At 36.9% G+C, this 72,089-nt stretch overlaps 1 long non-coding RNA gene across 1 annotated transcript; it reads left to right on the top strand.

Moving 5' to 3' along the window:
• Nucleotides 1-42,130: 42,130 nt before the first annotated feature.
• LOC135413849 (uncharacterized) lies at nt 42,131-62,502 on the top strand. The gene is made up of 3 exons (XR_010430434.1): nt 42,131-42,240; nt 60,188-60,427; nt 62,277-62,502. It is a non-coding gene; the product is annotated as an uncharacterized LOC135413849 (long non-coding RNA).
• The last annotated feature ends 9,587 nt before the right edge of the window (nt 62,503-72,089 follow it).

Genomic DNA, 72,089 nt, shown 5'->3' with positions numbered 1-72,089 from the left:
AATTCGCCCTAACAAGGATGTCCAAAATGTCAGATGAATTACACCCTGCAAATGCCTAGTTCCCCTTATTGACTGAAAAAATAGCTTATGTTGATTATTTTGGATCTACATAATACTAATCTAAAATTGAGACTAATAGATTTAATCCATACAATTAATCCATTATAATTACTTTAACTAGCTGTTTAAAGCTAGCTACAACATCTCATGAGGCCTGCAAGACATACAAACAATGTTTGTCTTGCAGCATCATCTTTCCCACAGTGGGAAAACCAATAGACAGAAGAAGGCCACATCTCTAAAGTACACTGTCTGGATAAATGCAGACTTTGAACAAAAACTGGTAGCTTTGCAACTCACCTTCAACCAGTGAGACTGTGAAATATCTGCATATAAACCCAAGTTTTCTTAAATTTTCTACTCTTTCAGATTAGTAGACAAATTGTAGGAGGATTTTTGGTAGGAAACACACAGAACATAAGAATAAGCTTTCTAAGCATGAGAGAAACATACACTGCAGCAGTAACATTATCAAACACAGATGACTTACCGTATCTTAGAAAATCAGATAGTCATTTCCAGAAAAAAAAAAAAAAAAACAAACACCAAAAGGGACATTACATAGTCAGTCAAAATCAATACTTCTAACATGTCTTGGAAACTCATTTTCCATAGAAATCTGTTATTCAGATAGTTATTCAGACAGTTCACAGTATGCTTTGCAAATAAATTAAGAGCCTCTGATAGTAAATTAATGGACACATGTAAAAAGGTACATAGATATTTATTTAAAAAAAAAAACCCAAACAAACAAATCATTGCGGACTTATTTTTGTCATATTTTACTCAGATGCTACAGCCATTGTTTCTGCTTTGCAGAGGGCTCCTTATTTCTGAAGTATGAAAGTCTGTTTACCTAAACCCTTTGATTTTATTTAGTTGTGTCACATTTATGTGTATCTTTCTTATAATATACTTAAAGACAAATAATTGGGGAATCAATCACTGAAAACCTGCTACTGCTTGATATGCACCCTTACAGTCACATCCAGTTTCAGCCAAAATAAAAGAAACAAACAAACAACCTAGAAGTCTTAATTTAGATGAATCCAGTGCCCTGAAGTATCCAAGAAACACAGGTCTCGCCATCTCTCAGGAGTTATACGAAACCTGTGCCCTTCTGGGTCATCAATTAGAGCTTGGATCAGACACCCAACAACATCTAAAACACTTGATGGCATCTCCATCAAGCCACTGTTCTAAACAGAGAAATGCAGTTTATTTTAAGGAAGAACAGTTAACTGTCCACTGGATGAATTTCAAGATTAAAAGAATTAATCTGTCTGAAGTCTGTGGAAAATTTCAAGAGTGGTGGTCTATAAAGACTAACAGAGGTACCAGATGCAGGTACCCTCTGGGACTGTTCTGTGGTACAGGCTAGAAAGAGTAACACTCTAAAAGATGTGACTTGAAATATAATATACACTCAAAGAGGAAACCTTAACAAATTTTTTGCTAGAAGAAGAAAAAAAAATCTGAAGGAGGAAGAAATGAAAGGAAGAGAAATCTTTGTTTTCTCTTATTTAAAGCAATTTAAACTATGTCATTTATAAATATTCTTAACTGTTTGCCTATTTTGGATCTCCTAGACAAAACAAAAATTTTATCTAATCTGGGTTAATTTTAAGATAAGCTGATAACAGCAAGGCTGTATTGTGATGACTATATAAACCAAAACACTGAGGCCTCCAAGTTGGCAGCTAGCTGGAAATGCAGGAGACACAGAAAAAATTTTCCATATTGAAAGGTAATTTGAAGGACACTCCAGCACGCAGTAAGATATCAGCTGCAGAGTTATCTCCACACCAGCACCCCACCACTTTCCCCACCAGTTTTAAAATGTGAAGGGATAAGGCACTATTTGGATGTATCATCTGAGAATTTATACAGTACAATACAGTATTCTACAAAGACAAGAACAAAATCTCAATTGCAATCAAAACGGTTTTTAATAGATTGATATTTTGACATTTTTTCATTGCCTTTTTTTTCTTCAGGTCTTTTCAGTAACAGCATATTTGCAGGTACCATATTTCGTTTCTTCATTTCTGTGTCAGATCCATAACACTCCTTCAAGTTTCTTCCTAAACTCCAAGACTAAACTATTTTTTAATAATAAATTGTTCCATATCTATTCCGTATGTAGGCTAAAGTTCACACTTGCCTGAACTGCTAAATCAGTCATTTGCTTTCTTGCCACAATCAAAACACCCCTGTTTTAGGCTGAGAGAGTATAAGCACCATCTCGCTTAACAAGCTGCCAAAGTTAAGTGTAGCTTAAATCAACAGTTGTTCATTTACTATAATTTTTACCTATCAAAGATTTCTTGGGACACTGTTTTCCCAAAATTATCCCCTGAAGAGTTTAGGAGGAAGCTTTTCTGTTATAAGCCAAAAAGCAGAGTTGTGTTTGCCCTAAAACTGACTTTAAATTAGTTTCGGCAGGAAACTAAATGTAAGCGATTATGGTGATAGAAAACAAAAGAAAATTAAAATGAGAAAGATTCTTAGTTGGCTGATATCAAAGAATCTGCCAAGTTGGAAGGAACCCACAAGGATCATCGAGCCCAACTCCTCGCCCTGCACAGGACCATCCCCAAGAGTCACACCATGTACCTGAGAGTATAATGCAAATGCTTCCTGAACACTTCCCTGGGGAGCCTGTTCCAGAGCCTGTTCTTCACCTCTGAGTGAAGAATCTTTTTTCCAATATCTAACATAAACCTCCCCTGACACAACTTCAGGTCATTCCCTCAGGTTCTGTCTCTGGTCACCACAAAGAGATCAGTGTCCGCCCTTCCTCTTCTCCTCACGAGGAAGTTGTAAATATCATATTATATTCATTACAGATGGGTCAAAATTTCCTCTCTGTCTTGTGCTGAAGTTTTCTTTACACTGTAATTGAGGGTGGTTTTTAGGACTGAGTTTCTCTAAGGGTCCTTATGTGCTCACAGTATTAGTTTTAATACTTTATATCTTGTCAATAAGGATATGCTCTTGAAATTAATTTTATTTTGGTAAAGAAGGCCTGAATTTTATTTCATTTGTTTTGACATTAAGATATTTAATTATATAATTCGAAAATAATTATTTTATTGCCCTCTTACCCATTCTAAATTGAAGATTAAACTTGCATATGTAAGATATAATGACACTGTATCAGCATATATTGTGTAAGTCTGATCCTTGGACCTCCTTATGGTCCAAGTAGATCTGGTTCATAACATCTTTCTGAGCAGCAAATATTTACATTCACTTGATACCTTCCTGTAAGAAATATCTATTGCTGAAAAATATTTTTTTAGAGCCTCATAATAGGAGCAGAACAAGACGGAAGTATTTTTTTTTTCTTTTAGGAAGAGGATGAAAAATCATGGAAAACAAGAAACCAAGAACAAAGCAAAGTATGAAAAATGCCCCCAAATTAACATCAAAATTTTTCCCTCGTGCTTCTCAACAAGTACTAAATATATATCTATGTTTAAAAGCTTGATTTTAAATAACCTAACAAGATAAATTGGTAAGTGGAAAAATCCTCAAAGACTAGTATGAAAGTGACTTGAGATAGTAAACAGAACAATTCTTCAGAGAATCAAATATGGATTTAAATATCCAAAAATAATAATAATTTGGAAATCCAGGGTTATAAATTATGCAAACATAATAAGATTTCTCTAAATATATAAATTTCTAATTTGGTTGTAACTTCAGAAGTATTCATGTTCACTGCAATGGCACTGGCAGTGTTATTAGCAGAATTATGTAACAATTTGTTCCTTCATAAGATGATAGTAGCCAAATATGCTAAAAATTAGTCAAAGAAATTTCTTGCATGTTAAATGTTAATATATTGTGTGTAAGTTACTAATTACAGACACCGAAGATTTTATATTTTATAAAATATTTGTGATTTATGCAGAAGACTAGACATCATTAATAGAAAAAATAAAAGGCAACAGGGCTCAGTAATATGTTTACTCAATGCACTAGTAACATGAGGTTATGGTTAGCTGCAAATGCTTATAAGGGATTATCAACTTAAAAAGTTCTGTTATTTTCTGTACCAAGCTTATATCTGAGTGTCTGGTTCCTACAAGTGCTCTTATAGCTTATCTGGTAAGTTTTACACAGTGTTGCTCAACGACATATGAAAAGTGCTAAAGTAGATCTTAAGGGTCCTCTTTATTAGAATAATAGAATCATAGAATAATTAAGGTTGGAGAAGACCCTAAGATCATCAGGTCCAACCATTAACCCAGCACTGCAAGGTCTATCACTAAACCATGTCTCCAAGCACCACATCTACACCTTTTCTGAACACTTCCAGGGACAGTGACTCCACCACTTCCCTGGGCAGCCTGTTCCAATGCCTGGCAACACTTTAAGTGAAGGAATTTTTCCTAATATCCAATCTAGATATCTCCTGGCAAAACTTGAAGCCATTTCCTTTTATTCTGCCACTTTTTACCTGGGAGAAGAGGTCAACCCTCACCTTGATAAAATCTCCCTTCAGGTAGATTGTAGAGGATGAGAAGGTCTCCCCAAGCCTCCTTTTCTCTGGGTTAAACAGCCCCAGCTCCCTCAACCGTTCCTCATAAGACTTGTGCTTGAGACCCTTCATCAGCTTTGTTGCCCTTCTCTGGACAAGCTCCAGCACCTCATTGCCTTTCCTGTAGTGAGGGACCCGGAGCTTAACACAGGATTTAAGGTGTAGCCTCCCCAGTGCTGAGTATACAGTAAAGGGGAACCAGATACATGGAATATGAAGCTTGGGGCCGAAGGAAAAAGAACAAAAAGAAAGAAAAAGAAGCTATGCTGGCTTCCAGCTCCTCATGCAAGAATTCACAACAATCCAGAATCCCTTAAAACTGCCCATGAGTTTGTTGGTTTGGGGTTTTTTGGTTTTTGTTTTGTTCTGTTTTTCTCATATTCCTGTAGCATGAGACCTACAAAGAAAGCTGGGGAACAGGTCTCCAGGGAAATGTTCTCCTTGCAATTGTAGTTTGTTCACATCTTCCAAATACTTTACAGTACTGAAAAGGGATAACAGCAGAAAAATAATTTGCACCTTTCTTAAATGCCCTCAAGTGACAAAGAACTGTGTTTCAAACCCAGTGTGATACGAATGTGTTATAGCTATCACAATTACTGCTAATTGCTAGTTATGGATCTTTTCCCAGCTTTATAGTTTGAGTTTCTGCCTGCTGCTACACTAGTGTACAAATCTGAAACAAATCAACAGAAGAGCTATTTCCTCATATCTGTTGCATGAGAAAATAGACTGGCTATATCCGTAACACAGCAAAATACACCAAGAGGGCTCCCTAGCTAATAAACCAGTCCAGCCAATGTCTGGCATGAACCAGACATCATCTCCTGGCAAACTAACATAGAGTCTGTTGCAAATCTATCTATCACACTGTCAAAGGTGTCAAATCAGCACTGCTGTGGAGGGATCTCTGCCACCATGGCAGAGACATTTTGCTATGATCTAGTGCCACTCAACTATTAGATACTTAGATTAGCTTTAACTTTCTGTCCCACACACAGCCATCATTGCTTTTCTCCCTTGCAACTTTTCTCCTTCCTCATATTTCAGACCTAAATAATGCGAAACAGTTTGCATTTGTTAACTAATCACTCCAGTCAGACACCAATCTATTAATGGAAAATTAACTACCAATATGAAATAATCTTTGAAATCCACCATCTATGCACAGGATGTGGACATTCCTCTTATTGCTTTTTTGCAAGTGGCTGAAATAACTTTTCTAAGTAAAAAAATAAAAAATATAAATTTAGTCTGTTCTAATGCTGACATATTTCATATCTACTTGATATTACAAGAAGCTGAAAATAATTTTGTCTAGAAGAACTTTCTGAACAGAGACTTTATGACAGTTTCCTCTTTTTTAGTTTTGAGTTCTACAAAGACAATTCATGAAATACCTAAAGCAGATTTGAAACATACATCTAAGTAATTCTAAAGACCACTGCCATACCTATATTACAGCTAAAATTCCAGCTTTAGAAATACCAGTCCATTTGAACAAACTGAATTGCCATCATTGCATGGGAACTAACAATATTAATGGATAAAGGTCATATCTGATGCAGATAAACTTTAAAGAAATTTGACTGAGGCTGTTGTTACAATGGATGCTATATGATTCATACATCAATCTAACAGCATCTTACATGTGAGAGGGAGAAGAGCAGTCTGAAGATAGCGAAGCTGATGACGCTAAGGCTGATGGGCCTAAAGATAAGAAGACACCTACTGGAAATCCCTTTTCCTGTAGCCACAACTCAAGATTTGAGTCATTAATTCATCTTTTTATCCTGCTTGAGAACTTCTTTTCCCCTGCCTCTGTCCTTGATTGAAGAAAACTCTTAGTATAGACACAAGTCCCAGTTACTCCTTCAATTAATAAAGCCAGTTTTCCTTCATGTTTCCCATGCAAAATGTGACTTTAGTAATGCTTCATTTATTAGAAGTTGTTTATGGGCATTATGTGCAAACTCTGATTTTATTGCTCACAGTTTTAAAAAAAAACTTCCAAAGCCAAGAGTTTTTACAAGGCCCTCCCAGGACTTCAGATCTGCTTCTTTGTCTTTCTGAATGGTATCACCTTACTGGGAAAGTTTGCTCTTTTCCTCCCAAACTTGATCAGAAACTCCTCATCAAAAAAAAAAAAAAAGTTTTGCACTTGGTTAACAGGTATATGTCCTCAAATTCAATGAAATCGTCTAGACCACATACTGCACAGTCCTCATCTGAGTCTATGGCTTCCTCATGAAGGGAAGCAGAGGGACAGGCATTGATCTTTTCTCTCTGCTGACCAGTGACGGAACCTAAGGGAATGGCACAAAGCTGTGTCCAGGGATGTTTAGGTCAGATATTAGGAAAAGGTTTTTCAGCCAGAGGGTAGCTGGGCATTGGAACAGGCTCCCCAGGAAGTGGTCAGAGCACCAAGCCTGACAGAGTTCAAGAAGTGTTTGGACAACACTCACAGGCACATGGTGTGATTCTTGGGGCTGTCCCATGCAGGGCCAAGAGCTGGACTCGTGGGTCCCTTCCAACTCAGGATATTCTGTGATTCTATGATAAGATTAAGGTTTAAATGGTATTGATACTGATCTATTTAATCACATAGGTAGCATCTTTACTGTCATTCACTACTTTAAACACATTAGAATTTACAATTAGGTCTTTTACAATTAGAAATAATTTGGTTCCCCTGACAGTAAATGATCATTTAAGGTACAGCTAGCATTAAATGCTGTGTTAACAGTTTGGTAGTTTTGATACTTATAGTGTGGATATCATCCTTCTAAAAGAGAAAATGAGATTAGCATTTTTAGATTACTATGTACTGAATTGGCTACATTGCATTACAATTTCTGATAAAACCGACTATTTCAAGCTAAACGAATATTTGTTGTACAAATTTGTATTACCTCTGAGACAACACTTTGTGCTGTGTGGTGGGGATGGAGGGAAGCACCGATTGCATAGGAGAGGTCACAGGCCTTCTGCACTGCACTTCTGTGGGCAGCAGGGAGGGTCCTGCACAGAGATGCAGCTGGCACACTGTCTCACACAGCCCTGAAATCCAGCAGTCAGAAGGGATGTTGTCTCTTAGATGTAGCGTGTTTGAAAACTCAGGCTCCCAGTGGGATAAAAAATGCAGCCCTTCTCCTCATGTTCTGCAGTTTATACAACTATATAAAAGTGGCCTAATCTCAAGGGGGAAAAAAAATCTTAAAGATCAGTTTGGGGAAAATCTATCAGAATTCATTGACTTAAAACTCCCTGAAAATCCTGGGTAGTATAGGTAAATGTCCTCCCCTGTCTCTCTGCCTCACGCGCATACTCTCCCACTCACTAGCAAATCAAATAAACCAGCAGAATGCATTAATATAAAATATGAATCAGAAAATTTTCTTTCCTGCTCCCAGGTTATATCTCGTCCTCCCCAGACTCTCTTCACTCTAAGAATCTCATTGTTGCTGCCTAGTGCTGCAAGTTCAACAGTGAAATTAAAGCATTTCATATCAGCTTAGTGATTACAACATTCTCAGGAGAAGAAGCATCTTATTCGAGCAGAGGAGGCCTAAAAACTAATACTTTATTTTCCAGGGATGCACTCTTAACTCTTGTTTTAAAAAAATCCAATTATGTTTTTGGATATATTCTGAACTAAAATCTGATGCCTCCACTTTGGCTCTGGTCACTTGGTGAAGTACCCACTCTGAGAATTCCTGAAGGCCAAATATTTCTAAAGAATTTAGCAGTTCAGGTGTAATGGAGTATAGCTGTCATCTAACTCTATAGCTGATCAAACTCCAAGCTATGTGGAGATACTTAATCACAGACACATAGAGAAATATGCAATCTAAAATAGAAACAGTAATAGAAATTTCCCAGGTAAATGATAAAGGAAAGTAGGTGGCCCAAATAGCTCTCTTGATCTAATGTTCCACCTAAATTTGTGTCAAAAATTAAAGTTAGGCCACCTGCATATTTCTCAGTTTAATTTAGATTAAACCCTCTTCTGTAAGTAAGCAAGACAAAATTTTACCTTGTAACAAGTAGAAGAAAATGTCTTTGGACTTTCCAGAGATGTTCACACACATGTAAATATACCTTCAGCCTTGATGATAGGCTTCCCACAATTTATCATACATTTGTGCTTTTTTATATTTACATTATGTTATCCAAACACTGTTCTAAATCCTTTCTTCATAAAGCCTTTTCCATAGGTCTTATTATTTCTTTATTTTTATATACTAATAATTTAATAAATGCTTTTGCTGAGATTAAATTGTATTTCTCTACATGCTAATGGAATAAGAAGCATATTTCTAAAGACAAACAGCATTTACACTGCCTGCAATGAGACAGCAACATGTCACTGTGTCTTTCTGAACAAATAGCCCAGTTTACACTTTTTTTCTTTAAAGATTTTGGTAATCCTGTTAAGCCATATGGAAACAGACCTTGTTAATAAGAAACTTAATGCTTCTCCATTTCAGAGGGTATGTTTATATGGTTTATTGTGAGGGTGGTGAGGTACTGGAACAGGTTGTCCAGAGAAGTTGTGGATGTCACAGCCCTGGAAGTGTTGAACACCATGTTGGATGAGGCTCTAAGCAACCTGATCTAGTGGATGGCATCCCTGACCATGGCAGGAGGGTTGGTACCTTAAGGACCTTTCCAACCCAAACTATTCTGTCATTCTATGATTCATTGCAGGTGTTGCTCTCTCAAATGTGCTCATTTTTTTAATTTAGTTTTATTTTTTCCACTAGGAGAAAGTAAGCAGTTAACCATGCATAGCACAGCCAATTTCCAAGTAGCAATTTATAATACGTCCTATATTATAACCCTTGACTGACAGTCTTCACCTTCCTAAGCTTAATTCCAGCATTTACTGGTAGTAAATGCCTCACCTAGAATTTCCTAGAGGTACCAAGTGGTTGTATTTTATGTTGCATTCATTGCAATAGATATGTTTACTCCCCTTTCAAGCCCTAAATATGACATAAGTCTCACAAGAGCCTCACTTGTGTATCCTGGCAGGTGATTTAACTAGTCACCTTCTGCAAAACTACATGACCAGCTTCGCAGCAGTCATATAATGCAATCAGTCAGCGTTGTATACCCAGCAACAAACAGCTGCAACTTCTTTTACAGCACATCGAAGATCAAAAATCTACACTTCTGAGCTTAGATATCTTATTTATTTTTCTTCTCCTTTAGAAGTACTCAGAACGATCCTACTGAGGTAGATACTCATCTACTTTGGGTAGCGGATAACCAAAATAATCCTTAAAAACTTAAGTTTGATTTAGATATAAAGAACTTTCCTTGCATAGGATGATTCACAACATAATTACTACTTGAGAACCTTGAGCATCCTTCCTGCAGGTTTGCTACAAGGCACCATTAGGCCTCTCAGATTTTGCCGTGTACGTGCCATGGTGCATCTTCGCTGAGCTGAGACATACATGAAGCACATAATCACATTCCTATGTCTGAACAAATTACCAAGCATCTTTTAATCCACTAAACAAATGCATGCATTTACTCCAAGCTTACGGTAAATATGAAGAAACTTGGTTATGTTTTTAGACAAGAATTAGACATTATTAGACAAGAATTTACATCTGTTGTCAATATCACTTCCTCCATTTAAAAGATGCACTGAAGAGGTCCTACCTAACATTACTGGAACTGCCCAGGAGAGATGCAAGAGAGAAATCCATAACCAAGAAAATTAAGGTTGCAGGTGCAGGCCATCAGCAAAAGGGCACCCAGAATTAAAGCAGGTGAGACAAACAGGCCCAGTGCTGTTTGAGTTTCACACATATCCTAAAAATGTTACCTATTTGAAGGATGACATTATCTTCCCACGTGCTAACTAATCTCAGGTCAGAGGGTCATTCAGAAAAGTTAACTTTTTTCCTAGAGATAGGAGGTAAAAGAGGCCTAATAGAGCTTTTCATAAACATGTTCATGGCAAAAACTGATTGCTTTGCAAATCCAAACAAGAGTGATTTTCATCATCTGGATTCCAGTGCAATAGATCTCCTATCTCTAATGAGGAAGGAGATATTAGTGGTATGTCTAAGACCACTAACAGCCAAAGCACTCCAGTCAGGTGTTCTCACAACAAATATTTAGACATGTTCAGAGGCCTAACTAAGGGGAAATCATTTGAATACTCCAGGATAAATGTTGTAGTTATAAAGGCTGAATCCACAAGTGAATTGCTATGAAGCCTTTTAGAAATGCTGTATTATACCCTAGCAGTGTTTCAGCACCTGCCCAGCTGCGAGTTGTTCTGATGTCTCTCAGTGCAGGGTGCCATTTTAATGCCACTTCTTCAGCAGGAAGTCTGTGACGCATGTTTTGTGACAAAGGAAATGCTACAGTAATCACCACATGAGTAGATGGGGGAATCAATAGATGAAGCATGGAGTATTTCACTGTCGGTGTTTTCAGATAAACTCTGTTGTCTACTAAACTTCCTACACATTTTCCTTACTGTTTTCACAGAATAGCTTGTCAAGAACTTAAGCTGCAAAGGTAACCAAGAACCATTTTATTTCTTTCCTGAATTACCTGCATAACTTCCCTATTTCTGCCTATTTTTTTGCTTTATAGTTTCAGAATTGCATATTTATTCTAATATTTGTAAGCTGAATATTATACAATCTCACAGACAAAAATATAGACCTGTCTTGAGCTGCCTCCTCAATCACCATCTGGAAATGTAATAAGTAACTTAGATGAGAAGATACATCACAGAATCATGGTATGCAACACTGTAATAGGTCTGCAACAGTACTAGGTGCCTTAGGATGCTTTTAGTGCTTATATCCAACATGGATGAATGGACGTCATTCAAATAACTTTCTTAAATCATTTAAGCCTGGGGCTTAAAATTCATTAAAATCAGATTATTAAATTATGAAATGACCAGACTGAAAAAAAGTGACAAAGCTGGGCAATTTGGTGCATCAGAAGGAAAGCATACCCACATCATACGGTATACTACACATGTTTCATAAGTAATGCACTGAGCTCACCTCTTACAAAGGCAGGAAACTAATAGCAAAGTAACTTCCGGAAGGGGACAGCTTGATACCTGCATCTTCTCTTCTTCCTAACAATTATGCAAAACAAAATAAGAACTGTACTGAGTCATACCAAAAGATTCGTCAAGCCCTATATGCTACCCAACAGCACCTACAGAAAGTTATATGAAAAGGACAAACCCAGCACAGACTGTTCAAGTTCCCCATCATAGTGCCTGTGGGTACCATAGGGTCACTAAGAGTCATAGCAGGCTTTGCTTGCATGGAATGTTCGGGGAACCTTTGTACCAGACTAGTTGTCCACTGCAGAATGTTGAGGAGGATGCATGAGCCAATGAATATTGCAGCTCATGAGAAGAGGAAGGTAACAAGATCCTACACAACATTGCTGATGATGTCTTCTCACCTAAATTAACTACTCTTTCTCTGAACGTGACTGAGCAATATTTTCAGCAAAATATATGACATTATAGGCTTGCTGTGGCCAGCTCAACCTTTTTAACAATGAACACATTTCCATACTTTATTTTTTTACCTCCTCTAGATCACCTTACCTTAGATCTAAGCTTTCTTCAGAACATGTTTGTCATGCTTTTGGTTGTTGCCTATAGGTACCATTGGGATGTAGCTTCATTCAGAGCTAACTCGGAAAACAAAAGTAGACTTTTGCCTCTCCATGCACTCTTAAATTCAGCATCACAGCGGACAAATGACCTCATAGATGACAGGTTAGACCCTAAGATCTCTGAGGGTTTCAGGCTGAAAGGTGAATGAAGACACTAATAGCCTAACTAATGACCCTTTTGATACTTTGTTAGCAACTTTCAAACTCTTATGCGATGAGAATTCTTTTCGCCTCAGGTCGGCAAAGAAACCTGTGGGCATCCCTAATGTGATCTGATCCACTTCCTCATAGTGGAGCCAAAATAGCAAACTGAACAGAAACATCCACTGTTATATAACAGTAATCCCACCTTATCTCTCTGAATTTTTAATAACTTTTAATAACTTTTTCTCAAATACTTCATTTTGACCATACAGAGTTCACTAAATGTCTACACTAAAAAATAGGGGCAGAGACAACGCAGCACCTCATACCATCTGAAATGAAAGCCAGGAGGTTTCCTGGCATAAATATTTGCCTTTGCACTCTGAGCTGGTTTTGGACCCTAACCAAGTGTAACCTTGAAGTGTGATCTTGCAGGCAATCACGGCTCTGGCTTCAAGGTGAGCTCTGACTATAGTTTTGGGTTTTGCTGAACATCACTGTTAGATTGTGAAATGAACAAAATTGTCATTTTGGTATATACAGACATAAACCAGCTCCATAGAAAGACTAGGATCTTGGAGCATTGAGGACAAAAGACATAGGGGCAAGGCAGATAGGAAAAGAAAAAAAGCTAAAAAAAACTATCTCAAGGCAAGTCTCATTAGAGAGACAGTTCAACAGTTTGTAAGACCCCAGTCCTGAAGCCATAAGTTTAACTGGGAGTATTACTTTTAAAAATATACAAGATTCCAAAAAATTTGCCCATTGAATATTTTGGGAGTCCTCTGTTCTTAACAGCTAGAAATAACTTAAAGAGAGAACACTGGCAAGTTTTCCAAGGACACACTTTTAATATGGGAGAAAATAAGCATTTTGGCAAAAGTTTAAAAGGGGTAACATACAACCAAGCAGAGCATTCCACAAGGCACTGAGCCAGCACATGCCAATTCATACACCTTAGCAGAATCCAACTCACTGGTTTTAAGTTACCCAGAATAGATTAAGAAAAAGAGTAAGGACAGAAAAGAGATTAAGAAAAGGAAAAGGGGGAAAGATAAAGAAGAAGAAAGAGTAGGAAGAGAGGAAATTATTAAATAGCTACCACCAAAGAGTCCTATGGAAGTCTGACTTCACATGACAGTGGCAGGTCCCATAAGAAAACACAAAATACAGCCCATGTACTCCAGTACTTAAGTGCTTTGGCCACCCCTTTGAGGTGGGACATCTGGCATTGACCACTTAGTGCCTCCTGGGTGGGAATGAAAGATGCCTCTGAAAATATGCAAGAGAAATATAGTACTCCTAAGAAAAGTGAAACTTTTGAAGGATATCATTGTCATCACATGCACCTCTCAAAGAACAGAATTGCTTTCATTACTCTAAATTTGAGGAATCTTTGAGTGACAGTCACTTAACAAGTCAGCCATGTTATTATGGCATACTGACTGATTCTATTAGAACAGATCAAAAAGTGATTGGAATCAAAGATATAAAGCTACTGGAATGACAGCTACAAGATAGAAACCTAGATCAGGAGAAGCAATAAGGACATGTCAAAAAGATGTTAGAAGAAAATTGAGATGCAGTTACACTGGATAAACAGATTATCACAAGGGGAAATTGGAAAATGGAAAGACAATATAAAGTTAGAAATCTCTTAGAACTGCAAGAAGCTGTGATGGACAGAAAGTGCATTAGCTGTAGAAACATGCATAGATTCAACCATCCAATACACATATTTAGAGGCTATGAACTTAACCATTTTATAATATTTTTCAAGTTGACAATATTAAATATCAGCATACTAGTGCTCTGTATTAAGAGAAAAATGGCAACAAAAAAAGAAATCTGGAAAGGACTTCTAGAGAGAACCTTAATCTTCAAAAGCTGAAAGCAGGGAAGACAGAGGGCTGACATCTTGCCCCACACACGAGGGAACACTTCTGAATTATAGGCTGGATATTGATACCAAATTGAATATTGGACAGGAAATTGTAGCTGGGAGCTTTTGTGTGAGAAAATAAGGTCATTAGAATCCCCACCAAAATAACTACAAGAGGAAAAATAGTTGTTCCTAAAGAATAACATGATCTTGAACCTAAAAATGAAAACCAATTTGTTTTAATTGCTAAGTCCATAAATATGCTAAGCATTTACAAGCAGGTTAAATTCAAAAGACAAAGAGAGATCCTGAAGTCTGTTATAGAGTTAGAAAATTAGCCCATATTTACAGATACTGGATAAAACATTTTGATGCTGTATATTATTCAGATTTCTTTGAGTTTACCTCAAGCACTGCATTCAGTTTTGGGCCTCTCACTTCGAAAGGGACATTGAGGTGCAGGAGCATATGCTGAGAAGGGCAACAAGGCTCGTGAAGGGTCTAGACATGTCTTATGAGAAATGGCTGAGGGAGCTGTGTTGGTTTAGTCTCACAAGTACCTGAAAGGAGGTTATAGTGAAGTTGGAGCCAGTGTCTTCTGCCATACCTGTAGTGAGAGGACAAGAGGAAATGGCCTTAAGCTGAGCCAGGGGAGATTTGGATTAGATATTAGAAAAAACATTTTTCATAATTGGGGTAGTCAGGCATTGGAATAGGTTGCCCAGGGAGGTAGTGCAGTCACAAGCCCTGAAGGTGTTTAAGCATCTGGATCTGGTGCTGGGCAATATGGTTTAGTGAATTAGGGGTTACAGTGGTATTGCTGGGTTGATGGCTGGACTAGATGATCTTAAAGATCTCTTCCAACCTTAATTATTCTGTGGCTTCTTGGAGAATCAACATGAAAATCCTAGTGTAAGTTTGTAATATAGTTAATAGAAATAGTGTAATATGTCATAAATGTAGATTAATTCTGTATTTGCAGAACATTAAACTCCGGAAGAGTTTTCTCTGGTTTTGGTTCATGGTTTAATGAACAAAAGAACCATCGTCTACTGTAAACTGTTCAAGCTTCTTTTTCAGGAGAGTCTGTATTTCAGCATTTAACATCACAGATACCTGTGATTGAACAGATCTTGATGAACAAAGAATAGAGACAGTTAAAAGATAATTCAAAAGATTACAGAGGTTGGAAGGGTTTAGTTCTGCTAAACCTAAGGGCATTGCCTTTACAGCACAGTACATCACTATTGAAATTGTGTTTAGCAGGGGAAAGCAAATTCCTAATTTAGCAGAACTGCAGCAGACAGTAGAACAAATTGTAACATGCAGCAAGGAAAACTGATAAAGACATAAAAAAATGCATGGTATAACAGAGATTCAAAAGTATGAAATCCATTATAAGGTGAAGCTCCAGTTCATTTCTACACAGATAAATCACGAACTTGAAAGGACTACAGCTATCAGAAAGGTTATTCCTCATTTCTCTGAGGTACAGAATCCTGAAGATGGGGTTTTGAGGAAAGCAAGAGGTAGGTGACAACCAAGTCTTAGCAATAAGCAGATACAGGTAGAATTTGCAGACAGTCCACACCTCGATCCTACAGTGACCCCAAAAGAAACACTAGCAGAGACAGTAAAGTAGTTGAAACAGGAATGTTTCAGAGGAATTCAGCTGGAATTCAGAAAAGATTCATTGAGATTTCTAAAACATTTAATGGAGCTGTAGTAGATGAAAGGAACATGCACTGTCATTTTTAGTAACTGAACCACATAATCAAGGATTCAGACACATAAGTAACATAAATATGTGGTCCGTCTGCGTCGTGTTTTAAGGAATGCAGGTTGCACATTTTACAAAGAGACAGGCAATAGCCTCTGTTCCTTTGCAGTTTTGTGGAATCTTCATGGCATGTATATCACAGCGTTGTTCTCCATTAGTCAGTTTACTGCATAGTCTCATAGGCTTATCCAACTACCTTGGATAACTCTTTTCTTTAGATCAATAAGGTCTTGAGTTTTTGAGTCAAATGTTCCTCTTTCTGCTTCTCAAGATGTGAATTGCTGCTTCATCTGCCCTTTGGCTGCTGTCAACTACCGTAACACTACATGACTGCTGCTGACTCCAGGCAGGTAGCTGTGTTGCTGAATAAGATTTTCTTGCCCTGCCTGTTGTTCGACTATGCTGCTTGGTGTGGCTGCCTCAGCTCACCTTATAATCTCTGTTGACTCTTACTGATCTCTGCTAAAGTGCCCCCAAATTTTGATTTCAGCTGTAAAAAAGTGCAAGTTTTCCAAAGAAGTGTTAATTTGCATTAATTTTGACGATGAATTATGCAAATTATGTAAATTACAAGGAGCTTTAAAGCCCTTGGAAATATACTCTAATGTTCTATACCATCACAATATTTGCTTGACCTAGGCCTCAATATGTGTGAAGAGTCTCTATGAAATGTAAATTTATCCATAATTCATTTTGCAACATGGACAAATTGAAACAGCATGAGAATATCTTGATTGTGACAACAAGTATGCAACATATTCTAGCATTCACCTTCCAAACCCTTCATCTTGTATAATTTATTGCACATTTTACAGGTTCAGAAATTTATAAGCTTAAATGTATAAGCACAAATTTACAGATCACATAGTAAATGTTAATATTCATCTGGTAATGCATACTTAGACAATAAAGGAATTTACCAACCCTGAAGAACAGGTCTACTTTTATACAAACTGTAATATTTTTCAATGTGACTGTCCTCAGTATGGAAAGGACTACAGCTGAACTGAGAACAGTAGGGAAAAGTTCATGTATACCTTCATCTCTGTTCATTATAGTTGCATTAGAAGCCATGATATGGTTAGAAATTACTGTAGATCTCTCCTATCTAAAACGTGGGCATAAAGGGTGATACTTCAGAATACTGAGATGCTGTTAATTATGAAAATTTATATTTTAATTGTGATCACTCTATTGCTGCATTAGCTGTGACAGGGAAATTCAAAATCACACTTTGAGTACAGATCCCACAGGTATCCAAGTTGAAGACTGATGTAAATGCAAGTAAATGAGTCTGTTCTTTTCCTCACTTTCCCTGGCTTGACATTACTTATTTCAATACCAAGCCTAGATCTTTAATCTTAGGGTTTTATCCTTGAACCAAAAATACATATGGCTGGTGTTTTGAAGAAAAAAATAAAGCTTATCTTTTTTTTTTTATGACACATTTTGAAGTATTTTATTTCCTTTATTTAGTTTACTCTAAAACAGATATTCTAAACACAGTCTCAATAATTTTGCAACTCCAAAAATTGAGCAAGAGCTATTATAAGCAGATTGAAACCCAGTAATATATATTTACTGAGCATACTGTTTGTATGGACATCCACTGTGGGTAAGGATTCATATCCTGCAGTGACTGTAAGGGAATGTCATGCATCAATGATACTTTTTCAAACATTCTGCTACAGGCATGTGTCTGTTGTGTTTTAAATTCTGGACTGTTGAGGGGATCACAGAATCATAGAATCTTTGAGGTTTCACAGGTTTCACAGAATATTTTGAGTTGGAAGGGACCTATAAGGTGTGAAGGGATCTCAGGAGATCAGGCTCAACCGCTCTCTACTCATGCAGGGCCACCTGGAACCAGCTGCCCAGGATTATGTCCAAGTGGCTTTCAAACATCCTCCCTGGACACCCTGTGCCAGTGCTCAGTCACCCTCATAGAAAAAAAAGGTGTTTCCTGATGATCAGACAGAATCTTCTCTGTTTCATTTTCTGTTCATTTTGTCTCTTGGACTAGGCACCATTGAAAAGAATCTGGCACCTACCTTTCAGATATCTATAAACATTGATAAATTCCCTTCTGAACCTTATCTTCTGTAGGCCAAACAGTCCCAATTCTCTCGAACTCTCCTTGTTCAACAGATGCTCCAGTTGTGTAATCACCTTTATGGCCCTTTGCTGGGTGCATTCTAGTAGTTCTGCATCTCTCTAATACTGAGGAGTCCAGCAATGGACACAACACCTCAGGCATGACCTCACTATGTCTGAGTAGAAGGAAAAGATCGACTCTCTCAGCCTCATTCTAATGTAGCCCAGAACACTATTAGCCTGTCTGCCAAAAGTGCAAAGGGCAGGGAAGTGTACTTTTCTATCTCTTTTCAGCTGGGTGTCCAAGCTGCTTTCCAGCTAGTTGGTCCCCAGCATATATTGCTGCATGGGAATGTTCCTCCCTAGGAGCAGGATTTTACACTTCCATTTGTAGAACTTCTTGAGGTTCCTGTCAGTCCATTTCTCCAGTCTAAGGTCTCTCTGGATGGCAGTGCAACCCTCTGGCGTATCAACCACACCCCCCAGTTCAGTATCACCAGCAAACCTGCTGAGAGTACACTCTGCCCCATCATCCAGATCTTTAATGATATTGAATGGGATTGGACCAACTATTGATTCCTGCTATTTACTGGCCTCCAACCAGACTGTACCACTGATCACCACCCCCTAGCACAGGCTATTCAGCCAGTATTCAGTACACTGTCTGTTCATCCAGCCTGTACTTCAACAACTTCTCTGTAAGCATTGAAATCCTTACTGAAATCTAGAAAACACCACCTACTACTCTCCCATGATCTACCAACCCAGCCATTTTATTGTAGAACATAATCAAGTTGGTCAAACATGACTTCCCCTAGGTGGATCCACACTCACTATTCCTGTTCATTTTCTTGTCCTTCATGTGCTAGAAATGGTTTCCAGGATTGGGTTTTCTACCACCGTCCCAGGGACTGAGGTGAGGCTGATGAGCCTAATGTTTCAGCCTAGTGGTTTTCCTCCCAGGAGCACAGAACTTTTCTTTTAGTGATTATTCTTTGCTATTACTGAACCTGATCCCTCAATTCCAGTTTTTCTGCTCACATTAGTTCACACCAACAGCTTATTTTTTTCTTATGTTTTAAAACACTCTTTGTCTCTCTCTGATTGCTAACCCATAACTCAAAAGGCACAAAGCCTTTTTATGTTGGGGAGCTAGTTAAGAAATTTCAGCATGAATACCTTTGCTTGCACAAAAAAAAAAGAAGAGATCATTCATGCTCCAGTAACCTTATTCACACACATAGAAGCTCTTCTCCAAATATTTGTGTGAACAAAAGGAGTTTGCATCAATTTTTATTGGAAAATTGAGCAAATAAAGGTGAGTTCCTTGCTGAGTCATAGAGAAATTAGCATTTGTAAAAAAATACATGATCAAAATTATTCTTATTATACCTTAGTCAAAGTATTAATCCTCTAAACTTAACCATTTTCTATAAGCTCTGGAATTGATTTCCATGTATTTATCACCTCAATATCAGTAGAAATTGTTCTCTTACCTGAAAGAATTTGATAATTCTAATTCTAATTCTCATCCTTGGCATTTCTAAAACCAGAGAGATTTGTCTATCAAAAATTACCTGTTAGGTATTAAATAATTTTATTCAGATCTCAGCTCTAGATCAGTAAATTTGTAAATATTTATTAATTTGAGAACATTCCATTGTTATGTCCATCCATTTTGCCATGCAAGTCCCAGACCATAGAATTTCTTAGTGTATATTTTGAACAGACATTCAAAGATTTATCTTACTTTGCACAGCTCAAGGGATACATGAATTTAAGGGGGAAAAAAAAAAACACACAAAAAAACCCCTAAAACACCATGCCTGCCAGAGCCAGTTAGGAAATCATTTTTATGATTTAAAATTACTTCCACTCTCTGTGAAATGAAACTTTTAAAAGAGAAGTGATGCAAGACAGGAAGAAGAATCAGAAGAAAGAGAGGGTCAATAAGAGTTGCTCCACCTAATTCAGGGAAGCTGAAAGTTCAAGTCAAGCAATTTCGGGGCTTTATCACATACTGAATTACTTACCAAAGGTGGAAAATCTCCAGCAAAGATGAATGAGCAGATTCTACTCTGTTGTGATCTGTAAACTAATAGGAAAAATATTTAGTTGAAACAGATGTAAGAGATTTAAGCTGCTATTATGAGCAAAGCATGACAATTCCAAGTGTGATTCTGACCTACAAAGTAAATACCATGAACATCACTGCATTAAGTCACAGGTTAGTCTGAGTCCTTACTCTTTTCCTCATTTCAGATCCAAGCAAACCTGCTACATACATAACATGGAAATTACTGACATTATTAAAATTATTTAGATATTTCACTAAAACAACGAAAGATTTTCCAAGAAAATTCTTCATTTTCTCTCCTGCATAGGAACCTTGTCTCTGTGTCCCCCTTTTTCTTAACAGACATTATCACCCTGGAGAGGGAGGAGATCTCTGCCACTCCTCTCCAGAAAATAGCTCTTTTTGATTTCGTAAATCATGAAGTTACTTACACCTCTTTAATTATCTCCCAGTAATAACTGATCCTTAAGTCTACACTTTCTGTGATCCTAAAAGCAATCTATTTTTCATTCATTGAAAATCCTTCTGGGATTTTGAATACTAATAAGAAATTCAGCCTTCACTCTACTTTTGAGGACCTTCCCCAGTTCCCAGTGCAATGAAATTTACACCATTTGTTCTGGGCATCACCTTCAATGATCCCACATTCTAGTCTTCTAATGGAGACAGACATGAAGCACAGATCCTTGCATTATGTGAATCCCTCAATCTTGAAGCGGAATACTGGGCACTGCTGACGAATTTACAGCAGCCTTAGTGCAACAATTTTCCTTAGAAGCAGTTTGGCACTGGGGACCACCATGCTTCATGCAAGGTTCATGAACCCCACAGCCAGTCTCAAATGCTGGCTTTGAATGTTCACCCTACATAGTTAGTAGGCAAAATTACTAAATTTTACATTGCCTTAGTTGAATAGGAGTCTCTGAGTTCACAGTGTTCTGGTCCAAATCAGTGTTGAGAAAGACCATTTTGGTAGCAGAGTTCATGAGACATAGCTTGGGAACAGCTTGTAGCTCTTGGTGTAATGTAACATTGATTAGTGCTAACAAAATTGAGTGGCCTTATAAGGGAAATTAATATGCCATGAAAGCAAAGAAAACTATACACTTTAGTTAACTATCAAATAAAATAGACTGAAAGTTCCTTCTATAGGCAAAAAAACACTTTAATGAAGTCTTCAGTGCTAAAGGGTGGCAGATGATTCAGAAAAATAAAAAAATAAATAGTACAGATTATGGTAAAACAGATTCTTTTAAGGTTTCTAGGCCATTTTTCTCTTTTTTTCCCCTCAGAGAACTGTAAGTGGAACTGTAAGTGCTACAATGTATTGCAAAGTCCCTATGAAACGCAGTATTACATTGCGTATTTCTTGAACTGCGGACTAATGGTTTATCAGCAGTGGTCTGACACACTGCACCATGAAGTACTGTTTAATTCCAACTAATACCTCTGAAGTCAGAAGTCAGTAAGGTTAAGATAGACTGATTAGTTCAAGAACAGGTGGTCCAATGTTTCCATAAGCAATGACAATAAAATATTTTGATTTTTTCCATGTGATGAAGGGGAAACAAAACAACCCAAAACTAAGTTAAATATTTTTTACAGTCTTGTGATGAAGAGGTGGCAGCTGTAGTACCTTGTTAAAAGGGATTGGAAACTACTGTATTTAATACTTGCCTACAGCTCTGAAATGTTGCATTCAATGACTCAATGGCTAATTTCTTTCAGACTCCATTCCTATAGAGAAAGCTAAAGTAATATTTTTTCACAGAAAAATTATTACCAGTGAGAGGAATGAGGGATCTCCATGCTCAATAAAAAAGCACATATTTTGATGCTTAAACATTAAGTAAAATGTTTGGTTCAGTTGACAAGTTGAACATCACATATGAAAGCACCTTGAATAGGACCACTTTGGCAGACAGATAGATCTAAAAAGTTTATCTGCCTGTCGCCCAACAGTCTGTGCTCACCAGTAAGTAAGCAAGATGTTAGATCAAACTGTGTTGTTATGGGCACAATATATCATTCTAATTAGCATATAATTCTAGGTAGTTGTGTTCATTTTATTGTATTTCTTAACTGCTATTGCACTGTTATACAGACGGTTTTTATTTGTTTTCTTGCAACTTTCCCTCATTACATACCCCTAAAATGAATGCAAATGTGGTAAAGGCCATGATTTTTCATACTAATGAACAACATAAACTATTGAGAAACATCTGAATTGTTGCCAAATTCATTTCAAACTCAGTGTTGGTTAATTATGTTTTATTGCATTATGAAAATTGTTTTAACGTTACAGAGAATGCCCACTGTATGGTGCCTGAGGGGAAACTAGAATTCTTTCACATTTTATCAAAGACGGGGCAACCTATCAGTACCATGGCTACCACAATTTGGTTGTGTTAGCCTTTCTATGCACACAGGAGTTCCTTCACTCTGCCCAGCTTCTCAAATGTCTCAAGAAAGTACCTGAAGTTATAGCAATTTCTGCATTCTTGCCTCATGCTCTCAACAGCTGTGAAGAAAATCCAGCAATAGCACCTACTAATTTTGAATGATGAGGAGCCCATAGTGAGAAAAGCTACTCCCACTGCAGAACCTTCCTTCTGAAGAAGGAGACTTCTCAACCTGTCACCAGGTTGAAAAGCATAACGATCTGTATCTAAATATTACTCATTCAGTCCACTTTACCTTTTTGAGGTTGGTATATTTGTCTTCTTGAAGAAACCACAAAATTCCTTTATAGTACAATTTAAATTCTGCTGTGCTGGCATTAAAGCTAAGGAAAGCTCTGTTTTGCTGAGAAGTTTCTTGCTTACAAGAGCAAATTCCTGTATTTACTGCTGGTCTGGCTCACTTCTTTCAATGAGTTGTAACTAATGATATTATGTTGGTTAGCCATTAACTTCTGTAGTTTTACAGCATTCACTAAAGCTGCTTAAAGTATTTCCATCATTTTGCCCTTTTCATCTCTATGAACTTTGTATGGTTACATCACATACAACTAGTATATGCAGAAAACACGAAAATTCTGAAGCTTAACCCTAACAACAAACATATATGAAAGAAAAATATATATCTATGATCTTTGGTGCTGAATAACAAGGCAAAAGTAAATAAATTTTCATTTGCCAAAATATGTATGCAGCAAGAACATGAATCCACGTCCATTTAGACTTTTTTTAAAGTCTGAAAATCAGTGATTAGAACTGAAAATAAAAATCCCACCTCAGATTGGTATTTAAGCTAATCTTTCGGCCCACTGAGTCTCAATATGCATAAATATGTGTCTAACCATGGTATCAGAATTGTGACCTGTTAAAATTCATACTATATTTAGATTTTTACAATAAGGAAGATAAAACACCAGTGTGTTGCATCATTTAAACAATGACATATTTCCTTCATTTGTACAGTAGAGATGGTAAACTTACAATATACTGAGGTAGTTCCTCATAAATTTTCAGCATTTGTCGTGAACACCAGACTTATGGACTTCAGTACTACTTATGTTTCCTGTTCTCTGAAGTCTTTGTTTTCATGATGAAGTAATTGCTTCTAAATCTTGTTGCAATGGAAATCTGGAGGGGGGTTAAAAAGGAAGTCACAAACAAACTAAAAGTTCATAAAACCTATAAAATCAGTGCTTTCTTAAATTAAGTCATGGTTCTACCTGGTGCTCAGGTAAACAACTGAGCTTTTCATTCCTTTGTCAGGAACACAAATACTAGACCTGTCAGAAACTCTGATGGTAAGAGCTATATTGTGAAAGATATGAGTAGAGCAGACTTGTTACCATCATCTCATTTTACTGCAAAGTCAACACAGTGTCCATTGTATAGAAATGTTGTCCAAGTCATCTACTTTTGGGCAACATGCACAGTGAGGAAATATTCCAAAATATTTCTACTACTCAGTGTCCAATAGTGCTTCTATTAGCATCAATGTCTAAATTCTTATCTACTTCAAAACAGCTGGAGCCATGATGCATTAACTGGAATAAAAGGAGTCTAAATGTTTCCGGAGGGGAAAAAATTACTCTGGGAATCTGGGCTTCGTTCATTGTTCCTGGTAGCAGTCAGGACTGCATAACACGTAAAATGATTCCACATTCATGGAACTTTTTCTCCCCACCACCTGCATGGCATGAGTAGATCTACAATTTTTTTTTATTATTATTATTTTTTAATGCAATGTTAACATTTTAAATCATTAATTAGAATCAAATAAAGTTTTTTAATATAGTGTTACTATATGTTACTGAAAGAGGATGTAGTCATTACAAAAAAAACTTAGAATAGCTCTCTATTCCTGAGAGAGAACCATTTTAGGGGGTTGGCAGAGGTTTTTGAACATTTCCTCATTTGGGAGCAATCCCAAATTCACTTTGTTGTATCCAGATATTTATTATGGAGTTGCTAAAAATACAGTAGAGGACAATGACAGCAGAATCTGCTACAATGACAAATGACATCCCATTTCTCATTAAAAAGACAGTGGCTGCTAATCAGTGTGTATAAATACTTCTTGGTACCTTTGGCAAAACAACATTTTAAGGGCCCTTTCTCCACTTGTAAATGAATCACTCCATCTCAAATTACAGTAAAGGAAAACACGCTATACACTAAAATATGAGCCTGTATGGACTAAGAAAAGGCAAAATTAAAATAAATGAACAAATACATAAACCCCAAAGATATTATTTATCTTTGCTATCCCCTTTTCGATTATTCTCTGCACAGGTCACTTCTTCCTTGGTGTGGAACAGGTTAATAGACATCCCCAGCTTTGGTCAAGTTATTAATTCTGACATTCTTCTCATATCTGAGATTATGTGTACCCATTCCTGCCCTCACACCTTTCCTTCTCCCAACCTAATCTATTGTTGAATAAACAGTACAGTTCCCTGCTGTCAAACCACAAAGAATTATTCTGACACCGTAATAAAGCAGGGAGAAGAAAACCACTGCAGAGTTTCAAAGAACATCTAGGAACCTGCTAGTTCAGACTAGCAAGTCGTTGGCTCTGGTCATGTGTTATTGCATATAACAGAGGCAGCTGTACATGTAGAAGGGTACACAGTGGGGCAGACCCTCTGGGGAGGGACAGCACATGTGCTGTTTAGCAGCAGTGGAGACACACTGAGGGGCTCAGTCCCCATCAGCCACTGGAGCATTTTCTGTAGAACATCTGAGGTCTTGACTCCAGTGCAGATGCATCTCTTCAGGTCTGGGGCTGCAGGGATGCCTGGGCTCTCTTGCTGAGGCTGGGGTAGCAGGAGGTGAGTTCTGTGCTTGCAGGAGGAGTGCACTGACAGAGGGTCTGTCTTGCACAAATTAGTTGTGACAAGGGATCAGCATATTGCACAGCATCAGTTTTTCTCCTTGATCCTGGTGGTGACTCATTGATTGTGTGGGTCAACAGCCAGCTTCATGGCTAGTGTTGGAAATATTCCCATGGTTTTTGTGACCATGGGACTATCCAAGGATAAGAACTGTTGAGAAGAGACAGGGCCCACCTTTTAAAGTAGGACAAAAGGATTCTTATCAACAGGCTGTGCAAGCAAGTGGGAAGAGCTTTAAAGTAGAAACAGGGCATGGAGTCAACAACCAGCAATTAAGTGAGGAAATGGTAGACTAGGTTGGCAAGCAAAGGGTTCAGGGTGATGAGAACTGTAGCATTCTCATTATTAAGAAAACAATGTTGAAAGGAGCTCATTTCAAGCATATGCACAGAAATAAAGGAGTACCTGCAAGAGAAGAGAGTATCATGGGGAAAACGCTTGAACATTTTCTGGGAAATGAGCACAGCTTGGTGCTCTGAAGTTCCTGTACACTAATGCATGCAGCATGGGGAACAAATGAGAAAACAGAAATCAGGGTGTAGTTGCAGGGCTATGAAGTCATCATAGAGGCGTAGTGAGAAATCACACAGCTGAAGTGCTGCAATGGATGGAGACATGTCCCACTTTAAGGACATTTAAGGGCAGGCTAGGATGGCATGAAGGAACAGTTGCTCTCTATGGGAGTGAAGCAGTAATATGTGAAAATCTGCCTTCAGATGAATGATGAGCTAACTGAGATCTTATGGGTCAGGGTTAGATGTCAGACCAAAGCAGGTGGTACAGTTGTGTGTGTCTGCTGCAGAACACCTGATCAGGAAAAAGTAGATGAAGCCTTCAGATAATTTCAATTTTGTAGGCCATAATACACATGAGAAACCTGAATAACCTCAGTATCTCCTGGAGAAACAACACAGGAGGGCAGCAACAGTCTGAGACTTACATCATTATCCCATTGGATAATGGGACAGGGTTGCATTCTCAGTAAGTTTGAACATCATACGAAAACTGGGAGAAGTGATTGATAAATCACTTGGTATGTGATATAAACCACCATACAGCTGTGCTGATATTCAAAGGGACCTCAACATGCTGAAAAAGATAGGCTGACAGGAATCTCGTGAAATACAGCAAAGAGACAAATAAATTCCTGCATTTGCATAGGAATAACCCTACACATCAGTACAGGCTGCAGACTGGTTGGAAAAGTTGAACATAAACTGAGACCCATGTGCCCTTGTGGCACAGAAGGCCAAGAACCTCCTTGACTGTATTAGGAAGAACATTGCCAGAAGGTGGAGGGCTGCTCAGCTCTAGTGAGATGGACCTGTAGTACTGTACCTAGGTCTGGTATCTCCAGTACAAGATGGGGTCATACTGGAGTGATTCCAGCAAAGGGCAACAAAGATGAGTAAGAGACTGGAGCATCTGTCATAACAAAGAGAGGCTGAAAGTGCTGGAACTACTTAACATGACGAAGTAATGGCCCAGAGGAGATCTTTTCAATGTTTATAAATATCTGATGGCAGAAGTAAAGAAAATGGAGCTAGACTTTTCTTCATAGGACCCAGTGACTAGACAAGAAGGTACAAACTGAAATAGAGGAAATTCTGTTTAGACACAAGAAAAAGGTGTTTGGTTTTTGTTTTTGTTTTTGTTTTTTTCACAGGTTGCCCAGAGAAGGTGTGGAGTCTTCCTCCTTGGCAATATTCAAAACCTGATCAGACACAACCCTGAGCAAACTGCTCTAGGTGTCCCCACCTTGAGAGGAAGTTTGGACTAGATGATCTCCAGAGGTGCTTGCCAACCTCAGCTGTTCTGTGATTCTGTGATGTAGTAGCAACGGTGATATACGTTGGCTGCCAAGGTACACTTGGAGCTGTGTGCACAGTACAAGCAAATTTGGTGCCTGAAAAACAAACATATCTACATCTGTAAATCTATAGGTATGAATATAATATATCTGAAAATTAATACAGTGAGAAACTGATGTAGATTCTAGTGGTAATTTGTTTAAATTATTCTTAGAGGCAGGGGAAAGGGGAAAGGGAAAGTGCAAGGGGAAGAAAGTGTTACAAGTTGTCATTGAACCAGACACAATCAGCAGTTTGAGTTTGTTAGGTGTCAGGACAGCAATAAAAATAAAGGATATAATAGAGTATATTTTATCACAGGCATTTTAGCTTATATAAGCTTTACTATGTAGAAGAGATGCTGACGGCCAAAAAAAGATGCTGATTTCTCCCTTTGTCTTTAAGCATGCCTCTATTTTATGAATTTTCAGTTCTTGTGTCACCAGTCCCAGGGCTTCCCTTATGCTCCCTGTTACTACGGACAGTTCAAGGAAGATGTCAAAAAACTCTTAAGGGTTTTTATAAGGCAATGAATGCTTATATTTATATATATATGTGTGTATATGTATGTGTAATGTATGTATATATATGACAAGTATAATCCTAAATCTTATTTACCAGCTAAATTTCTATGAGACATATACTTTCACATACAAAACTTCTAAAAATCTATGGTTATAGTTAATTTATATAATGTAACAAATTTCTGAATGTTTTCACCATCTGTATAAGTAACTGATTCTTTTCTGAATACCACAACTCTCTTTGTTCTAAAAATAATTAATGATAGAGTTTCATAGGACAATTGCAATGTGTACAAAATAGAGTGTTTCCCTTCTTTCACTTCACTTTCAGTCTTACTGAACTACAGCCTGGTACACTATTACAAAAGGTACATCAAAAGACCTTTTCCTTTTCTTTATCCTTTTGCATCTCTACCATACAGTCATTACTGGAACTTCTCCCTATCTCTTTTTCCACATTTTTATCTTTTTAATCTGTCTGTCATGTTCTTAAGGTCTTTCATCATTGCATCCTCTTGCCTAATCTCTTTAGAGACAGGATAATCAGAACTGAATGTAACATTCAAAACAACTTGATAACATCATAGAGTCACACCCCTTTTCTTAGGAACAGTAGCAGGATGTGATTTTGAGATCAACTGCTACAAATTTTGTCGATACTTAATGAGCTGTTCAGCTGTTTAGGAATAGATCTAGTGAGTATTAAAGCTAAGAATTTCTATGATCTGGAATCTGCAGTTGTAAACCTGTTACTGGCCTTAGAGTTGCATCACACGCATTCATCTTGCAGTGTACAAGCACTGCTAATTAGTCTTGAAAACTGAAAATCTTGGTAGAGTGACACCTGCACTCCCTTTGTCTTTTGTGTCCCCGTCTGTGAGTGTGGAGTTGATGTCCTAGCAGTCACAGAGTTCCCCTTAAGCCCTCTACCCAGTTCAGAGCTGGAGGAACTCTCCTAAAGCCACTTGATGCCTGTCCATGGCCTTCCCAAGTTCCCAGGCCTCCTTTTTCTTGCTTGCACATCCTAGAAGCACTTTGATTGAACAGGGAAATGTTTGCTAATTGTCCTTAGAGGGTGTATGTGAGTACTCATAAGTTGGATGAAATTGTGCATCTTGGATCTATGTGTGTGTACTCTACCTCACCACTAATGGCCAAAGCTACAGCATTGATCAACACACAAAGAAATTAATGCTCTCACGTTTCCATCAGTCTAGGAAATCATCACATGTGTTCTCTCAGCAGTAAGTGGATGTTTGATGGAAAGCTATGAACAGAGACAGTCAATGTTGCAGGAACAGGAAACCAATTAAGTAAGGTCCATATGGATTACACTGTGAGCATAGTGGGATGCAGAGCAGAGAGACTGAGTGCCATATGGAGCGTAGATAGTGAGCCCATCTGGGTGTTTTCTTTACAAAGGAGACCCACAATTTCATTATATCCATTCTGAGCTTCCAATTTCAAGCATCTTAAAAATGTTTGAATTATTTTTATTTGTACAGTAATTCATTTCTATGTATACACATCACTTGAAAGTATGTGGGTTTCAACTATAAAGAACAAATCTCTGTTAGTGAGATTCAACAATGTATGGTCAGATTTGAAAGTTCCCTTGCAGTCAGTAGCAAGAGACAGTAAAAAGCTCTAGTAGAGTTATAGGAACAGAACAGAAAGAAAATAACGTAAGAGCACAGCTATGTCCCTAATTCTTTTTAAACTCCAGGGGGGAATTAATCTGCAATTTTTCTTAACTTAATATCTTTCTTACTCTATTAATTTTCCAGTTTCAGTATTTCAGCTTAGTATGTTGAATTCTCCATTCAGCTGTATAGTAAGGGGAAGGAAAGAGGAAGAAAAGATGACTGCTGTGTCCCACTTGGGTGCCAGAGGCATAATGAAACCTCACACAGGAAAAGCCACAACCATTGTTTATCAAGGACTCTTTATCAAGGAGTGTAGTAATAGGACAGAATGAGGGGCAACAGTTTTAAACTTAAAGAGGATAGGTTTAGGTTATATATTAAGAAGAAATTCTTCACTTTGAGGACTGTTATGCACTGGAACAGGTCACCCAGAAAAGTTGGCTGTCCCATCCCTGGAAGTGTTCAAGGCCTGTTTGGATGGGGTTTTGAGCAACCTGGTCTAGTAGAAGGTGTTCCTGCCCACGGCAAGGAGGTTGGAACAAGATGATCTTTAAGATCCCTTCCAACCTAAACCATTATATTATAACCTTTTCCTCAAATAAAGAAGGGGAATCCTGTATCTCCAAAACCTGGAATGTGATTTTTGTACACAGAGGACATTTTTTTAAACCTATTTCATTTTGCACTGCAGCAGAATCACACAATTGCATGTCTTAGCTGAACTTTTAAAATCACCATATCAGGCACTCAAGCACTTACCTGATCATGTTCTGAGTCTTATTTAGTGCCTTTCTTATTGTTGGAGGTGGATTTTTTTTAAAATACAAATAGGTGTGTGGACTTAGACAGTTCATTATTATAGGGGCTGAAAAATGTAAATTTTTGTGTTTCAGCCCAGAATGCATACAGCCTATTTTAAAACATTCAGTTCTTTTAGCTTTGTCCATTTTCATGTGCCCTATCCACCATCAAAGAGAACACAGACACTGAACCAACCTGGCAATGATTACACTTATTTACTCCTATAGGTTACCACATAAATCTGTTTCTATATCTTCCTGATCTACCTTCAAGAATTAGTCAGTGATAGCTCAGAGAACTGAAGACCTGACAACAAAAATAAAATGGTTTTTGTGGAGTTTTCCAAACAAAAATACTTGCGTCTGTGATACATACTTTGTGCTGAATTGAACAGATTTATTGTCATTCAGCATATACTAGGACTTTCCTTTATTTTCCAGCATAAAACTGTTTTCTCTGTTTATGGATCAAAATATATGCAAATAAATTCACTGCTTAAAAAGAAAACCACCAAATGAAACTGTAATATCCAGCTACAAACCTTATTCTGAGTTTCAGATGACCAGACCATTTTTTGCCAGCCCAAGGACAACAAGAACTTTCTGTCTTGCACTTGTCATTTCAGTGTGCTTGATAAATTGGACTGGACAGTAACAAGAAGCTGGAGCCTTTGGAATTTGGCACTATGATAACTTTGAATACAGTAGGAGAGTCAAATAGTTGACACTTTTGTAGACATAAATCAGAAGAAAAAATATATCTATGTTCAACATGGCAGCAATTGCATCAGTGTTGCTTCATATAAACACAACTGCAAGGACAGTGTCTAACTGTGAGAGGTATTATAAGTTTTGTGTCACAAAAAACAAAACATTTTTTCTTTCATGAAAGAAATAATGAGTTTCTAAACTGAAAATAAGTATGTACTGAAATAAGAATGTGGACAGCATTCTTTTTTATAGGTTTGCTGTAGCAGAAAAGAGACATAATAGCAATTTAAGGCATGTTTATGCAAATATAATAATAGAATGTTATTTCTATTCTGTTACAAGAGTGACCTCAATACCACAGAAAATCATTTGAAGATGAATGACACCATTAAAAACATCTGTCATTCTCAAAACATTGAAAGTAACTTATTTTCTGCATCTGTACCTATCGTGACCAGCTTTGAGATACTTGCTAGTCATGCTTTTCAGCCTTTCAGAAGATTTCATTGTTACAGGACATCTCTCCCATCTGTGTCTTCACCCTTAAGTGATCTACCTAGGGTAAGTTTTTCCTTTATCAGTGTTGGTCTGATGTAGGCCAGGGGCTTATAGTTTAGCCTGAATCCTTTGAAGTAACTGGAAATAAACTCTGATGGGATTTGCATCAAAGACTAAGCATATTCTCCATACAATAATTAAAAAGCCCCTATGACACAGAAAACATTTATATGGTACTGTATTTGTACTGCAAGTTAAAATCTGCATGTTTTATATTTTCCTATAATTTTCAACTACATTATTCAATAATTTCTCATGTAAAATATCTTTCCAGAAAGTCTCTTTCAGTTTTATTAGAGTTTTCTTTACCATTTGAAATGTCAAGTGTATCTGTCCTTTTCTCTAAAATTTATTTTCGTACACAAAACTTTATTTATGGGCTGTCAAGAGAAAGTAGCAAAAGTAGTTACCATGTCAGTATAGTACCCCCAAAAGGGTAACAAATATTTTCTGTGAAAATATATTTTTTTTTATTCTGTATGGCATTTTTTCCCACTATCTCACCCTAATCTTTTACATTTACTGTTGATTGTTCTTTTTATTTTGTATTCCGTAAGTCTGGCTGCCTAGGTTTTTGTTTCTTTCTTTTTTAAACTACAAAACAAAAAGAAAGTTCACAGCAAATATAGCTAAACAAGAACTCAGCTGGATCATTTTTACATCAAATCTATGACAATGGAAAAGTAAGTCTGCAAAAAAACCAGAGAATTGCCTTCTGAGAAGGCCTATAAGGCCTGAAAAATACTCAAAGTCTTTATCTCAGGCTGCTTTTAATAATTTGTTTTCTGCAAAGCAGATGGTGTAGGAGTCAGCTGTATTCTTTCTATTTTGAGCCCTTCTGTTCCATGCATTGTTGGGACCAAGAAAATAAGTTTTTAAATGCCCTCTTCCTCAAATATGAAGTATCTTTCTCCTCACTTCTCAGGGTGTATGTTTCCTGCTCTTTGTCTTCCATATGTTCAAGAACTGGTTGTCTGGGTTTTTTTTGTTTGGAGTTTCTTTCCCAAATTTGCTTTTGTTTGCTTAACATGGGTCTCATTTGCCTCTCTCCATGCCTGGTTAAGTATATTTACTGTCAGAGCCAAATTAACCTTACAAATACAACCTCTCTAAAACAAATTTGATTCTACCACACTACAACAACAGTTGGAATTTATGAAGACTTCTCATCTTTTCACACTACTTAAAAAAAAAATAGTTATTGAAATCTCTATTGAAGGAAGGGATTTTGCTGAAAAGATTGAGTACCAGAACTTCTACTAACATTACTTCAATCAAATCATAGAGATCTAAAATGTGATTACCATGAAAGGTTCTTTAGGGTAAACATAGCTTCAACACTGTAGATGTTCTCCCGAAAATAGGAATAATCAGTTACTACCTTCTAAAGTTATTGCATCTTTAAATCAATATGTACAAGCTAGACAAAGTATTCACTAAATAACTGTTCTACAACAAAGATAAGTTGATCAAAATATATATGTCATAATTGGAATGAATAGCAGTCTTTTGCTTGACTAAATGCAACTTTCAGTCTTTTTAGTCCTTTTATTTGAACTTTCTGGCTCTTCCTAACACTGGGCTATATATGAAGTCAAAACAAATAAACTGAAGGAAAAAACAACAACAAGCCAAAAAACAAGAAAAGAAAACTTTGTAATTTGAAATTTGGCTTGATTTCTTGGCTACCCTTGAGCATCCACACTCCAAAATGAAACAGAAGTATTTCATTAAAGGCCTAAAAACATAAGTTTTATCATCAAACGACAAAAAAAATCCAAAAAACCCAGCTCACTTTCTATGCAACACTACATACAACATAGAGGGTTAAAACTATACTTTTTCCCAGCCTTTTATTCCTTTCTTTCTAGCATTCTTTACAGTAAATCATTCCAGCTGTGGTAAATGTTGTTCAAGCATGGATCTGCAATATATTTTGCACTTTGATATTCATAAGCACACATTTCCTTCCAAGCTGAAGATATTTATCACAGTTTGACTGGCAGTTAGAGACATATTTTCTAGAACAAATATGCCATACATTTGTCTTTCTTTCCCACTTTTAACTTTTGCTTGTAACTAGATTATACTCCTTTTTTCCTTATGTTGGGGGGAGAAATTCCAATTATTTGTAGATCTACTGCAAACTACTAGTCCAACTCTTTCGTTTATTTTCTTCGGATGAAAATGTGAATCAAATTCTGTATCTTTATTCCAGTAATTCAGTACTTCTTCAAAGAACATCAAAGCTCTTTTTGATCAAATGGGAAATGATCAAAGACTAAGCTTGTTAGGAAAAAAGAGTCCACACAAAGTGGAAATTCTAGTGCCTTTTTTCACTTTTATCTGAGCTCCCTGCTTTGATTATGTGTTTTATTGTATGAAGAAGGTTGATGGTAGAATAAAGTAAAACAGAAATTGAGGGCCAATGGAGGTGTAAATATTAGTGAAGTGCTTGACTGGTCATGCTCTTGTATTCAGTGCAATGCTAGCTTCTGAAACAGGAAGAGTTATACCTCATTGAGAACTCCACTCTCATGTACACACATAAGTGTCCACCTCAGGTTAAATAGGACTTGAAATTCAAAAAGGATCTGCCAGTAGGAAAATAATGCATGTTCCTGATTAACCTGGTGCTGCGCTAGAGCCGCAAGTACTCTGAGAGGCTGATACAACTCTTTTCTATTATTAATTGAGCCCTCATTTGTAGTTCTGCATGTATTTTTGCACTGCTACCACTTACACTACACTAAGGTGACTTAAGATGCTAATTAAAATATAGATAGTTTGAGTTATTACTGAACTGGAGATAACTATGACACTGAAAATGACTAAGAAGTTGGGCAGGGAGGGGTTATTTTCTTTAATTTCTTAATATATACTGAATCCTAAATTAGGGCCCCATATTTTTTCTAAATTTGCATGACATCAAAGTTGTCATCATTTGGACTGAACACAACACCTAAATGTATATGCTACAAGGAAGGTTTTCAGAGGGGATTAAAAGAATTCCTTTAAAATCATAATAGCATCATATATTTTGAGTTTAAGAATTTAACTTTCAGGCTTGGTTTATGCTTTTATATGTTTGCCATCTATATCTGTATGCTTTCTTACTATATATTTTATTAATTAAACCACAAATAAGGAAATTGAGAATTATTATATTTCAGGGATATGTGTCAAAACAAAGTCTTCAGACAGGCTCATTCACTTTCTGAAAATTAAATTAAAAAAAGAAAACACTTAATTTTTAAGTCTTTGAAATGTAAAAGAAATCTCATTTTTTTAACAGGTATTACCTACATAATAAAAAATTCAGCCAAGCCAGATAGTAAAGAAAAAAAATCTTTATCCTTACACTTTATTTACACTCAGCATAGGAATTCCAATTGCCTTACTCCTCTCCTAGCTTTTCCTCTCATATTTTTAGCACCACTTATCTCCAAACCTCATACCTTATCCAATCAGTTCTTTTTAACCCCATACGCTCACATTTCAGCACCTTGACCACCCCTTTAACAGCCATCATAGAACTGATTAACCTTATCCTAGAACATACATCAATAGGAAACAGTGAATAAAACCATGTAAGTATCCTGTTGGAGACAGATATTTGCAAGGAGAATTCAGACAGTTTTCTCAGAGGTGAAAAGCAAATTGAATTGATCACAGCTTACAAATGCATTTACAGAAAGAAAAGACTGGCAGTTAATCCAGCAAAGGAGTTATACCAAAGAGAGGATTAATGACTAGAGGCTCAAATCAGAAAAACTCAAACTGGAAATGAAGCACAAATTATTAACCAAGTTTCATGGTTCAGATTCACCACTGTAATGTATTATCAAGGAAATTTAATATTGGATAATTCTGAATATCTTCCTATTATATCTGGTACTAATCAAAGGTAACAAAGAAAGTATCAGCCCAGAAAAGGGAAGGAAATGTTTACAAGAACTTCCATGTCATATATTTTCAAAACCTTGAGATTTGATGGACTTCTTCCTGAGATACCTAAAGGATGATCTGAAAACTCATAGAATCATTCTCTTTGCAAAATCATCAAGGAGAAGTTAAGCACCAAAATACTGGAAAAGTGTAAAACTAATGTTAGTAAATGTAGTAAGTGTAGTGTTTATGGAAAAAAACCCTAAGAAGGAAGTAAAATGGAACTAAAGTGATATAGCCAGCTTGTGCTTAGTTCTGAGAAAAATCTGAGCAAACCATTTACAAATATTCTGCAGAAGTAATACAGATCATATACTTCAACATCATAATGTAGGCTCATAAGAAGCCAGAAAGCTCCAATGGATTTAATTGCTAGATGGTAAGCGCAAAACTACTTGGATAACCTTAGCCCAAGAGCAGTTAACATAATGAAATTCGGAGTGTTTTGGGGGATATACAGAAGCCTATACTTAGTTAGGATCTATTCAATGACTTCACTACTGGCATGGATGGTGGGGCAGGTGATGCTTAATGAATCTGCACTAAGGTAAGGGCAATGACATCTAAATTGCAGGACAATGTGTAGGTGAAGAACTGGAAATTGGTGCAAGACATTATTCTTGTCCAATAGCAGCTAAATACTTACAGGATAAAAGGGAAAAGATGCAAAAGAATGACCTAGGTAGCAGATCTCAGTCTAAATACCTGTTCCCTGCTCTAATTATCATGGTCACAGACCTCATGAACTGAGCAGACTTAGTTACTGCAGTCCTAGAAAGATGGTAATTAGCTGAATACAGCTTTGAGATTATCAACAGGTGGTCAGAGGACCAGAAAAGACAGGAAGACAAGACTGGACAGTTTTTTAACCTAAAGACAAAACTGAATGGGGACATAGGTATTAAGATATGGTTATTAACATAACTAGAGAGATGCCTCTGCCCAAATTAAGTTGCAAATGCCAAAGTCAGTAGTACAGATTTATAATTATCAGTAAATATGAGGTAGAGAGAGAGAGAAAGAAAAAGGGAAAAGAGGGAGGAGTGGGGAGAAAAAGAATGTGACAGAGGGAATGATTAAGTAGAGAAATATCACCAGTTTGTGAATTCCAGTGGTGTCCCATTTATCCTCTTCTTCTGGTTTTCTGGGTGGTGAGGGTTCCAGTCTTGTCAAAGTGATGGTTGCAATCTAGATCTGCCAAGGGAAGCCCATAGGTGAGGGAAGGCCCTGATGAAACGCAGAGCCCATAGGGGTTTTATTATGCTTAGGCTAGGTAGAAATACCCTGGTACCTCCCCTGGGACAAGGAGTTTTACAATGGATGATGTAATACTGGATCACAGGACATTTCTTGAGCCTTTGGCACCTTCTAAGACATTACAGCTGCCTGTTACATCAGCACAATTGAGTCCATTACAACCCATTGTTTCTGTTTGAAGAGACTGGAATGTTTGCTAAGGAGGATGAGTTATGAGATAGACCAAACTCCTCTCTCTCAGCAATTGTAAATCCAAAATTAAGGGGCTCCAATCGAGGAAGTATGGAAAAAGAGAGAAATAACAACCCTTTATTAAAATATGTATGTATGTTGGCAAAGACAGTAACAGCACACAAAAACAACTAGACAATAGTCCTGTACCCAAAAGTCCCCCTCAAAAAAAAAACACACAGTCTGAATACTTCCCTGTCCTCTGGCGCAATTCTAATCACAGTTGGCGGGGGCACTGTTGGGTCACTGGAGGTGCAGAGCCTGCAGTGCTCTGTGGTGGCCTGCAGGGGGTGCTGTTGGGCTCTGGCAGTTACCGCACGGGGGGTCTCGGATCATGGAAGAAGCCGAAAGAATGGGGACCCTCCCCCAATGGAAGAAGGGGAAAAGAAAAGCAGTCCACCCCTACGGAACTCACTGTTGTCCTCGGCTGACAGTGTTTCAAGGCTCCTCCCTTTCTCCCAATGAGCACAAAACTCTCCGATGAAATCGCAGCAGGTTTGGGCTGGAGGCAAGGGCAGCGTGCAAGCAAGCTGAGGCGAGTGGTCAGGAATGACCAGGTCAAGTGCAAGAAAAACCGGCCTCAAGGCTTTTTTTCCAAATGCACACACAGACCCCGTCGAGAGAGAAACCCAAACTGTTCTCCCCTTTCTGAGGAGGGCAGCAACAGAGCAAAACTCCTCCTCCCTCACTCCAGTCTCAGATGGGCCATCAGTCAGGAATGCAGTTTTGCCAGCCAGGTCTTTTGTAAAGCTAATTTCCCCCCTTCCCCCTCCCCATTCAAACTCCATCTTTCTTACAGTGGGGCAGGGGAAGAAAAATTCCCCCTTGGATTTTATAACCTATGACACCCATTGTGGCCCAACAGCAGAGATATCTCCAGGGCACCCATGAGTGTTTCAGTGCTTCCCCAGAAGGGAGTTATCACAGCTGAGTCATTTGTGTAAGGACAAAGAAACATTGGTTCGCCTTGAGGGATTTGCCTCTCTCTTTACCTTGTTCAACACCCAGCTTGTAGCCTGAGGTGTTGGCTGTGCATGCCCGCAGCACCTGAGTGGTTACTTTGCACATTGTCAGCTTGCACCCTGATTTTTTGAGCCATTAGCATTCCAGCCTCTCACACTCATAGATACATTCTTCTCCTGGGGTAAATGGACAATAGCACCACCTTTGTCTTATCTCAAGTTCCCCTCATAGTCAAAATTAGTAGGCATTGTAAGGTAAACATATACAGGTATTCTTCCCAAGAATGCCAAGGCAGTGGACGGATTAAAAAAAATGGTTTATTTCAGGTGCAAGGACCACTTTTTTACAATGTGGCGCATCAGGCCTTCGGGGCAAAAGGTCAGTTCCTGCCCCCTCAGGGCCCCTTTTATCCTCTCTGTTTCTGCCCCACCTTCCCAAGGCCTTTGTGCATGTCTGTTAGGGCCCTCTCTCTCCTCTCACATATCAGAGAGAGGATGAGAACTTCTCTTGCTATGCAGGGAGGGGGGAAAACATTGAAACTGCCTTTGAGAAAGACTTATCATTTAGGCAGAAAGCCCTCTTAATGAAAATCGAGTTCCTAACTTTCTGTTACAAATTCTTCTGAAATTATATCTACCCCTACAGCATATTCAGGAAGGGGTGGGCTGTGGTGAGCAGTTGCTTCTCTTCGTAGTTTGCTACAGTCGACAAAAGTCTTTCAGTGATTTCAACAATGTTTAAGCAATTAACCCTTTCAATCTCTCACAGTAGGATAGGTTTCAATTATGTTAAAGGCTGTGAAAAATGAGAAAATAATTTTTCTTACATTACTAAATGGGGACATGGGACAGGTTTTAATTATGATAAATGCTGTGAAACAAAGGAAAAATAATTTATTCCTGCATTAGAGTGACATACCAGACAAGAATTAACAGGCTTCACTAACAGCAAAAAGAACAGGATATTAGGAAAGAATTGGGATTAGAAGGACTGATTTGATGGCATAGGTTGACCAGTGAACTAAGGGAATTTCCACTATTGACACAATTCACAGGCTAAGCAATACAAAGGTCTGGGTAAAGCAGAAACTAATATTGTTGATATAGGTGAAACTGATACAGCTGATGTAGCTGATACAAGTGATAATCCATAAAAAACCCCACAGTATCTAGGAAGATGATGTTATAGAGGTAGAGTCCCATCAAATGCTTTTGAGCTTATGTAACAAGTAGAGGCTGGAGCCTCCTCTGGAAGGTGAAATGTCATTCTTTCAAGCTTCTGCAGCATGTAAAACATCATACCTGATCTTCATATGACATTTTCTCAGGAAAAATAAATAAGTCTATAAATTCATATTATAACGTCTTGAAGAAAAGACCCCTATAGAGATTGGTTTTCAGCCACATTTTCTAAAGCGCTGGTTTCACTCCTCTGTATTTTATTAACTGAAGATAATTTGATTTAAAACAGTCTTAATAAAATTGTGAAAGTTTGACTTTGAAATTCCAAGTACCAAAATCATAAAGAGATTTTTATGCTTTCCTGAAAGTTTTTTTGCTGAAGAACTAAAAGACTTACGAAGTTGTATATGCACCAAATACTTGACACAAACCAATTCAGTATGATTGAAGATATATTCTGTTGGGTTTTGCATTAAAAATGCAAATAAGATGAAAAAGGTGTGCAAAGGAGATTAAATGATGACCAAGTGATTTTTTTTTCCAAGTACATACTTGACAATATAGCAAACCCAATTATTCCTCCCAATCCACATTTCATACTTATATACACATAAAATCCATTGTCTAGTGCCCTCAACGGTTTTCAAAGTTGTTATTTACAGATTTTCAAGTTGACAGTAATGTAGCCATAACTTTTGCTGGACTTCACTTCATTAGTCTGTTCCTCCCTGTGGTAATTTCATTATGTCTTCAACCTGCATTCTAACTCCCACTGCTACAATTAGTTGTGAAATTTAAAGCTACCAGATTGTAAAGTTATGCTACCTACTACCTACTACCCAAGGGTAATTTAACCATTAATTACTGTAGCACCAGCTAACATTCCTCCCTTCTAGTGAATGAGATCCTCAGAGCTCATAAACTTTCTATATCCCTAGGTGTGTACTTTGTTGATCTGAGTCTGAATGTCCACACTAATCTCACAATGAATAACAGGACTTAAAAGCACCCCCTAAATTGCCCAGTAATTTCAATGAAAATAAAACAAAAATGGGAGAGCTGGATTAGAAAAACACTATGGAAAACTGACACAGAGAGCAGGACCTCTGTGATTCTGGATGCTTTTATTTGGCTGCATTTTTCCATGGATGAAAAGCCAGAAGGGGCCATATACTGAATAAACAAAAGCATAAATTCTACTCTTGAGTTCATTGGGATTATACTCATGGAGCATAAGTCTTTGAGAATTGGATCCTTCAGCAGTCAAAGGTGGGGGAAATGATGGGAAGGCCAGTTGTTCACTCTGTTCTCATGTCAAGGTTGATCATCAATATGATCACACATGAACCTTCGTGAGAGGGAGGTTGAGAGGTGGTAGTAACCTGGGTTCAAGTACTTTGTCATTTTATGGGGTTCGCAGTCTCACCCAGTCTGTCTCAACCCTGGGAACAGGAATCAGAAAACCCAGTGTCAGGCTGATAAGGAGGAAGTGATGAGGGAGAAAGGGTCTTACATCTCTTAAGTGAGGTATCTAAATCAGGACACTACTCTTTCTGTGCAAGTGTAAACCTTCTGCTGGATTTAGGCATCTCAGCATCCATAAAGAAATGCAGGTTTTTTTACCAGGCACTAAAGTACTCCTTAAACAAAGAACCTCACTTATTGCTTAGGCTTCTTTCCTTCTGAGATATTTTTTCCTGAAGTGTCTTTTCTTTTAAAGGATTTCCTCTAGGTGTAGATATATATGCAGTCTTGTCAGTTGTTTTGTTTAAATATCTGCCGTTCCGTTAGTGCCTTTTTGTACTACCACACTGGGCATCAGAGGGCCTAGCAGAGCCCTTCTTTTGCAGCATACAGTAGTTCAGTAAGGGAAAGAGGAGGAGACATGCACTCTTTCAAGTGCATGGAATATCACAGTATGCATTGTTTAATAATAACTGAAACATTGGTGTCCATTTTAGTCACGAATTTAAAACTCAGCTCCATATGGGCTACAGTGAAGAAAATTAACTCCATTTCAGCCAAATCCAGTACAACCAGCCATGAAATTTTAGGTTTATTACTTCTGCTCTAATCACTGGCAGGACAATACAGATAATCCCTACTTCAAGCATTATGCTGATGCAAGGGTCTTGGTTCTTACTTTTCCTTTCTTTTTCTTACCCCTTCTCCTCTACTTGTTCTTTCTTAAATCCTCTAGAACCTCCATTGGCATCTGTAGAGCCAGTAGAGGCATATAATATATTGTTTAGATGTTGATGATGATGCTGCAAACAGGCTACTAAACTCAGACACAAAGCCTAGAGGGTCGTGATCTTGCCATTGTTTCTGTGGCAGTAGTATTAAACCTAATATCATCTATTTGAGCTGGTTTCTTTCCTTTTTGATAGAACCAAAATCTTACATTAGTTTGAAGATAGTACATCTCTTCTACCGAAATTCCCCTTTACCTACATCTTTTTTCCTTCCCTCTGTATACAGTATATATATATAGGATATATAAAACACAAAACTATCAATTGGCTGATACATTATGAATGTTTCATAGTTTGTACTAAAAAGGTCTTGATTTCATACAAGGGACAAAACTGTCAAAAGATGGTAATGAGGACACTTTATCTCTGAACACACAAGGGGAGTGTCTGAAAAAAACATATGAGGGCGAAAATATTCTTTAGGCAGAAGAAAATGAAAACAAATTTCATGCTCTCTGGGTACCTTGCTGTATTAAGGGACTGAACTTATTCTTCATTGCCAAAGAAGAACTGTGGGAAAGATGCAAGGTGCAAAGTGCAAAGAAAAAGACTTAGAAAAGTACTAATCACATAACTTCCACTGACACACTACCACAGAACATCTACTTTTTCATGACACAATTTACTGCCTTATGTTCTAATTCAGAATTTTTTTTGCTCTAAATTTGGAAGCTCCTGTGAAAGGTCATTCATTCAGGTCAGCCTGTAGTTCGATGTTACTTATTAGGAATTTATTTTTCATTCTGTCCCAATTGGGTTGTTTTCTGTTTGACTTTCTATTAGCATTGACATTTTCTCCCTAAGGGTTTTTTCTCCTTTTAGAACTTGATTGGGAAAGTTTCATGGAGTTTATGCAGCTTTTATCTCAAAGAAAATGTTCTGATTTATTTTGTGGTTGTTCTGCTGCTGACATTTGGTGACATTTTCTCTTTTGTTGACAGCTTTGTACGTCTTTAGAGAGCAGGCTACTCAAGTGAAGTTATTTAATTTGCTTTGTCCAGCCTTTATCATATCCAGAATATAAAGTACTTTCTTATTTCATTCCTGTATTAGCTTTCCCCTCTGATTGCTTCTTTTCTGCACTTTGTTTTCCTCTATGCCCCCCGTGTGAAGTATTTTTTCATTTGTCAGTGGTTGAATATGTCTTTCCTGAATTTTTTTTAAATAGTTTAGCACTATTGGAGCTGTTTTAGACAAAATACTTAGCTCACTGACTGAAATCCAAGATTTTTTTTTTCTAATAGCTGCTACACAGGTGACCTAGAAAAAAAGACTTCTATGCCAAAATGGATGTGACTAGAACTACAACTTCACTGCTAATGGCAGAAAATACAAAATACTACCAAAAAGCTTTCAAGAATGATCTATCCCTCAGTCACCAAATATTAAATACTCACCAAGCTGCAAATAGCATTGTCTTACAACTGTGGGATCATAAAAAACTGATTTTTTTAACAGCGTTTTCAAAAGCTGCTAAAGTATGAGCACTAAACAATAAAAGTAATTGGTTAATTGCAGCTCAGTAATTGAAAATTAGAAGCTTTAAAATTAAGTTTTCCAGAGGTGATAGACTCTTTCTTCTTAATCAGTGCTAGATTTCAGAATAACTTTGGTGGTGAGAGGGAAGATGAAAATTTCAATTAGCAGTGCTAAAGAATAAAACAAATTATGTTTTCTGAAAGCAAAGACTTAGTGGCACAGCTGTATTCTGGACCATGTAATTTAATTTTCAACCAATGACATCATGATTTTGCAGTTTCAACTTTCAGTCAATTCAGAGCAAGTGGTCTCTTGTAATGTAGAGAAACAAAAAAATTGGAAAGGAGCTGGGTTTCCCACATGATTAAAATCTTACAGAATTTTCCAGCTCTTGGCAAGGGGGTAGCCAGGGGGACTGTAGGGGGGCCTCTGTGGGAGGAGGCCAGGGGCTGCCCTGTGCCAGATGCAATCAGCTCCAACGGACCCACAACAGGACACAACTGAGCACATCAGCCAACCTGATGACACCTCCATGAAAACACATTTTAAAAAATTCATAAAATGCCAGACAGAGAGGGAGGAAAAAAGAAGTGTAAAAGAACAGAGAGAAAACTGAAGTCAGAGGAGAATGAGCTTCATGGAAGAACAGATATCCCCTGCAGCATGTGGAGGGTCCATGCTGGAGCAGAGGAGTGTGAGGAGGAAGGAGCAATACAGAGGAGCAAAGAAACTGCCATGTACTGACTGTAAACTCCTGCACCACTTGGAGCAGGGTTAGAAGAGTTAGAAATGGAAGAATGATGTTGAGCATGGGATAGGAAGGACAGGGTGGGGTTGGGGGGGAAGTTGTTGCTTTGACAGCTGTCTTTTCATTTCCCACTACCTAAATTAAAAAATATATATTTTAATTAGCAATAGATTACATTGATATTTCCAAGTTGAGTCTGTTTTGCTCATGACATAAATGGTAAGAAATCTCCCTGCCTTTATCCTGATCCATGAGCTTTCTCCCTTCCATTCTTCCTCTTTTCTCCCCTCTCCTGCTGAGGAGGGGAAGTGAGCAAACAGTCAGGTAGGAGTTTGACTGTTAGCCACCACAACATGCTGCAAGAAACTCAGAATGCATAGCCCAGACTCACACAGAGCATGATTTGAATGTTGGCTTTATACAAAAGTGAAATAAAATGAGCCATTTGTCTTGCCTAAACCCATACTTTCACTCACACGTTCCCTTCATCCATGGATCTGATAATCATTTCTCAACGAAGACTCAAATCTTCATCTGAGTAATCAACAATTTCCTTTTCCTAACCATAATCAGAATGCTTCAATTTCCTAAAATTGTCTAGCAGTTACACAACATCTTTGCATGCTTATCATTTTACAACTCAAATAATGAGGATAAAAATTGAAACATTTTTTTTATGCAGTAGGTTTATCCATTTTCTGGAATACTACAGTTCTAACAAAGTGTAACTAAATTTTGAAATGTGTGTCTATGTGTCTCCTACTGTGGATTTACAGGCCTAAAAGGCTATGAAAACAGATTAGGGGATTGAGCATGCTGCTCAATATTTGAGCTCTGTTTTTATTTCTGTTGCTTGTTTGCTTGTTTGTTTAAATAATTTCCTGAATTTTAATCATTTTTATGTGTTTACATATTTTGGGTTATTTTCTGTGCTTTCTCAGTTCCTGGCATACTAATGGCTCTGAAAATGACAGCACCCATCTGCCTTGTGCTCCTGTCTGTAGCACCAGTGGTAATACTGTATGACTGTCAGCATCAAAATAAGTCCCACAGTAGCCTTGTTCGATCAGATTTTGACACAGACAGCTGACACTGAAAATTAATGCAGTGTGGTTTTGACTTAAACAATAATTTCTACTAAAATGGATATTATCTTACTTGTGTAAGTTCACCTTTTGAATAACAGTTTACCTGTTGTGCAGCCACCAGCAACTGAAGAAGTTACAGGTACCAATCTCAGTCTCCTTTGCTGGTTGTCATTATTTCTGGCATACATAAAAGAAAACAATCTCTGTGACATTGTGGAATATCTTTTCTACTCCAGCAAAGTGGTAGAAAAAGGAGGAGTTGAAGAGTTCATATCTTGGGCCTTCTAGAAATGAAGATACGCTACCATCCAAAGCATCAGGAGGTAAAAAATCTGTCAGAAGTTCTGCTTCTACAGTTTCATGACAAGGCTAAGAGTTTATTGCCCAAGTTTGTCCAATACACTGATAATTTAACATTCATTTGCTGTGGTGCAAGGTCAGATATTGATGATCTTTCTCTATGATTTGTCCTTTTATATAATTTGTTCATGTGGATCATTAATATATTCATAGTTGCAGTCATGTTACCTGAGAGCTATTTGCTACTCAGCCCTCTCATCAAGAAGAGCGGCTGACAATGTAAATCTGTATTGATAAATGAAGTGCTTTCCCCCACACAAACATTTCTCTATACCTTCACATACATTCTCACTCTGAAGATGAACTCTGAATAATGCTGTTCCCTTTTATACCAGTTTGTGCTACGAAGTTGCTCCTAGATATATGATCCCATGAAGTTCAAAACCACAGAAATATAATTAAATGTCCAATGCTAGTGTAAAAAAAAATAAGTGCAGTGAAAAGGGACTTTATAGAGATATTGTGAGGACAAATGAATGACTGGAACATACAACGTGCTTCACACTCTCTTGAGCTTTAACTTTGTTTCTGTTTTCTCATGGGTAGTACAAATTGTATCCCTGGCCACCATTTAAGTGACATTTTGCAGATCATATAAAGCTAGGTAAAGAACTTTTAAAGTGCACTTTTGGAACGAGTTTAATTCAGGCTTGATCCATTTCAAGTAACTGCATGCTCTCACTATAAATCATGATTTATAGGTATTCCTATTGAACCTCAAGGTTTCTGCAACAGCTGTCTGGTTTTAATTGCACTGCCTTTTCCAGATTAAAGCATTACAACTTGCTTGTTTTCAATTAATCTATGTTCAAACTGATCTTTAATTTATCCTATTATTTTTGTAATGTTAATAAAAGCAGTCATACTAAAGAAATATCCAATGTTTACATATTTATTATGCCAAGGGTTGTTCTAGAAACAATTAATCACAAGAATTTTCATCTTAAAGTACTGCTTAAAGTCTGTTACAATTAAATTGCCACGGGTAATGGAATTAAGAAATAAAATTAATAGAATTAATTTCTGTGATAATTCCAATAAAACTGTGTTAGACTGGATGGCAATTTAACTGTTTGGGAATATAGAATTAAATATTTCTAAAGTGAGTAAAATTCTTTTAAGCCAAAAGTTGATAGCTCAAAAGAGTAATAGGTTTAAATCTTCTCTGATTTACACCCTGAGTGTGTTTATGTCACTGCAACCTGAGGGTAAATAGGGTAAATGAGATAAAAAGTCAGATTCACATTTTAGAATGAGTATAAATTTGGTCCAGTATTTCTTAACTTCAGAGATTTATTAAAAAAAACATAAAACACTACCCTCTGCTGCGTCATCTATAGAATAATATTTCCTAGCCCAGAGCTTCAAGAGATTTATATTACTTCTGGGGCACAAGAGAACATGTTTCAATTTCAATTCATATCTAAAATTATCTATAAACTGTCTTTAATTAGCTGGCATTACTGTGCTTAAATAAGGGAACAGTAGAGTATAAAAATATCCTTGGGATCATATAAGACAATGGTTTGATGTACTTTTTTTGGCTGCATCTGAGCTGGATAAAGGCAATACTGTTCTCCACTCCTTGTCACTCTTTCCTTTCCTTTCCATTAACATCCCCTCAGGTCTATTGGTTTAACCTAGGTATCAGCACTCCATATTAGCATAAGCTAATAGTAGGGGTGTTTTCTAACCCAGATAACTACAGATGCAAATTAGTAATATGAGTGAGTGGGCTCCTAGGTTGTCAAATAAAAGTGCTGATAACTCTTGGAGGTTATGGCATCATAGGAGAAGCTATGAACCAACTTTTTTAATCTGCTGAACTGGATCTGGAACAACGCATCTGAACTGCAAACTCAGAAAGATTATGAGTTTGAGAATAGCTGTCAGATGCATCTAGAGATTGTAAAGGGTCAGATATGTTCATTATGGATAACATATAACTGTGCCACTAAATGCACTTATTCATCTTTTTTTATTTATTTGTTGAGGATTAATTATTAAAGGAATTTATGTTTTTTGTTTTCAAACAGTTCCAAGGGCAGTCCTGAGAGCTTCTTATATATTTTCTGAATATTCACACTTCGAATGTGAAACACTGATCATTTCCAAAACCTTAATATTAATAAATTATGACATAAGTGTCAACAATAAATTGTTTGGCTCCAGCTAAACAGTCATTTCTAACCAGAAAGAAAGGCTTTAAGTTTTGGGTTTGACTTTGACCCTCAGTCATTAACAGCTCTGGTATTGAATGACAGATGCTGTGGGTTGTTTATTATTTTTGGTTTTCAGTCTAGACAGATGGCCAGAAAATGAAACAGCTGTATTTGTTCTGAAAGCCTGAAGGCACTGCTTCTTAGGTAGCAAAAATTCTTATGATGGACAGGTTCAGAATTTAGGGACAGTTACAAACTCTTGCAGCAATAAATGAGCTTGGATTGACCTACAGACCCCAGTAATGTCAAAGAAGATAAGGACATGGCAATCATTTTGTGCCAGAATGAGATTTTTCTACTTCCTCTCAGCGTAAGGGCTACTTGTTATAAACATTTTATTAAATCAAAAAAGGTTTCAAGGAAATCAAAAGTAATTTGAGGTTCAACACAAATTATTTTTTTTACACAGACTGAACTAGAAGATTTTATGAGTGATTGAAATGCTTGAAAAATGATGTGCATGCACTCTTCCTGTTCCAGAAGAATCTTGCAGCCAGAAAGCCAGCCATGCCCTGGGCTGCATCAAAAGCAGCGTGTCCAGCAGGTCGAGGGAGGCAATTCTGCCTCTCTACTCTACTCTCATGAGACCCCACCAGGAGTACTGCATCCATCTCTGGGGTCCCCAGCACAGGAAGGACCTGTTGGAGTGAGTTCAGAGGAGGGCCAGACAGATGATTAGAGGGATGGAGCACCTCTCCTATGAGGAAAGACTGAGAGAGAAGAGAAACTTCCAGGCAGACCTTATTTCAGCCTTTCAGCATCTAAAGGGGGCTCATACAAAAGATGGATACAAATTTTTTAGCGGGGTCTGTTGTGATAGGACAAGATGTAACGGTTTTAAACCAAAGGAGGGGAGATTCAGGCTACACATGACAAAAAAAATTTTACAATGAGAGTGGTGAAACACTGCAACAGGTTGCCCGGGAAGGTGGTAGATGCCTCATCCCTAGAAATATTCAGTCGGGCTGGATAGGGCGCTGAGCAACCTAATCTAGTTGAAGATGTCACTGCTCCTTGCAGTGGAGTTGTTCTAGATAACCTTTAAAGGTCACTTTCAACCCAAACTATTGTATGATCTCTATTTGCTGTTGGATTATTTTAAAATATCTTATTCTCTGAGATAATTTGCTGATGAGACAACACAGACCTAAGCATGTTTGACCCTAATGTTACTTTTCTTCAGTCTAGGTACGATGAATTTGGATGCTACAGAAATGTTATTCCTTTTCAGGAAAAACAGGTTAACAGGAACCTACAGAGCAAGTTTTATATTAAAAGTATAGAAAATACTTTTTTATTGCAATGAAGTGGCAACAGTGATGAAAAAAATCCATATGTTCCAAAATGTCTTAACGAAAATTTCCTGAGAAAAACACCAGCGCTAATGCTTTGTTAAGGCTATAACTGCGTGGTATAATGACCCCTGGTAAAGTATGACATTTTAAATTGAATGCATTTATTAATATCCATATAGTAAAAAAATTGTTATACTACGTAAGAGAAAAAAGGGGAATTTCAGAATACCGAAACCAGTGAAACTCATGGTGTAGAAGAGGAATTAATGCAGAACTTAAAATAGAATCAGAAACATATTATTGGTGAGAACATCTAGATTACATATTGGTGCAATAGCAATGACTTAAAATTCTAGTTTTTAATCAGAAAATATATGAAATCATAAAAAAATCCATCTGCCCAACCAGAAAAACCATTCTTCAAGAATCATCATTGACTTTCATTCTTGTATGGGCATTTTCAATTGTAAAATGTCTGTGTTTGAAAAATGTAATTTTAAAATAATTTTCTTCTGAAATGGCCCTCAATTATCAAATTCATGTAGAGATCAGCAGGTTCAAGACACACAATTGGACATTTGGGATGATTAAAAATGCAATTGCTGATGTGCAATAATTACGTACATTTTCTGAAGTGCATCTTGTGTAGACCATTTGTGAAGTTAGGTATAGTTACCCAAACTGTTTAAGCACTTTTCTTAGTGAACCTTCCAATTTGTACAAGCATAAGTTTTGCATGACAGATAAAAAACCAGAACATTTGGATCTGCATATGACCAGATGAAAGAGGACTCTAGAAAGGTAGCACTTGGCCTAGTTATAAACTCACAGATGATAAAGCTACAGTGATGAGGATGTTGTAAGATGAGATATAGCCAACTCTCAAAGTAATGGAATAAGACACTCCATAGAATTTTATGTTATAAACAAAAAGACAGTGTACAAGAACATGATGAGAGTGTACAACAAAGAATGAAAAAAAAAGTTAAGGTCTTGGTGTTTTTTAAGAATAGTAAATGTACATTTTTCCTACCTGAACAAAACTTCACAGTAGATTATGATATCCCAAATACTGTCTTGGATACTAACCAAGCTCATAAAATTGTACTCTGAAGAATATCCCTCACAAACACACAGTCAGAATATTTGTAATACATTTAGGGGTGATTGCAAATAAAACATCAGCAAAAATACAGAACCCGAGTTCACTAGTATAAGAGAGAAAAGAAGTATAGAAAATCATTTAACCATTTTACTTACTGGTATTACACATGGAAGCTTGAATAGCAGTAGAGAGACTTCTCTTATCCAAAATTTTGCTTCACAGAGAGAGAAGTAGGTCTTTCTCTTTTCATTATAATTTTCAATTTTGTAATTCCATTGACTTCATATCTGCATACAGTGAGTATGCACACCAAAATCCTCTGACATGTGCTTAAGGAAGACAATTGTATTGTATCTTTTAAATACTAATTCAAACCAATGTAAAATACCTGTCAAGAGGAGCCTTCAGTATTATTACTTCCACCATAATATGAATTCTCATGTGTATATAGTTGCATATGAACTTACATCTTGTGGATGATAGATAGGCCAACTATGGATCAGAAATAATTTTGTGATAGCATCATCATGGCTAGGCTTCGCGAACGAAGATTTGGGAAGGCTCTATCCACATTTGCTACAGGCACGCTGGTGGCTTATGAGGTCAATACGTGACAGACATATCCGATTGCATTTTGTGATAGAAGCAGTCATTAAATATCACAAATGATGGATAGCAAATACTAAAATACTAATGAATAAATAAAACCAGTTGTAGGCTGGCATCGTGTAAGAACAGCACTTTGGAAGAGTTTTCCATCTACTAAGTGTTGAATATGATTGTGTCAACCACCAAATTAATTCATAAAAATCAACCAACTCATGAACAGAAGAAAAGAGAACTCACTAAATAAAATACTTTTAAATGATCATTTAACCTACTTACATTTAAGATTTACTTCCTGGATTTCATATTTGGAAATGCTATCTAATGAAGCTTTATTGTTACCACTTTGTGCTGATTAAATACCATAATCCTCTTATTTGTGCAGATCCCTAGTGTTCCCCACTTTCATTAAAAGCAGGGTTCTAATGAAGCTCATGAGGTGTCACTAGGTAATTACTACTTACAGTCTGAAATGGAATTCAGTTCCAAGCCATTTGCATTTATGTGCTAAAACTAAATGATTAATGTGGATTTTTACACATTTTTAGGTTTAATTTTTCAGTCTAATGAAACCATAAATTTCAAGCTTTCAAAAATATTCCTATCTCTTATTTAATTCAATATGTAATTGAGAACATGCTTTTGCTACAGATGGAGAGTCCTTTTCAAATTTGAATTCATTTGGTGTTTTGCTGAGCTAGTAGACTAAGTGCTACAGATTGCCCAATGTTCACTATGCTGAATCTTAGCTTTCAAATTAATGGAATGAAATTTTGGAAATTCACGAGGTCAAAAATATTTTCTGCAAAGGTGATTGCTATATTTTCTGCCCATATGAAATGATTCCCACAAAGTGGTAACAGCTGGAAACAGTTAAAGGCAAAATTCTATATTTCTATACACCAAAGTGAATAAACTCCAAGTTCGGTTACATATTCACCATATGCAATATCTTCAGGCATAATATCTCATTTTAAAAAAGTGGATAAGTTATATTTAGCTAGTGGTAAAAACACTCTATGTAAAAATATTACAACAGATTTATCTTTGAAGTTCAAGGTAGTATACCAACTTGTGAACATCCGGCTGACACATTGGCTTCAGTGAGAGACTTTTGGGAGGGAATAAAAGAATTCCAAACCAAAATGAACTCTAAAAGGCCACGAACATAATTTTTTTTTAAGTCTAGTACAGTTTCCTCAAAGCTTGCACAAGTAATTCTGCCACTGAGATATCTCTCAGCCAAGATGGAGAAAAAACCTAAACACCAACAATGCAACACTCTTCCTACATCAGTATTTAAAACTGTTGAAGAATGCAATTTTGTACACACTACATGAACATTTCTCTAGTCTTCTGCTCGTCTGAGCTAGGAAGGGTAAGGATATGTCATTACCTTGGCTATCTCAACTTTCTCCACCAGTTTCTACTGGCATGTTTCACGGAGCATGATGAGAGGTACAAAACTGCTCTCTGCCTCATAGTGTCACTAATAAATGCCCAACTGTCTAGCATACCTACTACTACACACAGCGTATATTTAAGAGCTATTTTATCTATTAGTATTCAGAGACTAACTCACAAATCTTTCTTTATAGTAATATGTTACTGTAATTATTTTGCAAATAAAGCAATTGCTTGATATTCAGTGCTATCATATTTTGTCTTTGAAAGAAGAGAGTAGTTATCATTGAGAAGACATTAAAGCATTAATCGCTATACCCAGTTACAAAATCTATAAACAAAGTGTCTCGAAAATGCTCGTAGTAATAATTGTAGTTAACAAAATTGCCATTGATGATTACAGCTAAATCCCCAGGTTCTAATTTTCTAGTCACAGCAGTGTAAAATTCAGGGCAATACCTCATTTTTGCTCCATAACATCTGTGACAAGGTATAATGCATCACTGACAATCTAGTGATTCATGAAATGAAAACTCCTTCCTGTTTACATCACTGCAGACATTCCCTGGGGGTTTTTCACAAAACACCTGTCCGGTTGTACAGCATGCAAAGCATGAGACATTAGCTATCTTATAAAATTCTTTTATTTCTTGGTAGTTTAGTGGTTTTTTTCAGAAGCACTAGCCTTAGAGAAATTGCAGTATCTATTTCACTTTCTGTCACCAGAATTTAAAGATGCTCTCAGTAGGTGGAAACAGCAGACTGATAACCTCAGCACTGGTGTTCTCTACAAGCCTTTGAAAGACATATACAGCATCACATGTAATTCAAGTGGTTGCTTTGCATGTATTTCACCAACCTCTTCAGATTCTGTCTTCAAAAAAAAACCCTCTTACCTTAAGCAAAACTATACGTCTGAAGCATAGATCACACATATGAAACTAAAATGTGCTAGTTGATCCTAACCCAGAGAACTCAAAGACTTTCTTGGTTTCCTATAGGCAGCATGGAAAGAAATTAGCCACCTGCTGAGAATAATCCTAATGCAGTAGCTACGAGGAGAAAGTAGTCTGGAGCAAACCAATGAACTCATGTATATATCTAACTTCCTTCCGTACCTTAAAGCATGGAGCCTGTGTCCATTTTGAATGCAGGCTAGATCCTATTCTTTAGAATTAAGGTCTACAGACACTGTTTTCTTCTCTTTTTCCAGAAGGGGTAATGCCATGACTGCTCCATGCTGAGTGGTTGCTGAATTCCTTCTGACTGAGGATATGCTGCAGTACAGCTCTCCAGTACCCTGCAGCTTCACCAGTCACACACAGCATGTGGGACCATGCCAGCAACACTGCATCAGTCACAGACTGTGTGACAGTTGCTAGTGCATCCATTTGTTTTGGAAACACTTACTAGATTGGGTTTTTTCAAGGGACTGCAGTCCTTCTCTGGTCAGGTTTTGGATAATTCTTCCAGAGCAGTTCTGAACATGTACGCAGAGCATACCAGGGCTCTTGCAAATTCCAGGTCAGAAAGGCAGATATCTCCCAAATGGAGGCATTAGTGAGCAATTTTCATTTTAGGAGGTTAGCACCCACATAAACCCCTTTAGATGCTTTGGCCTCTTGCCAAGTTCTGTGCTGTCTAGAGGTGTTGTACAGCTGAACAATTTATTGCCATTTGCACTGTAAAAATTGTGCCCTACATATGCTGTATAGCTGACTGACTCACATAGCTCATAAAACAACAGAAAGAGCTCGTTAAAATTTTTGCCTACTTTTCATTTCTAATGAGTGCTCTCTCAACAATGCTTGAATAAATGACTGAAATTGAGAGTGCTGTTTTAATTCTGAAACATGTAGAGATGGAATGATTGCAAATAAATTATATTAGACACCATTGTTTTGATCCAGTTCAAGAGCTCTTGCATTTTTTTCACAGCTCTGTGAAATAGTTGAGAATTCATTCTTTGGTGCAATGAGACTACTCTTCATATTTGTGACAGTACTTAGCCCACAGGGACAAATTTCTGGTAAAAACATGATTTCCCTGAAAATTAAGATTTATGTTTCTTTAACATAGAAAGAAATATCAGCATATTTGTACCATAACAGTCTGTCTCTGAGCTACCTATATTACATGGACAGTAAATTAAAATATTAGGAATTTACTCTAAGACAAATTACTTTCTCTACCATATTTCTAATAATGTGCAGCATGGAAGATGACTGATAATGTAGCATGAATTGCTTTACCCCCCCACACAGAGGCGCATTTGAACACTTCCTTTAATCTTTTTCATTCCTTAAAGCACTCTCTTCCCAAAGCATGAGCTGCTATCTGAGCTTTGTGGCAAGTATCCCTAAATCTACTATAACAATAAAACCAAAGTTGTAAGTGGGGTTAGGATTTGGGATAGTAATTATACCTAGATTTAAAATTATGTGACAACTTTCACACTCCGAAAAAAGCAGAGTTTCCATTCATAGAATAATAGACTTTAAGAAAAAATTTTATAAAAGACTGCAATGAATTTTTTTGTCATAACTAAAAACGTCTTCATGTGAAGACATTAAGAACAGGTAGAATGCTGATGGGACTGAGAAGATCAACACTTAAAACAGACACTACATTCCTCTTGTCACCCTTGTTCTCTGAATTTTAGCACTAGCAATTTTTTTCAGTTTTAGCTATATATTATCATGATACAGTAGGGTAAAACACAACTGGCAGAGCCACATTTTGCTGGATTCTTTTATTTCTATTCCTTTTTCACCATTTATGTGCATGTGCCAGGAAGACTGCCTGCAAATTAGAACACAAACAAAATATGTCACTTTCTTTTTTTCTTTTCAGATGAAAAAGTGTTCCTATTTTCTGCTTTCTGTCTCCATTTTTTTAAGAAACAATTATTGTCCTTGTTGAAACTGTGAAATGACATTTCTAATGTCATTGGATTTTGAAGTGCACTCTGCTTGTTTAGTTGTAAAGCGTGTTTTAAAAATATCTATATCTCTTTATTTTGTTTAGTTGTTCAGGCAGACGACTGTAGTATCTTTGCAGAAAGTCCACATTTTCTGAAGGACAGTGTCAGATTTATGCCTCAAGAAAAGTCAAATTGTATTTTAAAGTGGTGATTTTACTCTACTGTATGCATATAAACTAGAACAATATAAAGTTATTTTCCTAAAATATTATAATTCAATAATTTTAAAGTGTTGCAGGAAAAAAGGAGGGGAAAAAAAAAAAGGAGTGACCTTTAAATTGTAGTAAAACTTGTACAAACCACATGTGGGGACTATTTTCCAAAGGGCAATCTTAGGTATGCAGCATCAGTACCAGACATTCAGGTTGGGCTATTCAGAGAAAAAAATGTAACTTTCCAAAGACAATTGAGCATTTGGGCATCATTCTGCTCTTGAAACATGCCATCAATCCTCAATATGTTACAATAGAAAATTAATACTTAGCCAATGATATTTTCAAAATCTCCTCCTACAATGTGTGCTGCTTTCACTGTTCTGCTCATTATATTGGGTGGAAAATCTTCTGACATAACAGCTTTCCTCTGGAAATGCTGATTCAACAAAGCCGAAACCAACTGATTTCCAATTTTTGAGGCAATGCTGACTGACTTCTTGCCAGTCACCAACCTACCCGTGCTAGAAACCACTCCCTAAAAGTGGAGCTCCTTGACTTCCCAGGTTCCCAACAACTTGTTTTATAGTGTGTTCAGGGAGACACATCTTCCTGTGCTTCCCACCCTGTCAAACAGGAGTGGCAGCAGGATGCTGCTGAAGAACTGACCTGCACTGTCTCGGAGTTCTCAGGCATACCATTTGGCTTGTTAGCTGCGTGAGTAGTAACAGCCTGCACAGAGGCAAACTCTGAAACCCAGGGCACAGGAAGCTGCCTTGTGAGAGGTTTTAATGCCTGAGTAGTTGCAGATATTGAAAACCTGGATAATGCCAGTTTTGTGGCAGCTTGTTTGTGAGTGAGGTGCTGAGGGACTTAACTTGCTGCTGCTCCTCTGCTTCCCTGCTACCTGGATATCTAGTGGGATACCAGTGTCTGATAAATGTAGAGAGGAAGTGTTTGGACAATCTGCTCTTAAAACCAAACCTCATGTTTATGTCTTACAAATGGTCTGTACTGAAAGCTAAAAGCAAATCAGACATTACAGATCTGATTATAGGCATGCCTTGTGAATCAGTTTTATGAGACTAGAGCTATATACTGCTATAACAGGTGAAAATCTTGTGAGCAGTGAGAAATTCACTTCAGCCAGAAAAAACTTTTTACAGATGACAATGCAATTACAAGCACAGGGAAGTCCTTGGAGCAGGTATTGACTATGTCTGCAAGAGGCCACAGGCAACATGAAAAGCGTAAATGATCTCAGCCATAGCTGTGTCTGCACTATGGCTAGATGAAAAGTTTTGAATAAAAGCAGGGCAAGAAGTATGACAATCTTGGACAAAAGGAAAAGGGTATGAGAAGCCTGCTGTGCCTATTTCTGAAAGCTGGTGTGCAGGACACAGGGTGCTATTATTAGGTAGATATCTCAGCTGCAAGTGTTATTTTAAAGGTCAGTATAACTAGACATTAGGCATCCGGGGTAAAGCTCTTCCGACAAGAATTAATTAACTGGGCTTCAGAGCTGGTGACTGAGTGCCCTTTAAGCAGTAAATTCCGAACAACTCAATTGTCAGTGTCTAAGAAATTCCAAAGCAAACCCTAGGTGTCAGCTTGTTTTAGGTGCCCAGCTCCTGGGTTAATTGGTTCCTGGTGCTCTCAGGCAGCTTAAGGTGCAAGCCATTGTCATTCCCTGCAGGTATTTCCAGCAAGCTAAAAAGTTCCAGATCAGTTGTTAAAATATCAGGAAACCCTATGGAAGACAATGTGTGAACTGACCTTTTGTTCAGATTTGTAATTAAAAAAAAACAAAACAAAACAAAAAAATCTAACTAAATCTAACTAAAACACAGACTTCTTAACAATAAAGATCTGCATTTTCCATTTAGCTCTATTGTCCATCACTTCAGAAAGTTACATCAATACTCAAGGCAATATCACTCTACATGTTTGTGATAAATCCTTTAAAAATGAAGCTTATAGGGAAATCTAGAGTGCATATATTCACAGAGTACATTTTACAATTTCACTAAGTTTTAGCGCTTTCTTGTTGCAAAACAAGACAGTGATTAGATAAGGGACATAATCTACAGCTTCTGCCCCCAAGTGGATACATCTTGAATAAAAAGTTTAGCATCATTCATTATATGTCAGTGTAACTCAAGACCCCAAGGCCAACCACTCCTGGGGAGGCAAATCCAAAGCCAAAGAGAGAATACATAATATTAGCTTCTGCTTGATTTTTCACAAAGCTTTCTGTGGTGTGTAGAGAGTAGAAACTCACAGAGCTTTCACAAACTCAAGAAATAGGAGATACAATTTGAGAAGCAGAGTGGGACATGATGAGACCTGAGCTTGGGAGCCATTCTGCAGAGACATAACTGTCTAGCACATATAAGTTACTTGCCAAGTTTTTGTTTAACATCTCTTAAAAGAACTGTTCCCAGTGACAAGCATGTGCTCTTTCTCTCTCTCTCCATATATGCATGCGTATAAATAAAACTCTGCAAGACTCTCCTCAGCAGAGGAGAGTCAGTAGGTTCAGAAACCTACTGAAGTGGCGGTATAAATATGATTTATATAGCCTGTAATAACAAAATAATATTAAACTTAACATGAGTACACTAATTGCAAATTTCCTACAATTCAATTAGTAAAAAAAATATTAATTTTAACATGACATTGAGTAGGGTAAATGTTGTTGGCTGCATATGAATACTTTGTATCTTTTCACTGTTTTTGACCTATAGTTCACAAGCAAACTTGGGAGCAAACATCCTGTTCCTCATCATAGGTCATCACTTTGCACAAACAATGATCCATGCTTTCCTTCTCCCCTGCCTCCTGGGTGATTGCATTAATAGATAAAATACCTCTTGATTTTCTGACAATTCCAGTACTTACCTCTGGCTTCTTCCACCTTTCTAGTTGACTACTTCTCAGTCACAACTGGATCACATTGTATTGCTTTTGTATTCAATAACGTGGCATGAATGTCACTTCCAACATGTTTTCAAAGGTGTTTGGAAACTCTTTTAGCCTCTTGTCTTTTAGTTAGAATCAAAAATAAAAAAATTTCCAGGAAACATTTCTGAAAGTTACATCAGTTTCTGTTCTCATGGACAAAGGTAAGGTATTTCAAAGTTTATCACTGAGGAAGAAGAGACAATTACACTTTAAGGTTGCTTACAACTAGTGGATAAATCATCAAACCACATCTTCAATGTATTGAGGAGGCTTAAGTATGGTTGAATGGAAAACTGACTTTTCCAGAAGTTCAGTACTCTTCTCAATCAACCAGACACCTTAATTATGTACTGGCTACAAGTCTAATGAAATGCCATGGTGTTATATACGGAAATACTACATACATAAAATATTTTTTTGACAAAAATCAGTCCTCAGAATGTTGTTGTAATACAGAGGGTGAATTCATAATCCAACACTTATAGAAACACAGAAAAGCCCTTCTACTGGCCCTAAATTTGGAAGTGGTTCCTGCATTCAGCTAATGATTGAATTTGGCTTATAAATTAAATTACTGCTTTAGAACTTGGTGTTGAAAACAGTTAAATAAAACAAGCCATTAGCAATATAAAAGCCCCAAATGCATTGGTTTATATGCATTTATGTGTGAAGATTTAAAAGAATTTAAAAGAATTATTAATCGATCCTCTGCCTTTTCAAGACTTATTTATTTATTCCAAATAGTTTCTTTTTCTCATTATGCCCTGTTCAAAGACATTATCAAGTAACTATGCTCAGATATTCACTTCATCATATGAATGCTACTCACACAGTACAGCTGGGAGCAGGATTTGGTCCAGTACTTTTAAGACTGAAGGAGAAAAGCCTCATCCTACGTGTTCAGCATTTTTTTACTAAATGTAGATTTCATCTGGATACTACATAATACCTGGTGGTGAGCATTATTGTTCAGCAAACATCACAAGGGGTAGTGTGGTTAGAGGGAACAATCAAGCTGGGTGCAGGGTGTGAAGGAATTGCACTCATGTGTACTTGTTTAAATTTTACTCATGTGTACTTGTTTAAATTTTACTCACAGGACAAATCCAGGCTACTGTTCATGATCAAGCTGAATAAATGATTTTGCTCTGTCTTCTGAGCACTGAGGACAAGTTTTTCTGGGAGCAGTAAGGGCTGAATTTGGCTATCTTTGTGGGGTTTGGGGTTTTGGTTTGGTTTTTTTTTAATGTAATCATAGAGCTAATAGATATTTTTTTATAAAGATTGAAGCTACATTGAAAAAAGAAATTAACATTATTTTAGTTTGGAGAGAAACTTTTAACCTCGATCAAAATGTTTTTGTTACTTCATTATACCACTAAAAGGAAATTAGACCTTAACACTTTAAAGTGTTTCAACACTTTAAAGTCTATTGTTATAATAAAGAAGAAACAATAATGAAGCAAGGAGCCTCTGTTAATTTGACAACTTGCCTAATATAGGCAACATGATTTCAATATAATGATCCAAGAGATTTTTTTCAAAATAGGAGATCTGCCAATTTTCAGTAACAAGGTGAATTAAGTGTATTCATCTTTCATAAATTTTCAAAAACCATTTAATCATAAGCTAAATGTGTTATTTTAATTTTTTTTCTGTATAAAAATCTTGACAGGAAATCCTGCTTCACCAGCTAAAAGTGGTATAAATTTCATAGTTTGTTATACTTTAATTGCCCAGTCTGAGCCACTTCTTTACTCTTGGCTTTCTACTAACACCCACAGTTCACAGAATATAATTGTTTGAACTACAGCAGTGTAAAACAGCCACTAATTCCATTTATCATGACAGAACAGTAGAGTGAGCACAAATGCAATCAAAACTTCCATCAAGAGGGAAAACATTTGGACAGTAGAATAAAAAGAGAATAAATACTGACCAGAAAGTCTGTTTCTAAGAAAAATGTAGGTCTTACCCTCACAAAAATCATTAAGAAAAGCAGTCTTCAAATCTTATACTCTGTCAAAACCAGACTTCAGTGATGCCAGGCACTTAAAACACTTTATCAGTCTAACTTGAACAGATACTTTGATATGGCTAGCTACAGTTCTAAAACCTATTTTATGTACATTTTTGCATAGAGGTTATGATATGCATGAATCTTAAAATATGTGTCTTTATTCTCCCTTATATCTGCACCCAACACTTAATCTTGTTTCTCATTTTGACATGCTACAGATTTAAGCTGGTGGCTTTTGTTTGGCTCCTGCTTGCTTGACACAACCAGAAAGAAAGTACTCACAAGAGACTGTTCTGAGTGAGGAAAGAGATCAGTGGTGACAAAAAATTATCTAGAGCTGCAATAGTAAAGAAAATTTCAGTTTTGTAGAAAACAGCCAAATAATCCCCTCATCATTCATCACCCTACTACCTTAAAAAGGATTTCAGACATGATAAGGAGCTAAAATTTCCTAATTGGTAAGTATATTTTAGCACTTATTAAAACTATAACACAAAGCATGACCTGCTTCTCAACATAACCTAGTTTGCTTCTTAACAGAGCCAAGACCCTCTGAAGACAAATTGGTCAACCTGATGTGACATGCCTTAGAAAAACCATTTCAAAGGTTACAATTTCCACAGCCACCCTTGTGCCATATGTTAATCTTCTCTACTCTGTATTATGAGATAATGAAGTAGTCTTCTTTTCCAAGGATATAAAAATAGCACAGAGATAACAAGGGTCAAAGACATTATGACTGATACATTACAAATTCATCTTGAACTGTACTGTTTTTGTTACAAGCCACTCGGATTTGTTTTTACCTTCAACTTATGATTTCTTTTTTTTTGAGTGCCACTTGTCTTAGACCAGTCTTTAAAAGCAGGAGAAGATTTTGGCCTTGTCTATTTCTCTTCCTAGACAATTTTCTATATCTGTGGAAAACTTCAATATATCCTACAGAATCAGCTGACATTGCAGGAGTTAAATCAAATCAATTGTGTACTTCGCCTTATTAACCACCAAATGTCTTTATTTTCTCTCAGGTAACAACACGTCGGCCCAAAATATCTTGTGGCTTAAATAAGGACAGAATGTTGCAATGATATTTCAATTTGAAACTCATGCCTATGTATTTGATTTGGAAATAGAAATGTGAATCTAGACTAGACATTTAATACTAAAACTAAACTTTTTTAACCTTAAAGCTGGGCTAAAAAACATCAAATGCAAAAATGTTTTGATGAAATAAACCCAGAAAAATTAGAAACCACCCTGGGGGTCTTTGCAACCATGCTAGATATATTTTCATAAGATTTGTGGAAGCAGCAGTTGGAAATTTCAAGAGAGAAAAACAAATAAAGTAAAATTTTCTATGTATGTGAAAATTCTTATGGGAATAAACATTCAGGGCTCATTCACAGAAAAAATAAGGGAAAACATATGTTTATACAGATATATGCAAAACTCTTTTGTGCAAAAAGACATTTAGAGACAGTTACAGACCATAAAAAAATTTTTCAAACTTGACACCATATTAGAGAATTTACTCATTCTCCCTTGTTTCCTCTTCTTAGCTCCAGAGAAGACAATTTCAAAGAGGTTGCTGGTTCAAAGACAGCCACAGTTGTTAGAATACATGTTCTCTTGGTAAACCTTGTTTTTCTACTCTAAATCTGTTGTTTTAACCAACAGTGCTTAATCCAGCAATACTTACTGTCAGTAGAAGATAACCCTTAATTTTTATTAAACATTCTTTTTCCATCTTCTAGATGCTGTACCACATGATCATATAGCTTAAAAAAATGCATCAGCACAAAAGGATTATGTTTAAATCATTTATGTTCAGTCTAGTACACAAATGCCCCTGAAGTCATATGACATGAGACCTTTAACAGCCTTGTCTGTAAAGACTGATGGTACTTACAGTCTGGAATTGATGATATCAGGTCCTTGAAATAGCACGGCCTCCAGTAGTTGGAGCAGAAGTTCCAGTCCCCTAAAACTCAGATAGTCATCACATTAGTTAAGCAGATACAGGCAAGAAAGCAAAAATGTGCTTTACCTGCACAATTTATGACATTAGGTTTTAGAGAGAAATGCAAATAGGTAATTTTAAAAATGTACAATGCTTTTACTTTTAGCATTTTCAGTGAATTCACTTCTTCAGTGAATGCTGGTATCCAGTTCCTTCTTTAAAAGGAGCCATCTTGCTTTTAAAAAAGTTATTATATGCTCATCTTAAGTTGGATGTAATCAGCCATTACTGTAGAAGGATGGCAAGGGCTGATGAAGGGATGATAATGATTCTTTATTTCTGCACAGCTTCCCATATTACTCGTAGGAAGGCTTTAGGCTGTCAAGAATCAGGAGTTACTGGATTGGAGCTTCTGCAACAGTTCCCAGTAATAATCTTTCGAAAGGTTTAACCTTGCAGGTGAGAACAAGTTTACCTGTTGTTATTCATAATAGACTGTGAGTTTTTTAAATTATAACTTAACAATAACAGAATAGCAGTAGATAAAAATGTGCAAAATTGAAAAAAAAAACAAAAAACAAAAAAACAAAACACAACAAAAAAACCCAAACCAAACAAAAACTCAAACCCAAAAGAAGCCACAAAACAGCTGTTGAAAGTGATATTATATCTTAAAATCCTTACCTATCAGAAAGATTTTTTTTCAAGGGAGAGAAGATCAGATCAGTTTCATAATAATAAATTAGTGGTTTTGTGTATGTAACATCTGGCTCAAAATCATGGATTTACGACTATAAGTAATATTACAAGTTTGGTGCATGGATGGAATTATTATGGTTATCTAAAAACGCATAAACTCATCTCTAAGAAATGTGGCACTTATGGATATTTCATTGCTGAAGCAAAAAGTAATTTTTTGTGAGTGAAGGAAAAAACGTGAACATAATGAGAAAAAATCAATAGTCAGCAGAATTATTTAAAGTAACTGAGTAAGTAGCTTTTATTTTAAAAAGGGTATTTTTAAAAGTGTAATTCAATTTGAAGGTTTTAACTGAACAGCAGAAGGTCAAGAATTTTACTATGATTACTTACAGTATGCTGCTACAAAGTCAATAATCTTTAGTACTGACACCTATTATACTGGAGCAAAGAAAAAGCTACCTTTCTCCATCAGTAGTTCTTACTATAATCTATATTATTTCTTTTCAAAAAGGTCTAGCTATTAAAAATATATATATTTATAAAGAAACCCCAGAAATCTGGTGCCATTACAGAATGTTTTACAGTGTTTGAGTGTCAGCACTTACTTTATAAACCCTTGCCTTCAAAGGTTTATGGCTGAGCCATAAAAATCAGTTCATTGTATAACTTCACTTATTAACTCTCATTTTAGGAGTCTGTTCCCCCACCCTGCTCTTTCCCCCTCACTAAATAGCCAGAATTTCTTTCTGTGCCCATTACAGGTTTATTTTCAGAAATACTCTTTTATGAGTGATTTTCTTCTAGTTACTTCCCTTCACAATTACACAGCATGACTTTTTAAATATAATGTAACAAACCCTTTAATATAAATGTAAGATGATCTCTCAGCTTTCAAAGACATAGATTATTAATAACTGAATAACTCTAACACATTTAATCCACAAGTCCTGAGCTTCTATTTTAGCTCACCTCCTTCATTACTGAGTAAAAAGTCCCTTAATTGTTGTCACCACAAGCCTCAGCAGCATTCACACGTGATTCTCTATCAATCTGCCAACATATGTATAAAGCTGTGAAACAGAACTACATTTTCATGAAATATTTGCAGAAAAAACACATCTTAGTTCTTGCCTTGTTTCTATGTCTCTGTAATACAGACACAGGCCATAAAACTAGTCTAACATATTCTTAGAAAACTGGCGTTCCAATAGCACCGGCATGTCTAGTAAGAGGGATCCACTATATATTGTGAAGAAATTTAATTAGATTTCATATTTAATCAGAAATTCTTAAGATTTCAATTTCTCAGCAGCAAGTTGCAAGCCACCATAATGGATGGCTGCCAGCCATAGCTACAGTAATCTCCCATATATATGTTCCTGCACATGTAGGATCCCAATCCTACACTATTACCAAGCACTCAGGTTCTCATTATCCAGAACTCTCCAGCAGCCCTCTTTGACTACTCTACCACAATCAGCACTGAAAACAAGAGACTGACCTGATTGTTGCTGGCTCAGTTGGGAACAGCCCTATGGACTAGCAATGGTAAAATAACTACAGCACCCACACTTTGCAGAAGATCTGCAAAGGATTCACTTGTCAGCAGCAGTCCATTCTAATCTTCTGAAGGAAGAAAACCAAAGTGAATAGCCCCGAAATACAGAAAAAGCTGCCTGAGGTGGAGTTGGTGAGGCAGGGGTGGAAGGGTGAAAGGAGAAAAATGTTCTTGTATAAATAGATCTCATGAAAGACAGCTGCTCATCTGGTAATCCTTGTCCACCTTGTGTGGGCTCTAGATGAGTCAAGCTTTCTCATATCTGCTGCTGGGTGAGAGCTGTAGAGAGACCCTGTGGATCTAAAGCAGGACATGGCTGAGCTTTATGGTGCGTTTATTCCCATTGCTGCATTCCTGAGTGATCTAATAGAGCAGAGGTTCTTCCTCAAGGAGTACGTTGATGTAAAGTAATAAAAAGGATTGTACTGATTTGGCTGTCAAACACAAAGATAAACTCACTGACATTCCCAGAAATAAAGCAGAGTTCTGTTGTCCCTTTATGTTTGAAGAGAAGGGAAAACACATCACATTTTCACACAGTGAAACTTCCTGTTTTCATTCTTTCTTATATATCTATCTATTTACTTGCTCTCATCCATTGTGTTGCCTCAGCTTTCTCCCCTGAGACGGGATGCTTTCAGCTGGCCTGTTGAACCTAGTTCTTTTCTTAAAAAGGGATGACTGAAAGCTACCAAAAATAGGCTGTCTATTTAGTTGTTTATGATATATTGATACTCTCCTCGATTACATTCTCTTAGGAAAGAGAGATTCATATGTCTATATATGTCTCAATCTTTCTAAATAGCTATCTGGGGAACTGACATAAAATCAAATAGGCTGATTGCTCTTAGTTTCTCTATCATTTTCTCTTCATGTAGTTCATGCAGAGTTTAAACTCCTCTGTGAAGGTATCAGATTTGTATATAGTATTTCTAATAGCACACATATTTCTCAGTGGGGAACAAACAAACAAACAAACAAACAAGGTATTCTCAACTCACATTGCTTTTCACTTAGTGTGATCTAGAGAATCTGCACACCTTGGATTGTTTTTGCACGAGTACCACTAAGTTTCAGAGTAACCTTCAGTAAATCACCCCACTCCCTTTTCCCTGAATTATGAAATGGTAATAGAAATATTCCATAAACTGCAAAGGACTTTAAGTCTTATGTGTGATCATGATTATCTAAATAACTTAAAATTCAGTCATTCCCCTCACGGAAATACAGGCATCTCAAAACAAACAAACAAAGAAACAAACAAAGCAAAACAAACTGCAACCAAACAACAAAAAAACCCAAACTGCTTAGGGCCTTTTTTAAGGCCTTTTCTCAGTAAGTGAAAGACACCAATCCATCAGTCTTTATCATGTGGAACAAGGGAACACAGTTTCATTGACAAAACATCATCAAGTGGCAGGGGAGGAATCCAGAGAAAGCTACTTGTTTCAGAAATCCTTGGATGAGGGTATGTATTTCCATTCAAGTCCTTATCAGGTAATAAGAGAGGTTTTCCATTTTTTTATAGAGTAAGGATACCTGATATTCAATTGTATCCTCCATTCTGTGACATTAAATTACAGAACGAAACTGCTCAGCTATAGCTGCAAGGTTACATTCTTTCTAAGAGCACAAGAAACCTAAACTTGTGCCTTTCCACTAACAGTTCTGTACAGTGATTACATCACAACTGAAAAAAAGGAAAGTCAAAATTGAAGCTGATGCTAAATTTTCATATCAACACACTGAACAATCAGATTTCAGGATGAAATGCGAGCAAAAATATTTTCTATTAATTTTCCTATCAAGTTTAAAGTTCAAAGGTAGTTTTACCTCAAGACAATCTCCACTCTTTAGAAATGCTAACATTGGAATCAGCATTTCTGGAACTTTTATTAATGGCAACTACTTTTCTAAAAATAATGCTATCTGTACTCTAGAAAAACAAGAACTTGTTAATCATAGAGTCGAAGTACACATCAGCTGGCTGGAATACAACAGAGCTTACAAAACAACAGTTTAATTTTTGAAATATTTTCCTAATTGCAGGGAGTAGTAAAGCAACAAAGGAATCAAATTTCACATCTAAAATTTTACTGCATTAATATCAATGACATTTTTCTTTTATCAAGTCAACAACCAAAAGAAGCTTGTTCTGTTCTAAGCCATCTGCTTTATTGTATTTAAAATTACACATAATGATTATATGAACTTGAACATTTAACGTTTCTGGCTACTCTGAGAGAAAAATGCAATTTCATAGCTCAGCTTTTCATTTATAGTTTGGCTTATGCACTCACAGAGGAGAGAACAGTTGCTCTGTAGCAGTTGCTCAAGTCCCCAGTCATTAAGTTAGTCAAGATTTTGGAGAATTACATAGAAGTCTTTCAGGATTGCTTCAGACTACATTGAATTACCAATAGCAACAAATGAAAGCAGTCACAAATTAGATAATTTTGCCTCCTTTGCCAGGGATATGACTCAGGATCAGTGCTCAGTTAAATCAGATAAAATAAATTTATGGTAACCATCATTAGGGATTTAGTGTATGCAAGAATGTGACTTTCAAATATTTATTTCTACAGAGAAATCATTGCTTTGAAGTCTAGCCAAGCTCAAATGTCAGAAAACACTATCAGGCATTATATGTGAGTCCTCCTTGTCTTCATTTTCTTGATTTCCATTTTTCTTTGTTTTCTTCTCATCTTCCCACTCTAAATATTTTCAAAAGCAACAAGGGAAGGTAGCTGAATAGAGGACATGGTCAAAAGAAAACTACTCAGTGCATTTGTAGGTGTAATGTAAGTATAGTAATTACTAGCCACTTTATTCTTTATTCTTAATTTTTAATTACAGCAACCCTAGAAGTACAGTAAATCAAAAAACTTTTTTTTAATTGAAATGTTTCTGTGAACATCTTTAGTTTTAACATTTACTTTGATTAGTGTAGTTAAATTCATGGTTAGGTGTCCTAATATTTCTTTGGATCTCACCAAAGCTATCCTTACTTTTAATTCCATGATGACTTTGATGAGGAATTACTGCAGATTAATAAATTTACTGTGAATGAATGAAATTAGCCACAGCACAAGGAGTTTCACTGTACTGTATGGATGTACTGCTAGTTGGTAACTTATTTAATTACTACTTTGACAAACTTTGTTGGTGAGTCAAAGTAGGCAGAAAGAACATCAATAAAGAGCCTGCTAAACAGACATGTAGATTATGGCTAGTTATTCGTCAAGAGTTTGAGGAGGTTTGGTACAAGAACTGGTGCAAACAGGGAACTTTGCTTGAGAAACCTTCTCATCAATTCAGGACAGGTATATTCTGTGAAATACTGCCAATTGTATGAATAAGGGGAAATTTCTATTCATGCATACACGCTACAAATCACTCCCATATTTTTCACATTTTTATGATTATGTTTACGTTTCCTGTTAAACATTTCCTTGTCTTTATAAGACTAGTGTATTTCCAAGAGGAAGTTTTTTCTGCTGCAAGGAGGTTACAGAGTACAGTTACTTTTGTTAGGATTGTGAGATACAATGAAGTTTATTTATTGATCAGGAATCAGATTAAAAATATTGAACTAGGGGATTTTTTTATGCTTCTACAGGACAAAAGAACTACATATATGAGCTTTTCTCATAAAATATGTATTGGTAGAGTGTTGCAGATATTATATTCACTATAAAATAGTATTACAATACAGCAGTAGAACTATAATATCTTTTGACAGAAGAGAAGATAATGACTAGAGAAAATATCCACTGCCCATTTTAAAGTGTTTAAGCACTGTTTTGGAAAAACATTATGATCTTTATCCTGATATGCTGCACATTATAAATGTGCAAAGGAGTTATAAAACTTCTCTAGATTAGTAGCTAAGGGGATCCCTTAATTATGAATTGATGACAGAGATGTGACTACAACATCTGCTTTGTGGCAATGAAATATAAATGAAGACTTGATGGCAGAGGCATGCCAGAGTGCCACTTCACTCTGGCTGACTTCTAGCTTGTGTAATGACACTTTGGTTACACTTCGAGACTGGCATAATCTACCACGATATGCTACCAAAATGAGGCTAACAGAAGGTTAGAACAAAACCTTTGCCACCAGCTGCATAAAGTCAAGATGTGTTGAAGCTGTTTCTGGATTTAAGGTTTTGTAGTACAAACACAATAGAACTGAGTTAAAATTCTAAGCACTTCTCAGAACTTTTACCAAAATAGTGTTACTTGAACTTTGTGCTTAATGTATCTTGTTAAAAGTATCCAGTACACATTCAAAGAATTAGGATAGTGATGAACATGTAATCTAAATGTAGGAACAACAAGGAAGTTTTCTGAACAGACTAATCTATAGGATTAATGAGCTGTTTCCTCATTTTATTTTTGCAATCTGCTAATGTATCATAACAGGTTAGCAAAGGCATACAGTGCTTTCGGAAAACTCCATAAAAGAGTTTGGCAAAATAAACACTTGAAGAAAAGTACAAAGATCAATGTTTACAGAGCCATTGTCTGTCTACTCTGTTATATGGATTCGAATCATGGGTCATCTACCGCCACCACCTGCGACTCCTAGAATGCTTCCATCAACGCTGTCTCCACACAATCCTAAACATCCACTGGTCAGATTATGTGACCAGTACATCTGTTCTAGAACAAGCAACAGTCACAAGTACTGAGGCCACGTTGATGAGAACACAGCTGCGCTGGGCAGGACACGTCTCAAGGATGAAGGACCACTGCCTCCCTAAGATCTTGCTTGATGGTGAACTTGCCACCGGCTGCCTCATGAGAGGAGCCCCGAAGAAAAGATACAGGGACTCCCTGAAACAACATCTCAGCCTTGGCCATATCGATCACCATAACTGGTCTATTCTGGCCTCCAATCGGGAAGTCTGGAGACATCTATAACGCTGTTGCTTCCTTTGAGAACGCACGCAGGATCACTCTTAAGGAAAAAAGACAACGCAGAAAGAATCGTGTCTCACAGAATTTACTACTTAAGGAGTCTTTCTGCTGTGCCTTTTGCAGTCGGACATGTCTATCTCATATTGGCCTTTTTAGCCACCAGCACGCTTGTAACAAATGTGGGTAGAGCCCTTCCCAAATCTTCATTCGCAAAGCCTAACCATGATGAATGTATCATAACACCTAACTATCTCAGGGAGGTTACTATTTGCTATCTCATCTAAAAGAAGTTGAAGTAAAGAGTAACTTGTAAATGTTGCTTAGAAAACTGAATTATATTTCTCTTTCAGTGATCTTGTCACTGCTTCTACAAATGTTAATTTTCTGTATATTTTTGCATTTGGTACACAATTATTATTTACAAGCAGTATGAATTCATTATCTTTATGAAACTGATAATTGTTGTGCATGAGTTGCTTCCTGTTCCTCGGGACTGAAACGAGAGGACATACTGCATCTCTGAAGGTTTCCCTTTAGCAGCTTCCATAAGTAAATAACATAACTAAATGTTTGTTAAATCTGCACTAGTGTATCCTGACTCATGTCTTATCTAATTTCAAGAAAATCTTAGCAGAATTTCGAAGAAAGGATGACACTAATTCCAGTGTCAGTCTAGAAGACCTACATGTAGTAATGAATTTGCTCAGAATGATTTTTTTTTTTGCCTGTGACTGTAGACTTGTTGACACCAGGAGTCCCTACATTGTTCTTATCATTAATAAGATATTTATCAAAGCAATGTGTTGTTCAGAGTTGTATCAATTTGGAAAGTTTCTAACTGGAAAGTTTACAAAATTGGATATTTTTTGAGGAGGGGAATATAGAGAGAACTGAATAAGAAACCTTTCTGCTTGCACAATACATATTTTGATTTGAATCTTTCATGAAAACAATTAATTATTTCTATCATTGAACAAAAATAAATGTGAGAGATCACAAAAATTTTACAGCCACCTTTTCCAGTGAATAGTCTTGTGATGAATGAGCAGGTAGTTAAAAATAAAACCTCTTAGACAGCTGACAAAAAATCACTGCTGGTACACTCCTTACAGCTACCAGGAAATAAAGTTTCATGTAACATGATAGTTTATATCTTAAAAAGAAATATTCTCCAATCCCAGTTAAACTAAGTCACTACAGTCTGAGGAAACTTGTATTACTTGCATGAATTAAGTCTAGCTTCCAACTCTCAAAACATCTTTTACATATTTTTCCATTTCCCTTAGCTTTTGTTCAGCTATTGTAGCACAGGAATATATTTGACGAGCTCGTATGGATCTTGAAAACCAGGACTACTACCTCTCTGAGATGCTGTTAAAGAAAAAGCCATTTAGCTAAGTGTTTTAGAAGCTGCCCACATGACTTAAGACAGTAGGGGAAAAAGAATATTTCTGACTGCTCAGTTAAATTAGCAATTTTAAATAGGTGCACTAACCTGTTTCCCTTATGAGGCATGTCTGCTGGCCACATAACTGAACAGTGTGAACAAGACAGGCAGGAATAGTTGTCTAGCAGGCTTAAGAGCATCTGTCAGCTTCCTATCACATTCAAGCAAGCACCAGCCATATCTCCTAGCCTACACCCTCCTGTACCAGAAAAGGAAACAAGTGCAAGAGTTTGATGAGATGTAGAGTGTACCCCAGTTAGGTCCACAGTCCTGATAAACAGTGAATGTGGACTTGTAAATCATCCTCAGATGTCCTGAAATTTATATAAAGTCTTTTCTTAGTTTCATTTTATTTTTGAATCCTTTGCCTTATTCTTAGTGTAACACTCAGCATCACAAATATTAATTGCTTACCTTCATGGACATTTACTAGCTCATTAATGATCACAATACAACCACGGTCAATGATGCAGTGGAAGAGAGCAAGCAAAACAAATTAAGCCCAAAAGCAAGCAAGACAATCAGATAAACTGGGTACTGATAAATCTAGTTGCACATCTTCATGACTGAGTGGGTTGACAACTGACTCTGATTGTATAAAAATTGATCTCAAGCTACTATTGCTAATCTTATTTCTAATACTTCAATTACATGGAAAGAGTATTAAAAATATTAAAACTTGCTTTTACACTGGGCACATACTCAGTCACACATGCACAAGGTCACACTAGCTGACCAATTCAGCACTCTACTTCTTCCTGTCCACCAGCCACACTGTCTAGCAACAGCAGGAAGTCATGGTCCTGCAGACTACCTGAAGAGTCACTGGGAGAGAGTACACATGCTCGTGATACTTGAGAACTGTAGCTGACCTCAGGAGATGCTCTAATTGTCCTGGTTTCAGCCAAGGACAGGGTTAATTTTTCATAGTAGCCATGAAGGGGCAGAGCCTGGAGTTGTGTGGGAGTGGTCAAACCCTAATGCTATTTAATACCATCTTACATCATTGCCAGACACAGGGGAAAGGGACACTCTCACTTCTGAGAGGAAGGGCGTTCCTCTTCTAGTTGGGAGCAAGACTGATCGGTGGACAGAGGGTGAGGGTGGAGTGCTGCTGGCTGTGATTGGTCACATCAGGTCAGGCTCAGTGAGCATTTTGCATGTAAATGCCCTCTCCTGAGGTAATCTATGCCAAGGTTATATAGGGTCTCTGGCCCAGTCACATGGCGTGTTTTTGCCATTCATTCCCAATCAGGCTCAATTCAGCTTCCAGTGCAGTCAGCTTTTGGGGTCCCCCTCTTGCCCAGGAACAGAGATGGATTCTGCCCCTACACATATAAGATTTTCAAGACTTGGTTGGGTAAATCCCTGAGTAACCTCATCTCACTCCACAGCTGATACTGCTTTGAGTAGGCAATTGCATGAGGATGACTCCCAAGGTCCTTTCCAGTCTGAAATATCCTATGATCCTAACTTATGATTTCAATAAATTTAAGAATTCAGGAAAAATGTAATTGTTAGTGTTTTA

Source organism: Pseudopipra pipra, chromosome 4 (genome assembly GCF_036250125.1).
Source record: "Pseudopipra pipra isolate bDixPip1 chromosome 4, bDixPip1.hap1, whole genome shotgun sequence".
Lineage (NCBI taxonomy): Eukaryota > Metazoa > Chordata > Aves > Passeriformes > Pipridae > Pseudopipra > Pseudopipra pipra.
This window is presented reverse-complemented; position numbering and strand designations above follow the sequence as displayed.